Raw genomic sequence first — 72,089 nt, 5'->3', positions numbered from 1 at the left:
CCTCTGATTGAGAGTCCTATATATGGATATGTGTTTAGTTTCGTGCTTGTGGGAGATTGTTCTTGGATTGCTGTGTTGCCTTCAAGACTGTTGGTCGTCGTTCATCGTTTTATTTTTGTATACGTGTTTGTTTGGTTTTTCCTTCTTTTCCCGTCAATAAAGAAGATGAGTATACACTTCCTGTCACATAAAATGTCGTACTCGTCACGGAAAATGTCGTACTGGAGAGAAGAGGACCAAGGCGCAGCGAGACTGTGAATACTCATACTTTAATAGAATCAAGTAAGGCATCCACAGGAAAACAATAACACGACAGCAACAGTTTGCAGGCTAACAAACGCAGTGCAAAACAACTACCCACAACCCCAAAGAAAAACACACACACCTATATAGGACTTCCAATCAAAGGCAACTCAACACACCTGCCTTCAATTGGAAGTCCCAATCACCAACAAGCATTCACACACACAAAACTGCCACATCCTGACCCCAGAACTAATACAATAGCTCCATCTGCTGGTCAGGACGTGACACTTCCCTGCTGCATTTTGGTCTCATCACTACGACAATTGTGACAGGAGGGCCCTTTTCATATCTAGCTGTGGAGTTGCAATGCCACGCTGGGTAAACATCCACTACTGATGACGTGTAGGGGTTCTGGAACAAATTAACACCTGGCTTTCTCTCTCTCTATCTACCTCCTTCCATCATACTGTGTCGATCCCATGAAAACACAGACAGTAATGGCCCTGGATTCATCTCTTTATGCTCAGAAGCTATAACAGCAATGTATATAGTTTTAAATCACTTGCAAAAATCTGACTTGTTTTTTTTTATTAAAAAGAAGATTATGTATTGATTTAACAATGACCTGGGTCAAGCAGGTCATCCTTTGTCCCTTGGTACTTGGTCCTGTGGCATAGGTACCATCATCACAAGAGAGGTATTTGGTCAGCAATGGATGTACTGAACTACAAAATGGACACATACACATGAATTCTAGGGACTTCCCACTGGGAAAAAAACTGGTTGAATCAAGGTTGTTTCCATGTCATAAAAATAAATACATGTTGAATTAACTTGGAAAACTGATTGGATTTGCAAAAAGTCATCAACGTAAGGGAATTTTGTATTTTTTTTCACCAAACTTTTAACGTAAATCCAATGTCATGGTGCAATTTTTTGGATTTCATGTTGACTTCACATTAGTTGACAATTCAACCAAATATACATAAAAAATAGTAGTTGAACGGACATCTGCACCAAGTGGGTTAGAACATGTCATATCTATCACCACAGTTTAATGTAACCCCATTTTGCATATTATCATGGTTTTCAAATCTATTCGTTTCTGTCTATGAAATATGCATAATAATATTTTCTCTGTTTTTGGAAATGTAATTGAATGAATTTTTTTCAGGAAAATCAAAACCCTACTTATAATAGCACAGACGTGAGCTGAGCTCATTGATAGGGTTCATCAAACACTCCGACTGTTTCCTCAGTTCACTAAAAGGTCATCATCACTTCAAAATCTGGAAGCTGAGGTGAAGCAGATTCAAAGCAGGCTTTCCACCTCACTGACGCTCAGGTTCTGATCTGAGGGAGCTGCATGAAGAAAGACCAACTGTGAAAATGTACTGGCAAAGGAACGTGAGCGATAAACAGATGTTTTAGGGGTTGAAGAGAAATATTATACAGTATATACACTGAGTGTACAAAACATTAGGACAAACTGATCAGGTGAATCCAGGTGAAAGCTGTGATCCCTTATTGATGTCACTTGTTAAATCCACTTCAACGCTGCTGGGTTTTTCATTCTCAACAGTTTCCCGTGTGTATCAAGAATGGTCCACCACATAAAGGACATCCATCCACATTCGACACCTTGTAGAGTCCATGCCCCGATGAATTGAGGCTGTTATGAGGGCAAAAGGGGGATGCAACTCAATATTAGGAAGGTGTTCTTAATGTTTTGTACACTCAGTGTATATTTCTTAAATGTTTCATTTTGACTAAGATTTTCCTCCATCGCACAATTTCTATATTCTAAATTGTTTGATTATTTTCATGCGAGGTGCATACATTTCCCATCCTCCAACATTGGTGCTGGTTTCCCCGAGCTGCGGAGACACCAGGGAGAAGGAATGCGTTGGGATTGCTGCCATAAATCAAACAGAACCAAATAAAGGGCACACATGACAGGCTAACAAGATCACGCTCTGAAGTCTTCAGCTCCACATGGAGAAGAGAGGGAAGCCATTGCATTTATCTTTATCCTTGGCTTATGAACATAACATTGTCACTAATGCCTGGATTTCCTTCAGTTATTAACATATTGTTAGTGGAATGGTCTTTGCACGATGGGACTCCAGCATTAATCTTCTCTGCACAGAGAAGGGCAGCTCAGGACCTGTGGGCCAGCCTTTAAAAAAAATCAAAAGACTATTACATTTACAAATTGGGGTTCTGAGCTGGTCAGGGTACCATGGGGAAGGCAGGAATATAGTATGAATGAAGAACACACACGTCTTTTAATCAATGTCATTCTCTTTTACTGCCACTCGGAAGACATTTGTCCAGCGAACAAATATTTCTGAATGAGTCTGGCCAGTCAGTGCGTCAGTGCGGAGCTGCCATGGGAAAAGAGACATAAATGCTAAGTGACTACTTCAGAGCTGCATCCACGTAATCAGCCCTCTCAGCCAGATCAATTGTGTTCCATAGCTGGGAAGAACAGAAGACACATGCCTCTTAAAGATGATCACTAATGCACATGATCATACACGGTTTATTGGGTACACTCATCTAGTACTGGGTCTAACCCCCCTTTGCCTCCAGAACAGCCTGAATTATTTGGGGCATGGAAACATTGCTCAATTGTTATCGAGGGACCTAACGTGTGCCAGGAAAACATTCCCCATACCACACCACCACCACCAGCATGTACTGTTGACAACAGGCAGGGTGAGTTCATGGACTCATGCTGCTTACACCAAATCCTGGGATTTGTCGGAACAGGCAATGCTTTTCCACTCCTCAATAGTCCAGTGTTTGTGATAGCGTGCCCACTGGAGTCGCTTCGTTTTTAGCTGATAGGTGTGGAACCCGGTGTGGTTGTCTGCTGCAATAGCCCATCCGTGACAAGGATTGACAAAATGTGCATTTCAAGATACACAGCACTGTTGTACTGCACCGTTATTTGCCTGTTTGTGGCCCGTCTGTTAGCTTGCCATTCTCCTTTGACCTCTCATCAATGTGCTGTTTTTGCCCACAGGACTGCCGCTGACTGGATGTTTTTTCTTTGTCGTACCATTCTCAGTAAACCCTCGACACTGTCGTGCGTGAAAAGCCCAGGAGGGCGGCTGTTTCTGAAATACTGGATCTGGCGCGCCTGGCACCGACAATAATACTTTAATTTACATTTTATTTCACCTTTATTTAACCAGGTAGGCCAGTTGAGAACAAGTTCTCATTTCCAACTGCGACCTGGCCAAGATAAAGCAAAGCAGTGCGACACAAACAATAACACAGAGTTACACATAGAATAAACAAACATACAGTCAATAACACAATGGAAAAGTATATAGACAGTGCGTGCAAATGAGGTAAGATGAGGGAGGTAAGGCAATAAATAGGCCATAGTGGCAAAATAATTACCATTTAGCAATTAAACACTGGAGTGATAGATGTGCAGAAGATGAATGTGCAAGTAGAGATACAGGGGTGCAAAGGAGCAAAAAAAAGAAATAACAGTATGGGGATGAGGTAATTGGATGGGCTATTTACAGATGGGCTATGTACAGGTGCAGTGATCTGTGAGCTGCTCTGACAGCTGGTGCTTAAAGTTAGAGAGGGAGATATGAGTCTCCAGCTTCAGTGATTTTTGCAATTCATTCCAGTCATTGACAGCAGAGAACTGGAAGGAAAGGCAGCCAACGGAGGAATTGGCTTTGGGGGTGACCAGTGAAATATACCTGTTGGAGCGTGTGCTATTGGTGGGTGCTGCTATGGTGACCAGTGAGCTGAGATAAGGTGGGGCTTTACCTAGCAAAGACTTACAGATGACCTGGAGCCAGTGGGTTTGGCGACGAATATGAAGCGAGGGCCAGCCAACGAGAGCATACAGGTCGCAGTAGTGGGTAGTACATGGGGCTTTGGTGACAAAACGGATGACACTGTGATAGACTGCATCCAATTTGCTGAGTAGAGTGTTGGAGGCTTTTTTTGTAAATGACATCGCCAAAGTCAAGGATCGGTAGGATAGTCAGTTTTATGAGGGTATGTTTGGAAGCATGATCCAAGGATGCTTTGTTGCGAAATAGGAAGCTGATTCTAGATTTAGATTTTGATTGGAGATGCTTAATGTGAGTCTGGAAGGAGAGTTTACAATCTAACCAGACACCTAGGTATTTGTAGTTGTCCACATATTCTAAGTCAGAACCATCCAGAGAAGTGATGCTGGATGGGCGGGCAGGTGCGGGCAGCGATCGGTTGAAGAGCATGCATTTAGTTTTACTTGCATTTAAGAGCAGTTGGAGGCCACGGAAGGAGAGTTGTATGGCATTGAAGCTTGTCTGGAGGTTTGTTAACACAGTGTACAAAGAAGGGCTAGAAGTATATAGAATGGTGTCGTCTGCGTAGAGGTGGATCAGAGAATCACCAGCAGCAAGAGCGACATCATTGATGTATACAAAGAAAAGAGTCAGCCCAAGAATTGAACCCTGTGGCACCCCCCTAGAGACTGCCAGAGGTCCGGACAACAGGCCCCACGATTTGACACACTGAACTCTATCTGAGAAGTAGTTGGTGAACCAGGCGAGGCAGTCATTTGAGAAACCAAGGCTGTTGAGTCTGCCGATAAGAATGTGGTGATTGACAGAGTCGACAGCCTTGGCCAGGTCGATGAATACAGCTGCACAGTATTGTCTCTTATCGATGGCGGTTATAATATTGTTGGCGTGGCTGAGGTGCACCCATGACCAGCTCGGAAACCAGATTTCATAGCGGAGAAGGTACGGTGGGATTCGAAATGGTCGGTGATCTGTTTGTTAATTTGGATTTCGAAGACCTTAGAAAGGCATGGTAGGATAGATATAGGTCTGTAGCAGTTTGGGTCTAGAGTGTCTCCTCCTTTGAAGAGGGGGATGAGCTTTCCAATCTTTGGGTATCTAACACGATATACGAAATAGAGGTTGAACAGGCTAGTAATAGGGGTTGCAACAATTGCAGCAGGTACTTTTAGAAGGAGAGGGTCCAGATTGTCTAGCCCGGCTGATTTGTAGGGGTCCAGATTTTGCAGCTCTTTCAGAACACCAGCTATCTGGATTTGGGTGAAGGAAAAATGGGGGAGGCTTGGGCAAGTTGCTGTGGGGGGTGCAGGGCTGTTGACCGGAGTAGGGGTAGCCAGGTGGAAAGCATGGCCAGCCATAGAAAAATGCTTATTGAAATTCTCAATTATCGTGGATTTATCGGTGGTGACAGCTGGGAGGAGGTGCTCTTATTCTCCATGGACTTTACAGTGTCCCAAAACTTTTGGAGTTTGTGCTACAGGATGCACATTTCTGTTTGAAAAAGCTAGCCTTAGCTTTCCTAACTGCCTGTGTATATTGGTTCCTAACTTCCCTGAAAAGTTGCATATCGCGGGGGCTATTCGATGCTAATGCACTACGCTACAGGATGTTTTTATGCTGGTCAAGGGCAGTCAGGTCTGGAGTGAACGAAGGGCTATATCTGTTCCTGGTTGTACATTTTTTGAATGGGGCATGCTTATTTAAGATGGTGAGGAAAGCACTTTTAAAGAATAACCAGGCATCCTCTACTGACGGAATGAGGTCAATATCCTTCCAGGATACCCGGGTCAGGTCGATTTAAAAAGGCCTGCTCGCTGAGGTGTTTTAGGGAGCGTTTGACAGTGATGAGGGGTCGTCGTTTGACCGCAGACCCATTACGGACGCAGGCAATGAGGCAGTGATCGCAGAGATCCTGGTTGAAGACAGCAGAGGTGTATTTGGAGGGCAGGTTGGTTAGGATAATATCTATGACGGTGCCCGTGTTTACGGATTTGGGGTTATACCTGGTAGGTTCATTGATCATTTGTGTGAGATTGAGTACATCTAGCTTAGATTGTAGGACGGCCGGGGTGTTTAGCATGTCCCAGTTTAGGTCACCTAACAGTACGAGCTTTGATGATAGATGGGGGGCAATCAATTCACATATGGTGTCCAGGGCACAGCTGGGGACAGAAGGTAGTCTATAGCAAGCGGCAATGGTGAGAAACTTGTTTCTGGAAAGGTGGATTTTTAAAAGTAGAAGCTCAAATTGTTTGGGCACAGACCTGGGTAGTATGACAGAACTTTGCAGGCTATCTCTGCAGTAGATTGCAACTCCGCCCCCTTTGGCAGTTCTATCTTTTCGGAAAATGTTATAGTTAGGAATGGACATTTCTGGGTTGTTGGTGGTCTTCCTAAGCCAGGATTCAGACACGGCTAGGACATCCGGGTTGACAGAGTGTGCTAAAGCAGTGAATTAAACAAACTTAGGGAGGAGGCTTCTAATGTTAACATGCATGAAACCAAGGCTTTTACGGTTACAGGAGTCAACAAATGAGAGTGCCTGGGGAATGGGAGTGGAGCTAGGCACTGCAGGGCCTGGATTAACCTCTACATCACCAAAGGAACAGAGGAGGAGTAGGGTAAGGGTACAGCTAAAGGCTATAAAAACTGTTAGTCTAGTGCATTCGGAACAGAGAGTAAAAGGAGCAGGTTTCTGGGCACGGAAGAATCGATTCAAGGGATAATGTACAGACAAGGGTATGGTAGGATGTGAATACAGTGGAGGTAAACCTAGACATTGAGTGACGATGAGAGAGGTATTGTCTCTAGAGACACCATTTAAACCAGGTGAGGTCACCGCATGTGTGGGAGGTGGAACTAAAGGGTTAGCTAAGGCATATTGAGCAGGGCTGGAGGCTCTACAGTGAAATAAGACAATAATCACTAACCAAAACAGCAAGGGACAAGGCATATTGACATTAGGGAGAGGCATGCGTAGCCGATTGATCATGGGGTCTAGTGAGTAGCTAGGCGGGCTGGAGACACGGCGATTCAGACAGCTAGTGGGCTGGGGCTAGCAGGCTAGCAGAAGGGCCTTAAGGGGAAGTCGTGACGGAAGAGTCAGTTGTAGCCCCCTCGGGCGGTTACGTAGGCAGACCAGTCATGATGGATCGGCAGGGCTCCGTGTAGTAAAAGGGTCCAGGCCAGTTGTCAAAATAGGTATTGTAGCCCAAGAAGTTGGCTGATGGACCTCTTCAGCTAACAGTCCGATATGCTCTAGACTGCTAGTGGGCCGTGGCTAGCAGGCTAGCAGATCGGCGGGGCTTTGTATCGGCAGTAAAAGGGGTCCAGGCCAATTGGCAAAATAGGTATTGTAGCCCAAGGAGTGGCTGATGGACCTCTTCAGCTAGCCGGGAGACGGGCCTAGCATAGGCTAGCTCCAGGCTAATTGGTGCTTGCTTCAGGACAGAGATGTTAGCCAGGAGTAGCAACTCAGATAGCAGCTAGCTAGCTGTGATGATCCAGGTGAAAAGGTTCAGAGCTTGTGGTAGGAATCCGGAGATGTGGGGAAAAAGGGTCCGGTATGCTCTGGGTTGAATCGCGTTGTGCAGACTGGCAGGAGTTGTCCGGGCTAAAGGTTAGCTGATTACCACTAGCAGTGGCTAGCTGACTACAAGCTAGTAGCTAGTTAGCTGGATAGCTTCTGTTGGGGGTTCTGGTTCTAGAGTAAAGAAAATAGCAGATCCATACCACATTGGGTGAGGCGGGTTGCAGGAAAGTATGTTGGAGTTGAGGTTAAAAAATATTTTATAAATATATACGAAATATATGCGAAGAAAATGCGAAGGAAAAAGATATATACACGGTACACGACAGGACGAAGACAAAGACGCCTGACTGCTACGCCATCTTGGAATGATACCACGCTCAAAGTTTCTTAGATCACTAGTTTTTCCCATGCTAACATTCAGTCGAACAGTAACTGAATGCCTCGATGCCTGTCTGCATGGTTTATATAGCAAGCCATGGCCACGTGACTCACTGTCTGTAGGAGCGAACCATTTTAGTGAATGGGGTAGTGTACCTAATAAGCTGGCAACCGAGTATATATTTTTTTATGTTTCCATAGGCGCTTTCATTTCACTGTCATGAGGATATGTTGCTATGGCAAGGTTATTGAGGGACAGGGAGTGCTCTCGTTTTCTTGGGCATGATATAAATGGGACGACAATCACTAGCGGTTCTGGGGGGGGGGGCAGTGCCCCTGTGACAACAATTTTGGACCCCTTGTGGCCCCCCTTAATGTGGAATATGAAATACATTTTACATAACTAATTTTTGCTATCGTTCTTTTTTTACATCCGTTATTAGACAGTGGCAATGATGATGATTATGAACATGGTCTTTTGCCTGCTAATGCCTGCAATACAGTGAAGAAAACGATATGACAACAATAACGTCTAATGTAACTGGCCCCTCTAACAGTACAACTGGCCCCAGCTTAGCCCCCCCAGTTGAAATGGTCTACAACCGCCACTGACGACAATAACAACAAAAAACAACAGCAATCCAATGTTTTTTGACAACTGCCACCCAGTCCTGCTCTTGGCTTCGTCATGCTCTTTGATACAGGTGTCACAGCCTTTGATGCCAGTCTATTTTGATGCTCTTTGATTGGTCGAGGGCCTTGACTCAATGCTGAGCACTTTCTGTCATTTCTCCTCTTTGCCCATCTGAGATAATGGATACAACATGAAGTTCATAGAGATAAAGATCCCTTAATTAATCATTTATAAACAGTTTAAAAAGAGTTTACTTACCATTTATTAATCATTGTTCCTATATTCGTAAATGTCAATAAGCAATCTCTAAATAGTAATTTATGCATTTATAAACACTATTTTAAATTATTTATTCGATAATTAATAAGGTGTTTGATCATAGTATGTTCACAATTTGTAAATGATTAATAATGTTCAACTATTGTACTTATAAAACAGTTATAAAGAAAGGATTATCAACTCATAAGATGATTTCTAAGGCATTTGTTAATGGCTGACTAATGGTTTGATATTTGTAAATGTATTTATATATAGTGCCTTCAAAAAGTATTCACACCCCTTGACTTTTTCCACATTTTGTTGTGTTACAGCCTGAATTAAAAATTGATTAAATTCATATTTTTTTTCACTGGCCTACACACAATACCCCATAATGTCAAAGTGGAATTATGTTTTTAGAAATTTTTACAAAATGAATTACAAATGAAAAGCTGAAATGTCTTCAGTCAAAATGTATTCAACCCCTTTGTTATGGCAAGCCTAAATACGTTCAGGAGTAAACATGTGCTTAACAAGTCACATATTAAGTTGCCTGGACTCACTCTGTGTTCAATAATAGTGTTTACCATGATTTTTGAATGACTACCGCATCTCTCTACCCCACATATATAATCATCTCTAAGGTCCAGTAGCAGTGGGTGGGTAATATCACTGGGGAAGCCAAGCCAGAAAAAAAGGCATATTATAACCTATGTGTTGTGATAATTGTGTTGTTTGCTCTATAACCTGTTAGTTCATACAGTATGCCTTGCGGCTGTGATATAGAGGCCTAAGACCTAGACAATAAGAGGACACAGTGGCAGAATATATTCATCCCAACTTTAGTTTCATCACAAAACCGGAGAGCAACCTCTGTCCGGTGAAGTCCACAAAGCATATTGCATGTAGTGACAACTAAAAGATACAAAAAATGATTTAATCCAATCAGTGTAAGCAATAACCAATAAAACAATAACCCGTCGCACACCGATACAGAAACAACACGTACATAACAAACAAACAATCACCGACAGAGAAATGAGGGGAAGCAGAGGGTTAAATACACAACATATAATTACTGGGATATGAAACAGGTGTGTAAAGAGACCAGACAAAACCAATGGAAAATGAAAAACTGATCAATGGTGGCTAGAAGGCCGGTGACGTCGATCGCCGAACACCACCCGAACAAGGAGGGGCATCAAATTCAGTAGAAGTCGTGACACCCTACTTGTAGAGAAATGCCAATGCTATCCTCCTCTCTTTCATGTTGACGAAACATCTATGTCCTTGGCTACCTGGCTAAAATGCTTGCTCGCTAGCCTAACTTCCTTTCATGGACCATGTTAGCTAGTTAACATTAACCTTCTACATCTAGCTACATATTGAGCTTCCATCCTCACAGGCATATGAATTTATGATTGGATCAGAATCTCTGTTATAATCATTGGCCAGTATGGAGATTTAGGTTAAACCACAAGTCCAAATCCTTATCTCCATCCATGGATAATTTAGGAATGGGACAATTTTAGCTAGCTAGTTAGCCACCGGAGGACAACAACACAATGAGATGCAACAATTCAAGTTGTTTCTGTTAATGACGTATTGCTCTCGATGTGATTTGAGTGAAGCCAAATCCAAACTGGCTTCTCTTGACACTTTGTTTTGGTGCGCCAGGACCATTCACAGTGGCGCTCACTCAGTTTAGCTCAAAACTGATTGGCTATTTTTTTATACTTTTTTTATCAAGGGAATTTTGTCTTCCTTTGCATTCAACGCTACGGGAGGCAACAATGTCCTACACTTTTTTACCAGACAGAATCGGATAGATGGCCTACACATACAGAGACAGAGGGGTGCTGTTTCATTTGCTAAGATGCTTTCTCCGGTGAAAGATATTCATCCTCTTGTGAATTGAAAAAAAATTATGAAACACAGAGAGATGAAAGATAAGTTATTTTATGTTTTTTTCTAGCTACATTTTTTAGGGAAGCCACTGATAAGTTCCTTCAGTCGAGCAGTGAATTTCAAACACAGATTCTACCACAAAGACCAGGAAGGTTTTCCAATGCCTCACAAAGAAGGACACCTACTGATAGATGGGGGAGGGGGGGGGGGGCAGATATTGAATATCCCTCTGAGCATGGTGAAGTTATTGGTTACACTTTGGATAGTGTATCAATACATCCAGTCACTTCCTAACTCAGTTGCCAAAGAGGAAGGAAACCTCCCAGGGATTTCACCATGAGGCCAATGGTGACTTTAAAACAGGTACAGAGTTTAATGGCTGTGACAGAAGAATACTGAGGATGGATGAACAACATTGTAGTTAATCCACAATACTAACCTAACTGACAGAGTGAAAAGAAGAAAGCCGGTACGGAATAAAAAACATTACAAAACATACATCCTGTTTGCAACAAGGCGCTAAAGTAATACTGCAAAACATGTGGCAAAGCAATTCACTTTTTGTCCTGAGTACAAAGTGTTATGTTTGGGGAAAATCCAATACAACACATTACACATTACATCACTCTCCATAGTATAGTGGTGGCTGCACCATGCTATGGGTATGCTTGTAATTGTTAAGAACCAGAGGAAAACCTGGTTCAGTCTGCTTTCCACCAAACACTGGGAGATTAATTCACCTATAGTTGCTTACCAAGAAGACAGTGAATGTTCCTGAGTTACAAATTTGACCTAAATCTACTTGAAAATCTACGACAAGACCTGAAAATGGTTGTCTGGCAACGATCAACAACCAATTTGACAGAGCTTGAAGAATTTTGAAAAGAATAATGGGCAAATGTTTCACAATCAAGGTGTGGAAAGCTCTTAGAGATTTACCCAGAAATACTCACAGCTGTAATCGCAGCCAAAGGTGCTTCTATAAAGTATTGACTCAGGGGTGAGAATACTCAAGTAAATGAGATATTTCTGTATTTAATTTTCAATAAATTTGCTAATATTTAAAAAAAAAACATGTTTTCATTTTGTCTTTATGGTGTATTGTGTGTAGATGGTTGAGAAAAAATATCAATTTAGACAATTTTGAATTCAGGCTGTAACACATATAAATGTGGATTAAGTCAACGGGTATGAATACTTTCTGAAGGCACTGTTTAACATGAATGGGATATTTAGGAATTCTTAATGAGTGCATTTATAAATCTGAGTAGGTCTACATGCACTTATTAATACCTCAGATGATGATTAATGTAGTTGCTTAGAAACCATTGATTAATTATTTGCAGCTCCTCATCTAAAGTGGCACTATATACGGGGACTTGTCACTCCCCAAAAGCTGACCACATTTGTAAATAGTACCTGAGGCTCCACCAATGGCAAAAAAGAACCTAAAACAAGCAACGGTAAAAGAAGAAGTACACCATTTTTTAAAATAAAAACAGAGTATCTCCAGAATACATTTTAATGCATGAACTTGCATGAATAATTTCAGTTACATATTTCATAAGCTTCATAACTGCAGTCATTAACAAAGGCCTGATCAATCACAAGTGATCATCAACTTGGGTAACTTGCAGTTGAACCAGAAGCATACGCACAGTATTATATGGCTGCTGAACACTAGACTAGCCGGTCTATTTCTAAGAATCTCAGATAAATTGGCGAAAATAGCTTTCCATGGGAATGAAGACTCTTAGCTGTTATTTGGTCCCACTAACTAAATGACTAGATGTAGAACACCCTCCTTTGCTACCTGGGAGGTAAAATCACTGCTTCCTTGAACTGTTATTTTCTGTTATTTTTGCTTTGCTGGCATTTGCAGATAACACTTTTTGCAAGCTGTGACCCTCTAGGGAACACAAAAAATCTCTGAAAAAAGAGAAGGGCCATTCAGTTTTTAATTAAGTATCAGTCCCATTTTTTTTTACCCAATCTAATCTTGCCCTTCAAACGGAAAGCAATCTCAAAGATTCTTGCCTCATAAATATCAATCTTGTTTTTCCATGTCGTGCCACTGTCAGAGTCAATAAAAGCTGATGATTTAGAGGCCAAATTGTTTGAGGAAATAAGGGAACTGAACACAATAATGTATCTATCAGTACAGAAAGACTTCAGTGTCCCTGAAATTTAGCATACAGCTAACCATTTTTACAATCAGAAAACATTCAAGCACAAATTGGCCAAAAGATTCTCCTGATAGATAGGTGATCACAGCACACTAACTAATCCAACTAGCACTTGCATCACTCCTAACATATAGTACTAGGTTTACGTTTTGGCACTTAATCTTTTTTACTGTAAAATATATTAGATAAAAGACGAATAAATAAATGATCACACTTGTGAGGTAAAGCATAGCTGTTGTGACAAGTTGTCTAGATAGTTGTTGGCAAAGATGACCTGTAAACCAAACACAGCCCTAGCAGACAGGCCTCTTGATAAAAGCCTTGTTTTACCTGTATGGGCCAATCAGTTAATTAGTTGGTATGGGAAACACTACTTAGATAGCCAATAAATCCATTCCTTCAGACAGGGTCAACTCCGCCCACAACACCCCTTACATAGCCTGGTTTTCCAGTCTGTTTGTGCTTGAGCCAACTCCTCTCTTGTTGTCATGCCAAACGTTAGGTGGCTACAGCACAAAGAGCATGGGACCAGGCTACCTCACACATTCTTATGAAATAATGATCAGATATGCTAAACAACATGCAAAACTAAAGCAACCTAACAAAAATCTAAACGAAACATTCATGGAGCCCTCAAGTCAGTTGGCATGTGTCCTACAGATTCAGTGCCATGTTAGTAACTGAATAATATGCAGCCAAAGGTATGGGTCAAAGTCAAGTATCATCATACAGTTGTAGGATCTTAATTTGATCACCCTGTTGCAGGAGAACTGCAATGCAGGAAATGTTTTACTTGTAGTGTATTTGAGGTTTAAAAATACTTTAGTATTTTCTAATTTCCACTTTGAAACTTCAAACTTGATTTCCCCTATGACAAATGTATCAATCAACCCATATAAAAACGTCCATTAACTATAACCAACATAATAATAATCCACATTTCTTTTTGCTGCAGGATTACTTTCCTGCTGTAGCAAACTGGCTCAAATGAAGATCCTACATCTGTACATAACCACCATGTATGGCTTGGACACACCATTCGAATCAGTCTCCTTCAGTGTTGAACGCAAACAGGACCACGTGAGAACCAAGGTCAATGTCATTGCCATGCAAAGATGTTTACATACCTTATCTGCTTCCATATTTCTGCCTTCGTCTAAAAATCCCATCCCAACAGTCACAGAACTAAGGCACTGCTCTACTGACAACTCATAATATACACTCTTAGAATAAAATATGCTATCTAGAACCTAAAAGGGTTCTTCGGCTGTCCCCATAGGAGAATCCTTTGACAAACCCTTTTTGGTTCCAGGTACAACCCTTTTGGGTTACATGTAGAACACTTTCCATGGAAACCAAAAGAGTTCTACCTTGAACAAAAAACAGTTCTACCTGGAACTGAAATTGGTTCTCCTATGGGGACAGCCAAGGAACCACTTTGGAACCATTTTTTCTAACAGTGTAGCCTCAAGATGATGTCTTAATAAAAGCCATTCATTGTTTTCTAATTACAACAAACATCATTGGACCATCTACAGAAGTTCCTGACATTGTGTGTTTGTACTGTATGGACTGTAAATGCCAAATGACCACACATACTGAGTGTGCATGTGTGTGGGAGGTGCCAGATTCAATGGGTGGGGAAGTGTGTGTGTGTGTGTGTGTGTGTGTGTGTGTGTGTGTGTGTGTGTGTGTGTGTGTGTGTGTGTGTGTGTGTGTGTGTGTGTGTGTGGGAAAGCTGCTGGGATCCCAGATTTTCCATCTGAGTGAGGTCCTACCCACATATTCAAATCTGCCAAGAGGCCTTGAATAAATGAAAGAGTGATGATCCAGCATGTCTATAAATTAATTTTGGATGATTTATTAATGTTATTATTTTTAACCTAATCCTGTGGGTGTTGTTCTACGGGGTATAGCTCTTCAGGGCTTGCTGACTCACATACTGTCCCTCCAGAGCTATGGACAGACAGATGGAACTCATCATGCTCATTGGTGAGTCTGCTCTCCAATGATCTTTAACTTTAACTGAGCTCTAGTTTTTTTTCTTTTGATTGCCCCCGGGCCCTCTGTCACAGATTTTCCACCAATCGCCCAGACTGAGTGCTAAAAACATCCTCAGATTGCCTCAACTCTGCGCTCTGTCCATTTGCTCGTCCATCAATCTCCAGCAGACATCATCCCCCAGCTTCTTTCTTATCAAAACTAAAGTAGTAAAAAATAAATATATATTTTTTGTCTTTTTCGGCTGGTGGGAGGAGGTGAGCAGGGGGGTGAGGGGTGTTTGGAGTGGGCATGGTCTGCAAGAACACCTTGCCTCTCTGTATTTTACACCTAGGGAATGTTGGCGAGACACTGTGATGAACAGCACGCGTCTAGTAACCAAAAGGGTGCGAGTTCGAATCTCATCACGGACAACTTCAGCATTTTAGTTAATTTGCAACTTTTCAACTACTTACTACTTTTTATCTACTTTGCAACTACTTAGCATGTTAGCTAACCCTTACCCTAACCTTAACCCTTTTAGCTAACCCTTCGACCTAACCCTAAGCTTAACCATTTGAACTAACCCTTCCCTTAAATCTAACCTTAACCCTTTAACCTAACTCCTAAACTTAACCCTAACCTTAACCATAACCCCTAAACTAGCTAATGTTAGCGTGCTAGCTATTGTTAGCCACCTAGCTAGAATTTGTAACAGATCATATGTTATGCAAATTCGTAACATATTGTACGTTTGGCAAATTTGTAACTTATGGTACGTTTGCAAATTTGTAACATATAATATAAATCATATTTCATAACATATCATACGAAATGGGTGATGGAAATCCACAAATTAATACATACTATACAAAACGTAACATATCATACTAAATGATGTGTCTTGGGTTTACAAACAGAATAATACGAAATGCTCTGAGACCAGGTTGCGTTCAAAGGCACTTAAATCTTTCGTCTTGCCCATTCACCCTTGGAATGGCAGACATACACAATCCATGTCTCCATTGTCGCAAGGATTAAAAATCCTTCTTTAACCTGTCTCCTACCCTTCAACTACACTGATTGAAGTGGATTTAATAAGTGACATTAATAAGGGATCATAGCTTTCACCTGGATTCACCTGGTCATTCTATGTCATGGAAAGAGCAGGTGTTCTTAATGTTTTGTACACTCAGTGTATATTGCTCTAGTAATAGACTAAACAAAAACCATTTTAAAAAAATCTTACCTTTCACTTTTGCAAACACGTTTTTTCAGTAAGTATCCACAGCTGGGTGATTAAATAATGGTGAAGTTGTGCTTTCTCTTGAGAAATTACCCTCAGAAATGTTACATGCAAATAATAGGGTACACAGTTGTTCTTTCTTCAGTATATCCGATATAAAATAAATAAATAAAAACGGAATTAACTTTCTTTTATGCGCACTTCCACCTGACTGTTCACAGTCTGAGAGGTAGCCTGCACTGAAAGCCACCAACATTACATTAGGCTACTGGTTGCACCATCACTCGCTTGTAACTAGGTAACGGGTCTTCTGCTCGCAGGCGCCCCAGAGAGAAAAGTAGGAGGTGTTGAGATAAATGACTGTGTGTTTGTGTGTGAGAGAGAGAGAGAGAGATGGGGGGCTTTGGGGATTCTACTCTTTGAATTACATCTAGAGTCACTTGGACATTGCACTCCACCAGTCACTGCCCACTTAATCTGTAGCATGGTGTCTGCCCTCTTGATAATAACCGAAGTATGCTATTGTTAACATAGAAGGTGTGGTGATCTTTTTCCCAAGGGAGTTCAGGATAAATGTTCCAGCACATTAATCAGTCACATACGTTTATAGCATGAGAACATCTAATAAGTACTGGTTTATAATGACACAATAGAACCTATTGGACCACAAATATCTTCCTCCTATACAAAGAATATGTTTGACAAGACCACCAGTTAAAACAGAGGCACTAATGCTGGCAGTTAGAAACAAATCTATATCTTGCTTTTCTCCTGTTAGTTTGCTGTCGTACGGACAATTCCAGTGCTCTCTCTCAGACAAATCAATCTATCCTCACCAGGAATCCACTCAGCTGCTGTGCATTTCTGTGAAGAGCCACTGTAATGGAAGTCAGAAACCAGAAACATTTGGCAGAGACTGCAGGCTTAAGAATAGCTCCATCGGCAGAGAGCCCAGTGGGCCTGTCTAAATTGTGTTTTTTGCACAAAATGGTCATTACTTGGTTTATAATGGGGGCCTCAAGGGAAAAAAATGGGCTGGTGTGGGGGCCTCAAAGAACAAAACAAGCCAATGTGTTAATAATGTCTGGAACGATTTCTGTTCCCAGTCCGTCCCTGTCCATCGGCTATAAAGAGTGGTCAGTCAGCTAATTGGGGGATTCCCTCCCTGATGCATATCCCCAGTGGCAGCAGACCTCTGTACATTACAGAGATATTGCGACAGGGAGAGACCTCCCCCACAATGCCTGAAAGGTCACCCATCTCTCTCCTGCCTCCATCATTAGAAAAGATTCTGGTTGTAAATGATAAACCAGCAGTCCCCTCTAGCCCATTAGAGTAGCTAAGCAGGTGAATTAAAAACCGAAGCAACCAAACCAAAGTTACTGCACACGTCACCCCTTCCTGTGTTCCCCATCTCTTCTGCCAGAACCCAAATGTCTGCTGAGGACACTGCATCCTCAGTTACACATCATGTGTCCTAATTAGATTTTTTCACTCAAAAGGGTGAATGACATTCTGTGCATGAGGAGATGATCCAAAGCAAGCTGCTCAGTGTTCTCAGGACCATGGAAGTTGTGGTTGAGTAGGAGGTGTTGTGCAAGAAATGGCTCAATTGTTACTCTGCCTGCGATGGCATTGACAAATAAGGTATGAAATGGAGTGGTGAGCTGTGTGTTGGAGTGTGTACTTTATAGAAACAGAATTCTAGACCCAGGAGGACTTATTTTCCGTTTTCTATCTTTCTCCTCTTCCTTTCAGCTGAAGAGACGCAATCGCTGGCTCATCTCAAAACATTAGGCAGCCTTGAATGACACACACAGACGCACACGGACACAAACGTATGCACACACATACGCACACACTATCACGCTCTACCTCATTTTCTCGAGGCAATCATAACTTTGTGCTACAAGCTTGCTGAGTAATGCAGCAGCATTTTTTCAATTGGTCTCAGAACAATGTCAATGCTCTCCCCTTTAGTTGGAAGCCTACGTTTATTTTATTTATTTATTTATTTATTTATTTATTTTTATTTCACCTTTATTTAACCAGGTAGGCCAGTTGAGAACAAGTTCTCACTTACAACTGCGACCTGGCCAAGATAAAGCAAAGCAGTGCGACACAAACAACAACACAGAGTTACACATGGAATAAACAAACGTACAGTCAATAACACAATAGAAAAAAAGTCTATATACAGTGTGTGCAAATGGCGTGAGGAGGTAAGGCAATAAATAGGCCATAGTGGCGAAGTAATTACAATTTAGCAAATTAACACTGGAGTGATAGATGTGCAGATGATCATGTGCAAGTAGAAGTACTGGTGTGCAGAAGAGCAAAAAAGTAAATAAAAACAATATGGGGATGAGGTAGGTAGATTGGATGGACTATTTACAGATGGGCTGTGTACAGATGCAGCGATCGGTAAGCTGCTCAGATAGCTGATGTTTAAAGTTAGAGAGGGAGATATAAGTCTCCAACTTCAGCGATTTTTGCAATTCGTTCCAGTCATTGGCAGCAGAGAACTGGAAGGAAAGGCGGCCAAGGGAGGTGTTGGCTTTGGGGTTGACGAGAAAGATATACCTGCTGGAACGCGTGCTACGGGTGGGTGTTGTTATTGTGACCAGTGAGCTGAGATAAGGTGAAGCTTTACCTAGTAAAGACTTACAGATGACCTGGAGTCAATGGGTCTGGTGACGAATATGTAGCGAGGGCCAGCCGACAAGAGCATACAGGTTGCAGTGGTGGGTGGTATATGAGGCTTTGGTGACAAAACGGATGGCACTGTGATAGACTGCATCCAGTTTGCTGAGTAGAGTGTTGGAGGCTATTTTGTAAATGACATCGCCGAAGTCGAGGATTGGTAGGATAGTCAGTTTTATGAGGGTATGTTTGGCGGCGTGAGTGAAGGATGCTTTGCTGCGAAATAGGAAGCCGATTCTAGATTTAATTTAGGATTGGAGACGTTTAATATGAGTCTGGAAGGAGAGTTTACAGTCTAGCCAGACACCTAGGTGTTTGTAGTTGTCCACATATTCTATAGTCAGAACTGTCCAGAGTAGTAATGCTAGTCGGGCGGACGGGTGCGGGCAGTGATTGGTTGAAAAGCTTGCATTTAGTTTAACTAGCGTTTAAGAGTAGTTGGAGGCCACGGAAGGAGTGTTGTATGGCATTGAAGCTCGTTTGGAGGTTTGTTAACACAGTGTCCAAAGAAGGGCCAGATGTATACAGAATGGTGTCGTCTGCGTAGAGGTGGATCAGAGAGTCACCCGCAGCAAGAGCAACATCATTGATATATACAGAGAAAAGAGTCGGCCCGAGAATTGTGATTGACAGAGTCGAAAGCCTTGGCCAGGTCGATGAAGACGGCTGCACAGTACTGTCTTTTATCGATGGAGGTTATGATATTGTTTAATGCCTTGAGCGTGGCTGACGTGCACCCATGACCAGCTTGGAAACCAGATTGCACAGCGAAGACGGTACGGTGGGATTCGAAATGGTCAGTGATCTGTTTATTAACTTTGCTTTCGAAGACTTTAGAAAGGCAGGGCTGGATGGATATAGGTCTATAACAGTTTGGGTCTAGTGTCACCCACTTTGAAGAGGGGGATGACCGCGGCAGCTTTCCAATCTTTAGGGATCTCGTACTATATGAAAGAGAGGTTGAACAGACTGGTAATAGGAGTTGCAACAATGGCGGCAGATCATTTTAGAAAGAGAGGGTCCAGATTGTCTAGCCCAGCTGATTTGTACGGGTCCAGGTTTTGCAGCTCTTTCAGAACATCTGCTATCTGGATTTGGGTGAAGCAGATGCTGGGGAGGCTTGGGCAAGTAGCTGCGGGGGGTGCGGAGCTGTTGGCCGGGGTTGGGGTAGGCAGGAGGAAAGCATGGCCAGCCATAGAGAAATGCTTATTGAAATTCTCGATTTTCGTGGATTTATCGGTGGTGACAGTGTTTCTGGGCCAGCTGCCCAGTGCAGTGGGCAGCTGGGAGGAGGTGCTCTTATTCTCCATGGACTTTACAGTGTCCCAAACTTTTTGGAGTTAGAGCTACAGGATGCCAATTTCTGTTTGAAAAGCTAGTCTTTGCTTTCCTGACTGACTGTGTATATTGGTTCCTAACTTCCCTGAAAAGTTGCATATCGCGGGGTCTATTCGATGCAAGTGCAGTCCGCCACAGGATGTTTTTGTGCTGGTCGAGGGTAGTCAGGTCTGGAGTGAACCAAGGGCTATATCTGTTCTAAGTTCTACATTTGTTGAAAGGGGCATGCTTATTTAAGGTGGTGAGGGAAGCACTTTTAAAGAATGACCAGGCATCCTCTACTGACGGGATGAGGTCAATATCCTTCCAGGATACCCAGGCCAGGTTGATTAGAAAGGCCTGCTCGCAGAAGTGTTTTAGGGAGCGTTTGACCGTGATGAGGCGTGGTCGTTTGACCGCAGACCCATAGCAGATGCAGGCAATGAGGCAGTGATCGCTGAGATCCTGATTGAAAACAGCGGAGGTGTGTTTGGAGGGCAAGTTGGTCAGGATAATATCTATGAGGGTGCCCATGTTTACGGATTTAGGGTTGTACCTGGTGGGTTCATTGATCATTTGTGTGAGATTGATCTTAGATTGTAGGACTGCCGGGCTGTTAAGCATATCCCAGTTTAGGTCACCTAACAGAACGAACTCTGAAGATAGATGGGGGGGAAATCAATTCAAATACATTGCTTTGATGAGAGATTTAGTATTTGCTGTTGTAACGGTTGTCGTCGGGAATGGAGGACCAAAACGCAGCAGGAATGTGGATGCTCATCTTGTATTTTATTTTAAACCAAGAAAACACCAAAATAACAAAATGAAGAACGAACGATCAACAAAACAGTCTTGTCAGGCTCACACAGGCAAAACAAGAAACAACCTCCCACAATTTACAAACACACCCTAATATATAGGACTCTCAATCAAAGGCAACTAGACAACACCTGCCTTCAATTGAGAGTCCACACCCCAATTAACTAAACATAGAAACAGACTAACTAGAAAGAACATAGAAATAGACTAACATAGAGCAGTGACCAAAAAACCCCGGAATACATAAATCAACTACCCTCTACATAATACACACACACCGAACCACATAAACCAAATACCCTCTGCCACGTCCTGACCAGCCTACACTAACAAAATAACCCTCATACTGGTCAGAACGTGACAGCTGTGCTACTAAAAAAACATGAAACATACTGTATGTGTATGGTACTATTTCCAAGAAGATTTCTAGTTAAGTGCTCTCACCTCATTTGTTTTTATAATTAGTTTTATTGAACTTTTAGGGGTTGGTCACCATTGAGACCAGGGTCCATTCTCAAGGGAGCCCTGTGAACACGAACACACGATTCAACACAACATAAAGCAAAATAACATCAACACAATACAATACATACAGTACAACAAGATTAATCAAAACAAGCACAACTATCACATATCTCCCTCAAAATGTATCTAAACTGTCCAGTGGTGACCAGCGAGTTCAGCTTCAAGTTAGCCTGAAGGCAACGCCACGCTCTTATCATTGAAATGAAATGTACCTCTCGTTATCTCATCCTCAAACAGCCTTGCTTAGTCTTTTACTCATCTAAATCTATAAAGAAAAGACTACAGACAGTTTGTATCTATGTGTGTATTCATGTTTGGTGGTGGGTTGTTCTGAATGCTCAGCAGTGCTCTCTTTCATCCTTCAAATGAGAGTGAGATGCAGGTGCCCACACTCCTCTTAATGAGAGAGACTAGCCTCCTCTCATTCTCTCAACTACTTCTGCTATTCAAGCAATTACTATTTCCAATATGACATAGAAGCATCTTCAGTGGAGTGCCAGAGAGGATCATGTGGCCTTGCACCAGCTGGCCCCAGGGTCAGTACAAGAGCCCAGCAACAGAGGGACAGAAAGGGAGATTGAGGGCTGGAAGTATGCGTCACGCCCTGGCCATAGAGAGGTTTTATTCTCTATTTTGGTTAGGCCAGGGTGTGACTAGGGTGGGCATTCTATGTTCCGTTTTCTATGTTTTGGTATTTCTTTGTTTTGGCCGGGTATGGTTCTCAGTCAGGGACAGCTGTCTATCGTTGTCTCTGATTGGGAACCGTACTTAGGTAGCCTTTTCCCACAGGGTAGGTGTGGGTAGTTGTTTTCTGTTTGGTGTGTTCACCTGACAGAGCTGTTGCGTTTTGTTCCACTTTGTTTTTTTGATTCAGTGTTCAAGTCAAAATAAACATCATGAACACGTACCACGCTGCGCTTTGGTCTACTCCTTCTTCCACAGACGGACGTTACAGAACTACCCACCACCAACGGACCAAGCAGCGTGGTAGAAAGGAGTCATGGGAAAGCCGCACACTCTAAGAGCTCAGATGCAAAAATGTAATAACCAACGTTTCGACAGCAAAGCTGTCTTCATCAGGGTATCATCACAAACACTGCAAGATGAGTCATTTATAGTGTCAAGAGACACACAGGTGTTTGTAATCATGGCCAAGTGTGGCCTAATATCATTGGTTAACTGAAATATTTAAAAAAATGGCAATTCACGCTTTGTTTTACCCACATAATTTTTACCACAAGGACAAGTTATAAGATAACTAAGGCAGTTATTTATCTTATAACTTGTCCTTGTGGTAAAAATTATGTGGGTAAAACAAAGCGTGAATTAAAAGTACGTATCTCAGAGCATCGTAGCACCATTAGGTGCAAAAACTTGACTTACCCAGTTGCGGCCCACTTTTTGGAAGCAAACCATTCGATTTCGTCTCTGCGTTATATTGGCATCGAACATGTCACCCTCCCGAGAAGAGGGGGTGACCTTGATAATTTATTGTTAAAACGAGAGGCTGCCTGGATCTTTATTTTAAAGACCCTTGCTCCCTTCGGTCTCAACATAGACTTTGATCTGAAGCCATTCTTGTGATTAATGTGATTTTGCCATTGTAATTGTTTGTTAGATACATTTTAGACTACAAATGCTATGATCGTATGTTATCCATTTGTTTGTCTTTTTGTATGTTCTTTGTATGCCATTTTTTTAAATATTTGAGTTAACCAATGATATTTGGCCACACTTGGCCATGATTACAAACACCTGTGTGTCTCTTGATAATATAAATGACTCATTTCGCAGTGTTTGTGATGATACCCTGATGAAGACAGCTTTGCTGTCGAAACGTTGGTTATTACATTTTTGCATCTGAGCTCTTAGAGTGTGCGGCTTTCCCTTATTTTCTAGTTTTCTACTCCGCTAGCCAGCACCTCGCCTTTATAGGTGTGCGTTTCTTTTTTCTAGAAAGGAGTCATGGACCTGGGAGGAAATCCTGGATGGGGCAGGACCATGGACAAGGCCGGGAGAATACCGCCGCCCGCTCGAGGAGATAGAGGCAGCGAAGGCGGAACGGCGTTTCTGGGAGGATCGGCTGGCACGGCAAGAGGAGGCTGAGAGGCAGCCCCATTTTTTTGGGGGGGGGGGGGGGCACACGGGGAGATTGGCGGAGCCAGGCGATAGTCCTGAGCCAACTCCCCGTGCTTACCGGAAGCAGCGTGGTACTGGTCAGGCACCGTGTTATGCGGTAAAGCGCACGGTGTATCCAGTACGCGCTCATAGCCCGGTGCGCTATATACCAGCCCCCCGCAAGTGCCATGCGAGAGTGGGCATCGAGCCAGGGCGGATTGTGCCTGCTCAGCGCGTCTGGTCTCCAGTGCGCCGTTTCTGCCCAGGGTATCCTGCGCCAGCTCTGCATACTGTGTCTCTGGGGCACTGGGAGGGCTCAGTTCATCCTGTGCCTGCGCTCCGCCCATGCTGGGCGAAAGTGGGCATTCAGCCTGGAAGAGGGGTGTCAAGCCTACACACCAGGTCTCCAGTGCTCCCCTACAGCCCGGTCTATCCTGTGCCTGCTCCCAGAGCCAGGCCTCCTGCATGTCTCCCCAGCCTGGGGAGTCCTGTGCCTGCTCCCAGAGCCAGGCCTCCTGCATGTCTCCCCAGCCTGGTGAGTCCTGTGCCTGCTCCCAGAGCCAGGCCTCCTGCATGTCTCCCCAGTCTGGTGAGTCCTGTGCCTGCTCCCAGAGCCAGGCCTCCTGCATGTCTCCCCAGCCTGGCGAGTCCTGTGCCTGCTCCCAGAGCCAGGCCTCCTGCATGTCTCCCCAGCCTGGTGAGTCCTGTGTCTGACCCCAGTCCGGAGCGGCCAGAGTCGCCCGCCTGTCCGGAGCGGCCAGAGTCGCCCGCCTGTCCGGAGCGGCCAGAGTCGCCCGCCTGTCCGGAGCGGCCAGAGTCGCCCGCCTGTCCGGAGCGGCCAGAGTCGCCCGCCAGTCCGGAGCGGCCAGAGTCGCCCGCCAGTCCGGAGCGGCCAGAGTCGCCCGCCAGTCCGGAGCGGCCAGAGTCGCCCTCCAGTCCGGAGCGGCCAGAGTCGCCCTCCAGTCCGGAACGGCCAGAGTCGCCCTCCAGTCCGGAGCTGCCAGAGTCGGTGCCCAGTCCGGAGCTGCCAGAGTCGGTGCACAGTCTGGGGTCGGCGGCGAGGGTCCCCGCTCCAGAGGCGCCAACTAAGTGGGCAGTGCCAGAGGTGGAGCGGGGTCTGCGTCCCTCACTGGAGCCGCCACCACGGAGAAAAGCCCTCCCAGACCCTCCCCTATAGGTTCAGGTTTTGCGGCCGGAGTCCGCACCTTTGGGGGGAGGGTACTGTCACGCCCTGGCCATAGAGAGGTTTTTATTCTCTATTTTGGTTAGGCCAGGGTGTGACTAGCGTGGGCATTCTATGTTCCTTTTTCTATGTTTTGGTATTTCTTTGTTTTGGCCGGGTATGGTTCTCAATCAGGGACAGCTGTCTATCGTTGTCTCTGATTGAGAACCATACTTAGGTAGCCTTTTCCCACAGGGTTGGTGTGGGTAGTTGTTTTCTGTTTGGTGTGTTCACCTGACAGAGCTGTTGCGTTTTGTTCCACTTTGTTTTTTTGATTCAGTGTTCAAGTCATAATAAACATCATGAACACATACCATGCTGCGCTTTGGTCTAGTCCTTCCACAGACGAACGTTACAGTATGGAGCTCGTCATTTAATAAGCCTCTTCTGGTTTAACTAATGCTGGAAACACACATAATCTGCTTAGACCCATGCCCCTATGTTAATACCACACACACATATTTTAGTCAGAGATTGAGCCGTATTGGAGTGAAGAGTTGCCTACATATGTAACGTTTGTCGTCGGGAGACGAGGAAGCGGACCAAAACGCAGCTGGGAGCGAATACATGTTTATTTAACACACTAGAATTAAACATGTACACAAAATCAAGGAAAAAACTGCCAATACGTTACGTGCTCAAATAACGAGACAACAACCCACAAACATCGTGGGGGAAAAGGAACTTAAATGTGATTCCCAATCAGACTTCACAAGCGACAGCTGTCTGATTGGGAAATCACCCCCGAGCCCAACATAGAAATAAAACACAAAGAAAGGCTATAACCAAAACATAGAAAATAAAGCATAGAAATGCCACACCCTGACCAAAATAGCAGAGTTCACCTGGTCAGGGCGGGACAGTACCCCCCCTCCAACGGTGCGTACTCCCGGCGCACCAAACTAAAGTCTATTAGGGGGGGGACCCGGGTGGGCGCCTCACCCTCGGTGGAGGCTCTGGCCCCGGGCGTGTTTCTCCCCCTGCCTCCACCCTAGCCCTACCCCTCTGGCCCGGACTTGACCACTGTGGAGCGGCATGCTCAGGCTCCGGAGCGGAGCCGTCGACCGGAACATGATTGGGCACCGGTGGACCAGACACGGGCCGTGCCGGACTGTGGACACGCACCGTGGGCTTGGTGCGGGGAACAGGAACGGGCCGGACAGGACTGTGGACACGCACCGTGGGCTTGGTGCGGGGAACAGGGACGGGCCGGACAGGACTGTGGACACGCACCGTGGGCTTGGTGCGGGGAACAGGGACGGGCCGGACAGGACTGTGGACACGCACCGTGGGCTTGGTGCGGGGAACAGGGATGGGCTGGACAGGACTGGGGACACGCACCACTAACCTGGTGCGGGGAGCAGGGACGGGCCGGACAGGACTGGGGACACGCACCACTAACCTGGTGCGGGGAGCAGGGACGGGCCGGGCCGGACTGGGGACACGCACCACTAACCTGGTGCGGGGAGCAGGGACGGGCCGGACAGGACTGGGGACACGCACCACTAACCTGGTGCGGGGAGCAGGGACGGGCCGGACAGGACTGGGGACACGCACCACTGACTTGGTGCGGGGAGCAGGGACGGGCCGGACCGGACTGGGGACACGCACCACTGACTTGGTGCGGGGAGCAGGGACGGGCCAGACAGGACTGGGGACACGCACCACTAACCTGGTGCGGGGAGCAGGGACGGGACGGGCCGGACAGGACTGGGGACACGCACCACTAACCTGGTGCGAGGAGCAGGGACGGGCCGGACAGGACTGGGGACACGCACCACTAACCTGGTGCGGGGAGCAGGGACGGGCCAGACAGGACTGTGAACACGTACTGGTGACCTGAAGCGTGGAGCCGGTTTAGCCACTCGTCCTGGCTGGATGCCCATCCTAGCACGGCATGTGCTGGGCATGTCCACCGGACGCACTGGGCTGTGCGGGCGCACTGGCGACACAGCGCGCAACTCTGCATACCATGGCTTGGTGCGGGGAGCAGGGACGGGCCGGACAGGACTGGGGACACGCACCGTGGGCTTGGTGCGGGGAACAGGAACGGGCCAGACAGGACTGTGAACACGCACTGGTGACCTGAAGCGTGGAGCCGGTTTAGCCACTCGTCCTGGCTGGATGCCCATCCTAGCACGGCATGTGCTGGGCATGTCCACCGGACGCACCGGGCTGTGCGGGCGCACTGGCGACACAGCGCGCAACTCAGCATACCATGGCTCCTCCTCCAGATCTTCCCTCTGCAGGTCCTCAATCAAACGCCTCATCTCCTTCTCTTCCTCCGCCGTCATCCCCCACGAGAGCAGTGGTCTGGGCTCTTCCTCTGCCCTTCCGGACCACCCCATTAGCCCCCCCAAAAAATTTTCTTGGGGCTGTTTTCCGGGCCTCCTCGACCGCCGCCTGCGACTCCGTCTACCGGCTGGCTTTTCCTCCTCGACCTGGGAGTCCGTCCGCCAGGGTCCTTTCCCCGACATGATCTCCTCCCAGGTCCAGAACTCCTTTCCCTCGCGAGCCCATCTCTCCCGCTCCTTTTCCTCCCGCTGCTTGGTCCTGGTTCGGTGGGTTGTTCTGTAACGTTTGTCGTCGGGAGACGAGGAAGCGGACCAAAACGCAGCTGGGAGCGAATACATGTTTATTTAACACACTAGAATTAAACATGTACACAAAATCAAGGAAAAAACTGCCAATACGTTACGTGCTCAAATAACGAGACAACAACCCACAAACATCGTGGGGGAAAAGGAACTTAAATGTGATTCCCAATCAGACTTCACAAGCGACAGCTGTCTGATTGGGAAATCACCCCCGAGCCCAACATAGAAATAAAACACAAAGAAAGGCTATAACCAAAACATAGAAAATAAAGCATAGAAATGCCACACCCTGACCAAAATAGCAGAGTTCACCTGGTCAGGGCGTGACAACATACTAGGTTTCTGTTGTGGTTATGTAATAATGACGTCTCCGAGGAAAGGTTGTATAAGGTCATCCTGGGTCAGGAATAGAAGGAGGGAAAATTAATTCATGAATATCCTCATTCTCTCCCCCTCAGCCTGTTAGGAAAGAGAGAGATTCCACACACTAGAGTTTGGAGGCTTCAATGGAACAAGGATGAAAGAAGAAGATTTGGGTACTGTCGTGCCGAGAGAGTGCCACAGTTGAAGAGTGAATCTCAAACCATATCTCAAATAGAGATTGAAATAATGATTTGATTGTGTATTATACCAATAGTGGAATGATGAGATAATATATTATATTAATTATTCAGTATGAAACATAGTGTCTATGCTGTTAAGAGATATGGACTAACACTATTTTTGTTACTACCTTTGATTCTGCCTATTGTATTTCGAATAGAGCATGTTGTTTCAGTATTCAGTACAGGATATGTGCCAGAGGAAACTGCAGGGAGACAGGGACAGGTAGCATTGAGACCCCCATGTTGCGAGACCAGGCCAGGAGGCATCATGTACAGTTTTTGTGGAAGAGTGTCTGTCAAATGTTGGCATAGCAAAGATTCAAAAGCTGTCATGTGGGAAATCAGTACGCTATTATGTTGAATGTGTGAGATGACCTTCAAACATTGTCCCCTCAGACAATTGGAAACACAACAACGAAATTACAGTCAATGAAGCTACAGTACAGTACATTCAACCATTTTGTATGGGTGAATATTATGTTCTGTTTCACCAAGGTGTTTTACATAACCAGCAGTCTTCAACATTATGAGTCCTCTGATAGGCTAATCTGAATTCTGTTCAGGAGGAAAGATACAGCATATCAGACAGTTTTGGATCTGATCCAAAACTCCTCTGGCCACAGCACTGTGGGCAGCACATACCACCTAATACAGCATCAACATGCTCTGTTTTCCCTCTGCATCGCAATGAGATCTGCTCATTGAAATTCCTTAAATGCTTCGCCTCGGATGGGGCCAGGCTTTCTCATTTGCAGCTGGTGGCGGAGTCCTGAACCTGGGAGCTAACCTCAGCTGACCCCTCCCCTTTAATCTAAGAAGCTGTTTGGGGCATTGTGCATCAATTGCGCCCACAGAGTGTCTGTGTGCAGAATCAGCTTTGACTCCAGCTGATTGCCTTTCTGTCTTCAGCTCAGTGATGCTCTGTGATACGAGGCGACGGTGGCAACTGCCTCCTTGATCCTCCTCACTGGCAGCATCGTTGAGCATGGTGCCATGGGACCGCCCTGACTTTGCACGTACTGCCCTTCTTATTCTCTGAAAGCCACATGTTTATATGTCTGGTATCTTAATAGGACTGAGCTCTTCCTTACCATGTGTTGTAACTCTAGGCTCTAGCTATAGTCACTAGGCCCAAGTCAACAGGAATGTACTGTCTGTGGCCTGATTTCCCTCCACTATAACCTGTAATGTCTCTTCACCTAACTCCACTATAACCTGTAATGTCTCTTCATCTAACTCCACTATAACCTGTAATGTCTCTTCACCTAACTCCACTATAACCTGTAATGTCTCTTCATCTAACTAAACTATAACCTATAATGTATTTTCATCTAACTCCACTATAACCTGTAATGTCTCTTCATCTAACTCCACTATAACCTGTAATGTCTCTTCACTTAACTCCACTATAACCTGTAATGTCTCTTCATCTAACTCCACTATAACCTGTAATGTCTCTTCACTTAACTCCACTATAACCTGTAATGTCTCTTCATCTAACTCCACTATAACCTGTAATGTCTCTTCACCTAACTCCACTATAACCTGTAATGTCTCTTCACCTAACTCCACTATAACCTGTAATGTCTCTTCACTTAACTCCACTATAACCTGTAATGTCTCTTCACCTAACCCCACTATAACCTGTAATGTCTCTTCACCTAACTCCACTATACCCTGTAATGTCTCTTCATCTAACTCCACTATAACCTGTAATGTCTCTTCACCTAACTCCACTATAACCTGTAATGTCTCTTCATCTAACTCCACTATAACCTGTAATGTCTCTTCACTTAACTCCACTATAACCTGTAATGTCTCTTCACCTAACTCCACTATAACCTGTAATGTCTCTTCACCTAACTCCACTATAACCTGTAATGTCTCTTCACCTAACTCCACTATAACCTGTAATGTCTCTTCATCTAACTCCACTATAACCTGTAATGTCTCTTCATCTAACTCCACTATAATCTGTAATGTCTCTTCACTTAACTCCACTATAACCTGTAATGTCTCTTCATCTAACTCCACTATAACCTGTAATGTCTCTTCATCTAACTCCACTATAACCTGTAATGTCTCTTCACTTAACTCCACTATAACCTGTAATGTCTCTTCACCTAACTAAACTATAACCTGTAATGTCTCTTCACCTAACTCCACTATAACCTGTAATGTCTCTTCATCTAACTCCACTATAACCTGTAATGTCTCTTCATCTAACTCCACTATAACCTGTAATGTCTCTTCACTTAACTCCACTATAACCTGTAATGTCTCTTCACCTAACTCCACTATAACCTGTAATGTCTCTTCACCTAACTCCACTATAACCTGTAATGTCTCTTCACCTAACTCCACTATAACCTGTAATGTCTCTTCACTTAACTCCACTATAACCTGTAATGTCTCTTCACCTAACTCCACTATAACCTGTAATGTCTCTTCACCTAACTCCACTATAACCTGTAATGTCTCTTCACCTAACTCCACTATAACCTGTAATGTCTCTTCACTTAACTCCACTATAACCTGTGTCATGACGTTGGCCTGTGGGTAAGGTTTATGACCCCCCCATAAATACCTTTATCCTTCCCCTCTCTCTCTGACCCTACTGAAGGACTTGAATAGCCTGTGTTAAATATAGAGAGTCTGGGAACATCAAACAAATGGGGAAAAGGAACCATATTTTGATAATAAAACCAGTTGGAAATATGCTTGATAACGTAATGAGTATGTATGTCAGTTCATTGTTATCTGAGACATTATGATTGATGACAGGACGACATAAACTGTACCTGAGAAAGTATACACCCTCTAGTTATCAGAGTCACATGGAATTGTTATGCAATTGAAATGTTTGATATTGAAATTGTTTGTTAGGAGATTAAATGTAATTTTAGCTTCCAAATGAGAGAATTGGGTTTTCATAAGGAAGGTGCCCTGCCCGATCAGTGGCCCAACCCTGTGAAGAGACATGGGGTTATAAACGATGGGGCGCCTCCTTCCCCCCTCTCCACTATATAAGCCTTTGACGAAAAGATAACCAGTATGTTCCAGTACGGGAGGTCTGCAGCCTCTACGTTAGAAGGACAGACACATATCAAGGACAGAACTAAGCCAACCTCGGCGTGAGCTATGGTATGAACTGGTATGAACTTTGAGCTTATTCACTACAGAAGTGATACTTCCTAGCCGTTGAGTTAGCCGCTGCTAACGTGGGCTAGGAAAGGACGGACGACGGATCCAGTCTAACAACCAGACGAAGATACCACCACGTATCCAAGTTACCACCATTGACATTCTTCCACTACAGGAAGATCTGTTGGCCAACCCGGCCAGCATCTACGACCAATCTACCGAAGCGCAGCTCAGAGTAAATATTTATTGCATTTTCCTTTTCCAAATGGGCGGTAATTTAGAATGCATAAGATAATGTATTTACGATAGCATAGGTGCTCTTTCTTTGTTCCTAAGTCTTCCCGCTATTTCATTCAAGCCCAACCCCCTTTTCTTTGTGTAACCAGCCATGATACAGGCTCCGTCCACCAGGACGTTTTCTGTATGACATCATTTGTATTCTGTGTATTTGTAATTCTGTGTGATTAGGTAGGTATTTAGTAAATAAATAATTAAACCCAATTTTGTATTGCTGATTCAACTTGTTAGCCAGGGTTCGTGAAGATAACCAAGAATTGACAACTTTCATTATGAGACTGAAAATAAGATAAGGGTTAATATTGACTGCTATCGATGTAAAATATTACTAAGTATTTTAAGAGTTTATTCGGAAGATAACGGCTCTATAAACGTTCTTCTGTGGTGCCCCGACTTTCTAGTTAATTACATTTACATGATTAGCTTAATCAGGTAATATTAATTACAGAGAAATAATTTTATAAGTTAGCATGTCATATCACTTAATCCGGCATAGCCAAAGACACGACACCTGTAATGTCTCTTCACCTAACTCCACTATAACCTGTAATGTCTCTTCACCTAACTCCACTATAACCTGTAATGTCTCTTCATCTAACTCCACTATAACCTGTAATGTCTCTTCATCTAACTCCACTATAACCTGTAATGTCTCTTCATTACAGGAGATGGTGAAAATGTTCCAAGTTCCTCGGCATGCACCTAATTGACAATCTGAAATGGTCCACCCACACAGACAGTTTGGTGAAGAAGGCACAACAGCGCCTCTTCAACCTCAGGAGGCTGAAGAAATTTGGCTTGGCCCCTAAGACCCTCACAAACTTATACAGATGCACAATTGAGAGCATCCCGTCGGGCTGTATCACCGCCTGGTACGGCAACTGCACTACCCGCAACCGCAGGGCTCTCCAGAGGGTGGTGCGGTCTGCTCAACGCATCACCGGGGGCACACTTCCTACCCTCCAGGACACCTTACCGCACCCAATGTCACAGGAAGGCGAAAAAGATCATCAAGGACACCGACAACCCAAGCCACGTCCTGTTCACCCCATTACCATCCAGAATGCGAGGTCAGTACAGGTGCGTCAAAGCTGGGACCGAGAGACTGAAAAACAGCTTCTATCTCAAGGCCATCCGACTGTTAAATAGCCATCACTAGCCAGCTACCACCCGGTCACTCAACCCTGCACCTTAGAGGCTGCTGCCCTATATACTGTACATAGACATAGAATCACTGGTCACTATAATAATGGAACACTAGTCACATTAATAATGTTTACATACTGCTTTACTCATCTCATATGTACACTGCTCAAAAAAATAAAAGGAACACTTAAACAACACAATGTAACTCCAAGTCAATCACACTTCTGTGAAATCAAACTGTCCACTTTGGAAGCAACACTGATTGACAATACATTTCACATGCTGTTGTGCAAATGGAATAGACAACAGGTGGAAATTATAGGCAATTAGCAAGACACCCCCAATAAAGGTTCTGCAGGTGGGGACCACAGACCACTTCTCAGTTCCTATGCTTCCTGGCTGGTGTTTTGGTCACTTTTGAATGCTGGCAGTGCTTTCACTCTAGTGGCTCAGGTAGTGCAGCTCATCCAGGATGGCACATCAATGCGAGCTGTGGCAAGAAGGTTTGCTGTGTCTGTCAGCGTAGTGTCCAGAGCATGGAGGCGCTACCAAGAGACAGGCCAGTACATCAGGAGACGTGGAGGAGGCCGTAGGAGGGCAACAAACCAGCAGCAGGACCGCTACCTCCGCCTTTGTGCAAGGAGGAGCAGGAGAAGCACTGCCAGAGCCCTGCAAAATGACCTCCAGCAGGCCACAAATGTGCATGTGTCTGCTCAAACGGTCAGAAACAGACTCCATGAGGGTGGTATGAGGGCCCGCCGTCCACAGGTGGGGGTTGTGCTTACAGCCCAACACCGTGCAGGACGTTTGGCATTTGCCAGAGAACACCAACATTGGCAAATTCGCCACTGGCGCCCTGTGCTCTTCACAGATGAAAGCAGGTTCACACTGAGCACGTGACAGACGTGACAGAGTCTGGAGACGCCGTGGAGAACGTTCTGTTGCCTGCAACATCCTCCAGCATGACCGGTTTGGCGGTGGGTCAGTCATGGTGTGGGGTGGCATTTCTTTGGGGGGCCGCACAGCCCTCCATGTGCTCGCCAGAGGTAGCCTGACTGCCATTAGGTACCGAGATGAGATCCTCAGACCCCTTGTGAGGCCATATGCTGGTGCGGTTGGCCCTGGGTTCCTCCTAATGCAAGACAATGCTAGACCTCATGTGACTGGAGTGTGTCAGCAGTTCTTGCAAGAGGAAGGCATTGATGCTATGGACTGGCCCGCCCGTTCCCCAGACCTGAATCCAATTGAGCACATCTGGGACATCAGGTCTCGCTCCATCCACCAACGCCACGTTGCACCACATACTGTCCAGGAGTTGGCGGATGCTTTAGTCCAGGTCTGGGAGGAGATCCCTCAGGAGACCATCCGCCACCTCATCAGGAGCATGCCCAGGCGTTGTAGGGAGGTCATACAGGCACGTGGAGGCCAAACACACTACTGAGCCTCATTTTGACTTGTTTTAAGGACATTACATCAAAGTTGGATCAGCCTGTAGTGTGATTTTCCACTTTAATTTTGAGTGTGACTCCAAATCCAGACCTCCATGGGTTGATAAATTGGATTTCCATTGATTATTTTTGTGTGATTTTGTTGTCAGCACATTCAACTATGTAAAGAAAAAAGTATTTAATAAGATTTTTTCTTTCATTCAGATCTAGGATGTGTTGTTTAAGTGTTCCCTTTATTTTTTTGAACAGTATATATACTGTATTCTATTCTATGGTATTTTAGTCAGTGCCACTCCGACATTGCTCGTCCTAATATTTATATATTTTTACTTTTAGATTTGTGTGTATAGTTGTGAATTGTTGATACTACTGCACTGTTGGAGCTAGGAACACAAGTATTTCGCTACACCCACAATAACATCTGCTTCAATGTATCTTCGTCTAACTCCAGGGCTCAATCAACCACGTCCTGATGTGGCTGAGAGCTGGAGCTGTGAACTTAGTGACAGCAGCGTTTGTATTTTGGCTTAACACCCTTTGATGTCCATGGGAGGGTGTCTGATTGAAGTTTCTTTACCAGGCAGTCACACAGAGACACACATGTGGCAGATCAGAGCTGGTCTCACAAGGACCCAAAGGCTGAGCTGAGCTGTGTGTTCACAGTTACAATAACAACATTTGATTTGAAACTTAATCACCATCCAAATCAGCTTATCAGACAGTGCCTGGAGCGGTTGTGGACCAGTGGTTCTACAGTGGATAAGGAGCCTGCTCCAGGTTCCCCGTTCTCAATCATCTGTTGTTGTTGAGCGAAGGCACACCAAAGTCTCAGCCAAAAAGCTAGTCTTAATGATTTACTTAATTTTTCTCAAAGCTTTAATGAAACTTAGCTCTATGTGTGTGTGTTTGCCTACCGTCCTGTAGGTTTTCACTACAGTCCTGTAGTGAAAACCTACAGGACGGTAGCTCTCCAGGAACAGGACTGTAGTGAAAACCTACAGGACGGTAGCGCTCCGGGAACAGGGTTGGAGTGAAAACCTACAGGACGGTAGCGCTCTGGGAACAGGGTTGGAGTGAAAACCTACAGGACGGTAGCTCTCCAGGAACAGGACTGTAGTGAAAACCTACAGGACGGTAGCGCTCCGGGAACAGGACTGTAGTGAAAACCTACAGGACGGTAGCTCTCCAGGAACAGGGTTGGAGTGAAAACCTACAGGACGGTAGCGCTCCGGGAACAGGGTTGGAGAGCCCTGGTCTACATGTTTGGCTAAAAGAAACACAGTCACAGCAGGCTTTCAAATAGTGATTCAATGACAGCGTTTATCATTAGGACTCCACACAGAGCTCATGTTTGATTACTGAAACAACTGTTCTAGCAGCATCCAGTCACACACTGTATTGTAACCTACTGTGCTGTACCTGAGGAGGAGAGAACAGCCAAAGCACCCGTACATAACATGGGTGTTTGAATAAACCCTTAACTGTATGTGTGAAAATTATGAATTGCCAAAGCCATTTCCTATTTTGTATAGGCAGCATGAGAGAGTGATGCCTGTGGTTGGAATCAATACACGAGGCTACTAGAGAAAATACAAGTTTATTTTAAGACAGAGTGGACTTCTGTGGTAGTACATGTCAGTTTCTGACACATCACAGTACTATGCTGTAGCCCTGGAGAGGAGATGATGTCTAGGTAGCTGTTGTAAAAATAGGCCCCAGTAGAACTTGTATACTGGTATACACACACCCTTCCATATGTATTTGGACAGTTAATTTTTTTATTTGGCTCTATACACCAGAATTTTGGATTTGAGATTAAATATTTCATATGAGGCGAAAGAACAGCATGTCACCTTTTATTTGAGAGTATTCTCATACATAGGCCTATCTGTTCTACCGTTTAGAAATTAAAACACTATATGTAGCTAGTCCCCCCCCCCCTGAGAATAAGTCAGTATTATTTGGACAAATTCACTTATAGTGTATTCAAATATTCAAAAGTTTAGTATTTGGTCCCATATTCCTTGATTTGGTCCCATACAGTATTCCTTGATTAGATGTTTCTGAACACTTCTAAATGAATCCTGAAAATGCCATGATTAAGACAAATCATGAATGAATCATAAATAATGCCATTCAACTAAATAAGCATTTTTTGGGGGGGGCGGTATGATCTTTGTGCCACATATTATTATTCACGATTAATTCATGATTAGCAATAATCATGGTAGCATCCACATGAAACATATTGGCACAGCAAATTATTCACCATTCAGTTCCAAAACATAATCAGAAACACAACCAAAACTAACCACAAAAGCACCCAACAATTTATTACATTTTTTTACTTTTTACCCCTTGTTCTCCCCAATTTCATGATATCCAATTGTTAGTTACAGTCTTGTCCCATCACCACAACTCACGTACGGAGCCATGCGTCCTTCGAAACACAACCCTGCCAAGCTGCACTGCTTCTTGACACACTGCTCGCTTAACCTGGAAGCCAGCCGCACCAATGTGTCGGAGGAAACACCGTACAACTGGCGACCGTGTCAGCATGCATGCGCCCGGCCCGCCACAGAAGTCGCTAGAGCACAATGGGATAAGGACATCCCGGCCGGCCAAACCCTGCCCTAACCCAGACGACGCTGGGCCAATTGTGTGCCAGCTCATGGGTCTCCCGGTCACAGCTGGCTGCCACACAGCCCGGGATCAAACCCGGGTCTGTAGTGACGCCTCAAGCACTGTGATGCAGTGCCTTTGAGTGCAGTGCCACTCAGGAGGCCAGCACCCAACACATTTGAAAAGTCACAAGCTTGATGTAGTCATTGTGTGCAAGGAAAATGGTACCAAATGCTAAACTTTTGACTTAAGTCCTAAATACTTAGGATTTCTTCAAATGGGGGTACGAGAAACATAAAGTGCTTTTTTCCAAATGGCAAAACAGGTAATGTATGTATGAAAATATCCTCAAATAAAAGCTGGCATGCTGTACTTATCACTGAGTATACAAAACATTTTTGACATAGACTGACCATGTGGATCCAGGTGAAAGCTATGATCCCTTATTAATATCACTTGTTAAATCCACTTAAATCAGTGTAGATGAAGGGGAGGAGACAGGTTAAATAAGGATTTTTAAGTCTTGAGACAATTGAGACATGGATTGTACATGTGTGCCATTCAGAGGGTGAATGAGCAAGACAAAAAATGTAAGCGCCTTTGAACGGGGCATGGTAGCAGGTGCCAGGCGCACCAGTTTGTGTCAAGAACTGCAACGCTGCTGGGTTTCTCACGCTCAACAGTTTCTCGTGTGTATCAAGAATGGTCCACCACCCAAAGGACATCCAGCCAACTTGACAAAACTGTGGGAAGCATTGGAGTCAACATGGGCCAGCATCCCTGTGGAACGCTTCCGACACCTTGTAGAGTCCATGCCCTAACGAATTGAGGCTGTTCTAAGGGAAAGGACACACACACACACACACACACACACACTCATATGTTTTTTTGGTGTTAAATTAAATTGTAATAGAGAGAAAAGTAATACGGTACCTTAGAAATATTGTAGAATGCTGTATCATGTCAAAATATGAAAAATAAATCTTATAGAGTAAACAACATGATCATTTTAGAAAGTTTCTTACATTAGGATGGTGCAATACATTTCTGACTATACACACTGTAATGTTTGGTCTATGTATTTTTCAGTGTCTTTCTTGTACAGTAAGGACCAGTCACTGCATAAACAAACCATATAGAAGAAGTGTATGAGAAAATGAGTAAGAAACCAAAACCAAATACCAATATATGAATCTAAAACACTTATCCATGTGTACATATCCAGGATTTGTCTTGAAAATATTAAGGACATTTATATTGATGCTCCAGAAAGTCTGATGGTTGTTTTCAGACCTGAACAGTGGTCTAACATTGAGAAGAATCGTAGATCCAGCTATATGCCTCAATCCCCAATCAGTGGGAAAGGTCGGCACCATCTGTAATGGTACAATTCGACGGTCCAACTATCTTCCATTCATTTGGGATTGAGGCATACACTATATACTGTAATCATAGCTGGATATACACTACAGATGGCAAGACTCAACACTACATATGTTGACTCATCTGAACATTAGACCACTTTGTAAAACTGACAAACTTTGTATTTAACTAAAATGAACATTTGCTGTTGTGTGATTCCTGAGCCCTTCCCTCTTGGTGTATCCACAGGTCTGAGATCAGATGAGTAGACAGGGTCGTTTCTTCACCTTGGTGGGCTGGGGGCACAGCACTGCTCGGATGGCCTCGTCAAAGACCGTCTTCAGCCCCCGCTGGGTCAGGGCAGAGCATTCCAGGTACTTCACCGAGTCTACCCAGAAAACACACAATAGATGTATGAGGGACATGGAGAGGATACACTGTTTATCTGGCATAATGCACGGCTGGCGGGCGATGATTCCAAGAATGTGAAGCTTGGGTGACATGAAATCTCAACAACTATGCAGTATAAGGACTAAGAGCAGAATACAAAGTGTTCCATGATACTGTACAGCTCTGTGAACAACAATCATTAAAATGACAGATAATCAATCAATCGCTGATTCAGTCATATCCAATTACAAACCCAGAGTGACCACTGTATATGTGACCACTGTATACCAATCATGGTAGATCTCTGATGCACGATCACAAATTCAGGATCCCAGAGACCTACATACCTATCTCTTTGGCTAGTGCTAAGCCTTGTGGGTAGGTGATGGGCGCTAGCTTCTTGTCCTTCAGCTTCTCAATGGTTTCCTTCTCGTCCCTCAGATCCAGCTTGGTGCCCACGAGGATGATGGGTGTGGAGGGGCAGTGGTGTCGTACCTCAGGGTACCACTAGTGGGAGCAAGCACACACACAAAGAGTAGGTCAACATGGCCGCAGTAAAAGATAGTGAATTACTTTTCACTTCCTTTTCTGTGATACAGCTCATCGTTAATTCTACCAAAGATGATCTATATACCAACAAGATACTGGACTGACCGCTTTAATAATGAGAATAAATGTCCGCAAAGCGGACTGCAGACAGGAGGAGGCGGGGTCAGGCAGGAACATTCTAACCAATGAGAGGGCACATGCACGTGTGAACAACAGGCATAACGCCAAAATAAAATTATTTTTCTCAAAGTTGCAGGAATGCCACGTGTCCACCTATATCAGAACATTCGTAACAACCTAAACATTACAAACTGTCTATTCGATCAAACAAGCCTCCCGTAGCAAATTGAATTACCTTTTATACTGACCAAATTCGAAACTCATTATAAAAATCCCTACTTGTGGACAGATTTTGTGGACAGATTTTGGGGCAGAGTCAAGCCTCTCGCTTCGTCTCTTCCCCTCTGGTTCTACTACTGTATTATGGAGTAGCCAGTTAATGCTGAGGTTGATTCCTGGTATAGCTCCTCACACATAAAATCTAGGATACTCTGTCTATTACTATTATTATTATTACTACTATCGTTACCGTCATTAATATTACACACTATTCAAATAAAATGGCTGGTCTCTTGTTTCTATCAGTCACTCAATGAAAAAGGAAGTTCCTTCTTCCGCATTGAGTGACTGATAGAAACAAGAGAGCAGTGTATGCTTTTGCAGAATAGGAAATTATTAATGAATGCTTATGAATGACGTTAGTGAGTCACCTTCGCTTATTTTAGTGTGCCTCTGTTCATTTGGAGGTCTTTCATCAGCTTCTCTGCTTAACACCTCACACAGCTCTACGTATGTTTATACATCAGTAATTATTGGAGTCTCTAATACAATATAGGACCCATCCTGCAAGCCATCATTAGCTGTTACAGCAGAGTGGAGGGAATGTCAAGGTTGAAAAAGATTCCTTTTTATAGAGCATGAATGTATAGTAATGAGAACAGTGACAGTGAAGCACACACATACTGTATGCACACACACACATTTCAAGTATTTCACTGAGTCTACTGAGAAAACACACACACACACACACACACACACACACACACACACACACACACACACACACACACACACACACACACACACACACACACACACACTACATTCTGTGAAAAATGCATCAAGAATTCTCGGTACCATTGCACCAAGGTTTTTCTGCCTCTCGTGTCTGTCTCTCTTTCATTGCAGGGTAGCCATTATTTAGTCATCATCTATGGGGACAAAGCGTCCATTCTTCTGCACTCTTTGGCCTTCCTGCCATCAAACCTGGAATGCCACACAAAGGACTGGGGTTGATCTCACAGTCTTAGCTGCTTAGGAGGACTCATTGGAGAAGAGCAGCTTTACAATAAAAGGCTTTCAATATTCAGAAACTAAGGGGTTACCTCTGCCCTGACCCTACAGACTCTGTGGAAGAAAGATGAAAGGATGCTTCTCTATATACCAGGACAGGTAAGAGATGTCACTTTAACAAATAAAACTTCCCAGCTTCCTACTAAGAAAGGCGATGGTGCCATGAGTTAAATCATCCCTAATTTCCATCGAGGCTGACTGAATTAAATGGAAACACATTAATTTAGTGGTGTAGCAATTCTGTGTTTTCGAAAATGACACCTTTAGTTTACTAGTATCTCTCTGAAACTGAGTGAGGGAATTAGGTTCTGCTAGGTTAAGATATGAGTTGGCCAATAAATACAGTGTTATGATAATGGCAGACATAAACCAGAACACTTGTCTTGAGAAGCTTGGAGAGAAATTCAAGCTCCAACCATTTACCCAGCGATGACTAATTGATTCTTGATCTCCCGCTGATCCAAAATGGTGATAGCAGTAGGAGGTGTACCGTGGCAATAATCAGAGATAACACGGGTCAATTGAATCTCCTTTTGACAGGCAAATACCAGAGTGACATGGGTGGGTTAGTGTTAGCAACATGCTACATGGCTGTGACTCTGGCTGTGACTCTTCCCCCACACAGTCTGTAGCCTACCTTCCATATTAAATAGATCCTAATGTCACCTGAAAACCTGGTAATCTACTAAGGCTTCATTTGCATACATGGGCAATGTTACCATGGAGACTCATTGGGAACATGCCATGCAAAAACAAACTGAGAAAGATGGAGAGAGGAGGAAAAAACGACTAAAGAGTTTTGTTCTTGAAATGTGAAAAGTGGCAAACATTTGCATAAGGGCTGGAGAAGCGAGATTGCTATTGTTTGAAGCTAATCATAAATTAAAGGGCCGAGTAAAGTCATTTGGGAAAGCGGGGCGATTCGAAACGGCACAAATTGGAATGGATTAACACTGGTCTTTTCAATAATTGCCAATATCAAGAACACTTCTCTTTCCCCTCCATCTTAGTTTGAGCACTTTAAATCTATGTAGTAGAATAAATTACACATTAATACTTTCCAGCAACCTACCAGACCTGCCTTCAGACCACTCTGGACCATATTAGGGTTGTTTTGACAATGTCATATCAAGTAAAGCAGATTTAGCAAATTGCATTGTCTTTTGACCTCCACTGCTCTTGATATAATGCTGTCCTCTCCAACACTGACAGTTCTCAAACAAATCAGCTCAATTCAAATGGTTGACATTGAACTCAGAGGAGTCAGACACTTTGCTGTCATTTTTTAAATTGTATTTATTTTATTTAACCTTTATTTAACTAAGCAAGTCAGTGAAGAACAAATTCTTATTTACAATGACGGCCTACCAAAAGGCAAACGGCATCCTGTGGGCACGCGGGCCTGGGATTAAAAATACAAATAAATACAATATAAATATAGGACAAAACACACATCACAACAAGAGAGACAACACAACACTATATAAAGAGAGACTTAAGACAACAACATAGCAAGGCAGCAACACATGACAACACAGCATGGTAGCAACACAACATAACAACAACATGGTAGCAACACAACATGGTAGCGGCACAAAACATGGTACAAACATTATTGGGCACAGACAACAGCACAAAGGGCAAGAAGGTAGAGACAACAATACATCACACAAAGCAGCCACAACTGACAATAAGAGTGTCCATGATTGAGTCTTTGAATGAAGAGATTGAGATAAAACTGTCCAGTTTGAGTGTTTGTTGCAGCTCGTTCCAGTCGCTAGCTGCAGCAAACTAAAAATAGGAGCGACCCAGGGATGTGTGTGCTTTGGGGACCTTTAACAGAATGTGAATGGCAGAACGGGTGCTGTATGTGGAGGATGAGGGCTGCAGTAAATATCTCAGATAGGGGGGAGTGAGGCCTAAGAGGGTTTTATAAATAAGCATCAACCAATTGGTCTTGCGACCGGTATACAGAGATGACCAGTTTACAGAGGAGTATAGAGTGCAGTGATGTGTCCTATAAGGAGCATTGGTGGCAAATCTGATGGCCAAATGGTAAAGAACATCTAGCCGCTCGAGAGCACCCTTACCTGCCAATCTATAAATTGTGTCTCCGTAATCTAGCATGGGTAGGATGGTCATCTGAATCAGGGTTAGTTTGGCAGCTGGGGTGAAAGAGGAGCGATTACAATAGAGGAAACCAAGTCTAGATTTAACTTTAGCCTGCAGCTTTGATATGTGCTGAGAGAAGGACAGTGCACCGTCTAGCCATACTCCCAAGTACTTGTATGAGGTGACTACCTCAAGCTCTAAACCCTCAGAGGTAGTAATAACACCTGTGGGAGGAGGGGCATTTTTCTTACCAAATCATATGGCCTTTGTTTTGGAGGTGTTCAGAATAAGGTTAAGGGTAGAGAAAGTTTGTTGGACACTAAGAAAGCTTTGTTGTAGAGCATTTAACACAACATCGGGGAGGGGCCAGCTGAGTATAAGACTGTATCGTATGCATATAAATGGATGACAGAGCTTTCTACTGCCTGAGCTATGTTTTTGATGTAAATTGAGAAGAGCGTGGGGCCTAGGATCAAGCCTTGAGGTACTCTCTTAGTGACAGGCAGTGGCTGAGATAGCAAATTTTCTGACTTTATACACTGCACTATTTGAGAGAGGTAGTTAGCAAACCAGCCCAAAGACCCCTCAGAGACACCAATACCCAATACTCCTTAGCCGACCTACATGAATGGAATGGTCTACCGTATCAAAAGCTTTGGCCACGTCAATAAACATAGCAGCACAATATTGCTTAGAATCAAGGGCAACGGTGAAATCATTGATGACCTTTAAGGTTGCAATGACACATCCCTAACCTGAGCGGAAACCAGATTGCATACCAGAGAGAATACTATAGACATCAAGAACGCCAGTCAGTTGATTATTGACAAGTTTTTCCAACACTGTTGATAAACAGGGCAAAATAGAAATAGGCCTATAATGGTTAGGATCAGCTTGATCTTCCCCTTTAAATAAAGGATGAACCATGGCTGCCTTCCAAGCAATGGGAACCTCCCCAGAAAGAAGAGACAGGTTAAAAAGGTTGGAGATAGGCTTGGCGATGATAGGGGCAGCAACCTTAAAGAAGAAACGGTCTAAACCATCTGACTCTGTCAAGTTTAAGGAGCTGCTTTAGCACCTCAGACTCAGTGACCGCCTGCAGGGAGAAACGTTGTAGCGGGGCAGGAGAAAAATAGGGAGAAGCGTCGGGGTCGCATTAGAAGGGGTGGGAGATGAGGAATTGTTGGATGGGCAAGGAGGCATGTCTGAGTCAAATAGGAATCCTGACTTAATGAAGTGGTGATTAAAGAGCTCAGCCATGTGCTTCTTGTCAGTAACAACCACATCATCAACATTAAGGGACATGGGCAACTGTGAGGAGGAGGGTTTATTCTTGTCATGTCCTGACCAGTAATAGGGGTTATTTGTTATTATAGTTTGGTCAGGACGTGGCAGGGGGTGTTTGTTTTATGTGGTTCAGGGTGTGTTTTGTGTATGTGTTTAGGTAGAGGGGTATTTGATTTATTAGTCCGGGGTTTGTTAGTCATTGTTCTATGTTAGTATATTTTCTATGTTCTATCTAGTTTTTTGTATTTCTATGTTTAGTTAATTGGGGTTGGACCTTCAATTGGAGGCAGCTGGTTATTGTTGCCTCTGATTGAGGGTCCTATAATTAGGAGTTTGTTTTTCATGAGTTTTTGTGGGAGATTGTTCTTGTTTAGCTGTTTGCCTGACAAGACTGTCCAGTTCGTTTGTGTTTTTGTATACGTTGTATGTGTTTTTCCTTCTTCACTCAATAAAAAGAAGATGAGTATACATTTTCCCGCTGCGTCTTGGTCTCTACCCTACGACAACCGTGACAATTCTCCAGGTCTTTAACCGTTTTCCAGAACTTCTTGACAAAGCCTATGGCTGAGGCAATGGTATGAGAAGCAACAATAAAAGTGTTTGAAAAGGGTAATGTTTGGCAGGCTTTTTTTGGTGATATTATAGCTCTTTGATGTGAATTCAACTTCTATAGTAGTGTGTCAGTTCAAAACCCATGACCTCTGGAGAGATGGAGAGACAGGATGGGACAATTACTATTTTCTCCTTTTCATCAGAACGGCAGTAGAGCGATAGAGGGCTCAAGGACCGCTTCGTTCAGCAGTAGCTGAGAGCTGCCAAGGTGACATGTGAACTGTGTGCTCCGTGCAGTGAAAAGACACAGACCCTGACAGTTACCTGGGGGAGTAGGTAGAGGTCTCATCGTGCATTATGGGAGTTAAGTTCACATGGGACATCCATGTTTGACTCCGTTAAAGAAGAGATGATTACCTCTCTCTGACATAAACCTGAATGAATCTGATTGAATATGATTTCTATTGATGAACAGATTTCTATATCCTATCCAAATGGAGTGAGGTTCATTGGAATCCAGTGAGATGCAACATGCTACCTGAATAAATGTGCTGTTCTAGTCCTTGGATTTGAAATATTTTATTTATGATTGTCTGACTGAAGCGACTAAACCATGGCCTCTGCAACAATAGGTAGAGTTGAAAGCAGCAACCTGAATGAAACAACTATTGATAATAGCATTACTCAGATATAGTTAAAATAGAAAAATATTAATTGTCCATTGGACTATATCCTATTACTGCACTATAAATGCCAGAATCTGTAATATCTTTGTTTTATTATACGGTACACTTCGATTTTCTATTGAAAGCAGGTAAACCAGAGTAGCCTATCCTTTGTAAATTGATTGATTTCTCTATGTGTTTAGAATCACTTCATTATCTTAATCTTGACGGGCATTTTATAGATTAACTGGCATACTACTGTTATATGTATTACTGACAGATGATGACCCATCTATATTTACAGAAAGGTAAGCACATCTAAATACCCCTGTGCATTAGGAGAGATCAACAGTATTGACACGTTAATCATTCCGTATATTAATCTATAATGTATGCTATATACTGCAGCTCTTGGGGATGCTGCAGCCTTTATAATGACACTGTGTCAATCAACGCCAATCAACACCTACATTATGAGAACAATGTCATCTGCTATCCCTGTATTAGGTACAGAGGAAAACACCGGAGGCGGATCAAATAGAATATGTAAGTGTGTACTGCATACTATATGTACCTATACTGTACGTTGTAGAACAACAGCCATGAAGATCACACAGCATCCACTCACCTTGGCTCTGACGTTCTCAAACGATGCTGGGCTCACCAGAGAGAAACAGATGAGGAACACATCCTAGGGGACAAACATAGTGTCTCATCAATGGTAGTATTAAAGGTGTAGGGAGATGTTGATGTTGTAAACAGATTAGATCTAGTGATTCATATAGTGTATATGGTCATTGGTCAGAGAAGGTGTAGGGAGTAATACATGTGGTTGTACTGAAGGGTAGAAAGGTGTATCAGAGTAGTAGAAGACGTGGGGTCCGAAATTATTGACACTCTCGATAAAGATGAGCGATAATGACTGTATAAAATGTAGTATGCAAATACTGAACTATATTGTGTGCTCCAAACAATGTGGAAATTATATTATTTTATGCTAATACAATTATGCTAATACAAAAGTTTAACAAGTAATATTATGTTTTTCTTAGAAAAGTAGTGGTCAAATTTATTGACACCCCTAAAGATTCTTATAAATAAAGTAGTCAATAGTTTATATCCTGAATGAATCGTGAATAATGATGAATGAGAAAGTTACAGCGGGTCAAAGATCATACCCCCAAGACATGCTAACCTCTCACCATTATCAATAACAGGGGAGGTTAGCATGTTTTGGGGCTATGATTTTTGACCCTCTGTAACTTTCTCATTCATCATTATTCACGATTCATTCAGGATTATTCGTAATCATGGCAGCATACATTATTAATTGGACAGTATTCAGTCATTTCTGCTCATCTTTATCAAGGGTGTCAATAATTCCGGACCCCACTGTATATCATTTGTAATAGAGATTCTGTATGTGTGTGTGTGTGGTTACCGTCTGAGGATAGGACAGAGGTCTGAGTCTGTCATAGTCCTCCTGTCCTGCTGTATCCCACAGTCCCAGGTTCACTGGCTTACTGTCCACCATCACATTGGCTGAGTAGTTATCAAACCTGCAAGACAAATGAGTCCATTACATCTAGAACATATCACAGTGAAAAACCTTACACAGAATATGCAGTATACAGTTTATTAGGTACACCACCCCGTTCACAAAAATGGATCGCTCCTACAGACAGTGAGTCACATGGCCGTGGCTTGCTATATAAAGCAGGCAGACAGGCATCAAGACAACTCGTTGATGAGAGAGGTCAAAGGAGAATGGCAAGAAGTGTGCAAGCTAACAGGCAAATTCCTGTTGCATCATGCTGATGGCAGAGTCAGGATTTGGCGTAAGCAGCATGAATCCATGGACCCATCCTGCCTGGTGTCAACAGTACAGACTGGCGGCGGTGGTATACTGGTGTGAGGAATGTTTACCTGGCACACGTTAGGTCCCTTGACATCAATTGAGCAACAATTGAACGCCATGCCCCAAAGAATTCAGTCTGTTCTGAAGGTAAAGGGGGTCCGACCCGGTACTAGATAGTGTACCTAATAAACTGTCATCTGTGTATTAATGTATAAAAACTGCATACCATAGGTGTTTGTGAAAGTAAAGTCAATATCTAGCATACCAATCCCTAGAATTATTGTGAATATAACATTATTTCCTATTTCTGGTTATTGGTTGTATTATGTAGGCCTTTGGTTGCATTATGTATGATGTTTGTCCATTCAGCCCACACATTTGTCACTGTACCAGCCATATCATGTCCACTGTGTCTGTCTGTGGTCCAGTACTTACACTGTGGGGATGTACTCTCCAGGGAAGGCGTTGGTTGTGTAGCTGATGAGCAGGCATGTCTTTCCCACAGCACTGAAACAGACATTGGGCAATCAGTTGTGTGCCAACACACACACACACATTTTCTTGCTGCAATAGCACATTGACACACTCTCGTGCGCACGAGCACACACACACACACACACACACACACACACACACACACACACACACACACACACACACACACACACACACACACACACACACACACACCTTTACTCTAGCACACACTGAGAGAACCTATAGTCATTACAGGGTAGCTGCCAGCTGTCAGAGTAACTCCCTTCTCTTACAAAAAAAACATGTCAAATTCGCAGTTTCAAATGTGAAATACTGTAACTGTTTTCATATTGAGGTAACATTTCACAAGTGAAACCATATTCATTTTCTATTAAGTAGAATTGCGTTTTCACATGTGAAAAACATTCACATGAGAAAATCACATTTGGAGTTTCATATGTAAAAAAAACCTCCACATGTGAAAATGTCACTTTCACATGTGGAATGCAAGTTCACATTTGAAAAACTAAATGTAATGTGCAGTTTCATATGTGAAAAAAATCCACATGAAAATAAAAATAAAAATTGTACTCCAATGTTTGTTAACAAAGTTCATGTAAACAAAAAATATGGTTAAAACTATAATTTTGATATCATGGATGGTCAGTCCTTGCATCCATAGTGTAGTCTATGGATTTGAAAGTGGTTGCGTTTCTCCAGCCCCATCCCTCAGCATTTTACCCAAACTGTGGTGGGGAGGACACCTGTTAATGTTTCAATTAAGGATTGCCGTTTTAAACTCCTTAGTTTAGATTAATAGTGTTGCTACATGGTGCCATTCTCTAGTGACTGAGTTACTTTTGTCCCATTAATATCAAGCAAAACTTCTGAAGTCAAGAACAAAATTCTTAGTATTGCAAACAAAAATAATGATATTGAAAGCAAAACATAAATCCAAAAGTATTGATAGCAAAACAAAATATTGCAAGGGATAAAAATGTAAAAGTGAGGGCAAATGAATTGTAAATGGACGCAATTAAATAAAACAATTACATTAAACAATTCTACCTATTTTTGGTTATGCTACCCTGGCCTTTGCTTTCGCTGCCTTTTTCCAGTGGTGGAAAAAGTACTAAATTCTCATACTTGAGTAAAAGTAAAGATACCTGAATAGAAAATGACTCAAGTAAAAGTGAAAGTCACCCAGTAAAATACTACTTGAGTAAAAGTCTAAAAGTATTTGGTTTTAAATATACTTAAGTATCAAAAGTAAATGTAGTTGCTAAAATATACTTAAGTATCAAAAGTAAAAGTACTTTTGGGTGTCAGGGAAAATGTATGGAGTAAAAAGTACATAATCTTCTTTAGGAATGTAGTGAAGTAAAAGTAAAAGTTGTCAAAAATATAAATAGTAAAGTAAAGCACAGATACCCCAAAACACTACTTAAGTAGTACTTTAAAGTATTTTTACTTAAGTACTTTACGCCACTGCTTTTTCCAGTTGCAAGTTTTGGCACATTCATTCCAGCAGGATAGCACTCTTCTTCCCACTGTTGGTTTGCTAAGCAGGGTCGGTCCTGGTCAGTCCATGGATGGGAGACCAGACGCAGATGGAAGTGGTGAAAAATGTTTTCTACTTTTCTTGTAAGGGTTAGCTGCCTTAATATGGTAAGAAACATAAAATTGCAGATTAAGTCAATTCTTTACATTTTTCTTGTTTCGAAGGCTTCCACTATATTTTCGCCAGAATACCATCATTAAATTCAGCTTGGTGTCTATCATGGTCCACTCCCACTCATGATAAAATGGTACAACAACAGCACGCCAACTAATTTTTGGGATTTTTCCCTGTGCAAAGAAGATGCCAATATACTGTCCTTATTGCTTGCTACAGTATGATGAATGGCCATAGACATTCTAACTATGTACAATGTGCTGAATGAACAGCATGATGGGGCCTGGCTTCTTTCAAACTAGTCTACATTATGAGAAGCAGTAATCCGCTTTCTCTAGCTTCTTGTCAGTGTTCTAAAACACCTCTGACAGGCAGCAGCTAAAAACACAGTCAAGGTTTTGGCAGTAAAATTCCAATAAGAAGCACACACCTGCATGTACAGACAGGAGGGAAGGAATGCTAGTCTGAGGAGTGCTCCCAGAGTTACATTTTTAGGGCAAGGTTAGAAAGTGACACCCCGGGCTATACGTAGGCAGGCTACCATCAGCTTCTTCTACAGATTGGCTCCACCTTGAACATCATTAGGTTAGCATTCAAGGTTGGGTAGAAGAAACCTGATAGATGCCATGAAAAGAACTGGAGAAACATTCATAGTTTATACCCTTGTGGATGACATAATTAGTAATAACTTACTATGTACTATATTAGGTGGCAAGAAGCAGTTCTGTCCACACTTACTGAAGTCGAGAGAGAGGAGAGGCTGTGCAACCACTGCACAACAGCAGAACCTGAGACGGAGCTGCATTTCCTGACAACATGGCAAAAATATAAAACAATTAGAGAGTGTCATTTTCCCAAATTTGAAACCCTTATTCAAGGTTTCAAAGACCTCTCTGATGAGGATAGGCTACCCGTCCTGTTGGGGGAGAACGCAGAGAGCTGTGGGTTGGCAGCGCACTACATTGCTGCCTGCTATAAGATGAGGGACAGTGTCTGACAGACCAATCAACCTGCACATGTCCTCTACTGTATGGCTATTGTTATTGTTGAATGTATGGTTATTTTGACCCTTGGTTATTGCTGTTACTGTTGTCCCGTTGACAATTTTGATTCTCATTTTTATTTATTTTTATATTGTAAATATCCCAAATAAGCTTTGGCAATATGTACATTGTTACGTCATGCCAATAAAGCGAGGTGAATTGAATTGAGAGAGAGAGAGAGAGAGAGAGAGAGAGAGAGAGAGAGGTGATATGAGAGTGAGATACAGGGTAGTGTGATCGTGTCTGTTTCCCTCTCTCAGTGGTGAGTTAGTGTGTCATTGAGTAGTCTCTATCTCTGCTACCCTCTGACTCACACACACATGCTGTTGACTGTGGTCTAAGTGTAGGGGCCCCGTGCTTCCTACTCTCCACCTGCTCCTCCTGCATGAGGCTCCCCCTCTCTTCTTACCCCCACACACAGATGGACAAGGGACAGGGGCGGATGGAACCCCTAAATCCAATGATGGCATTGTGATAACTTACCTACATTCACCTGATGGAACCATGTGAAATGCTAAATTCTATGGTGCATCTGAAAGATACTCCTTTTAACAGGGCAATTACTTTTCAACTCAAAGTTCTACAACGGAACAAAAGACTAAAAAGTGCCAATCATGCTGCAGTAGTTAAAAGTTACAGCACATGAATGCTTTCCAATGATACTTCATGGTGGGAATCCAACATATACAGCATCTGACTTCAAAGACCAGCCTAATTACCACCGGCTGGGCAGAGTTCATTTTTAATGCTCACACTTCTCACTCAGTCAGAAGGCCTAAAACAAAAAACAACCGAGGAGGATATAGATGTCAAAATCACACTTACACCTAAATGCCACACTCCAGAATGAAGTTGTTGGCCTATTTGTGTCCTATTTTGTTTCTGTCACCTCTGCCTTGATGTATCCAACAGGAATAAACATATCTATGTTCCCCACGTATACATACTGTATGACTGCATTCAAACAAGTAAGCCGTCACAGTTTCAAAGCTATTCAAGTCTCCTGATCTACAGGGGTTCTCCACATAGGGGGACCGGGGTGTCAGAGTTGGCAGGAGGCAGGGCGGTGACACTGAGTGACAGTCAGGACGATAGGGGCATAGAACCTCTCATGTAGTGTACCTTTGTAAAGTATTTATCTTTTCCTGTCATTCTCTCTCTCTCTCTCTCTCTCTCTCTGTGAAAAGTCTGGACAACCACTCCCTCTCTTTTCTCTTCTCTCTCTCTTTCTCTTCTCTTTCTCTCCAGTTAATGTCACCTCTACCAGCTCTTACTGACATCTACCCATGGGCCCCCTCTCTTTCCATTTACTGTAACCAGCATCCTCACCCATTGAGCACTGACTGACACTGGACGTCGATGGACGTTGAAAAGTTTCTTAATTTTGTTAGTCCGACCTGGCCTTAATTTTAACATCCACAGACGTCTGGACCGGCCTTCATTTGGCCCAAACATAGACATCCATGACTGGTTCAAAAGTTTGGACAGTACAGTACAGTACAGTACAGTACAGTGAGGTAAAGAATAGTTCAGTATAGTTCAGTACAGTACAGTAAAGAATAGTTGAGTATAATTCAGTACAGTACAGTAAAGAATAGTTGAGTATAATTCAGTACAGTACAGTAAATAATAGTTGAGTATAGTTCAGTACACTACAGTAAATAATAGTTGAGTATAGTTCAGTAAACTACAGTAAAGAATAGTTGAGTATAATTCAGTACAGTACAGTAAATAATAGTTGAGTATAGTTCAGTACAGTACAGTAAATAATAGTTGAGTATAATTCAGTACAGTACAGAAAATAATAGTTGAGTATAGGTCAGTACAGTACAGTACAGAAAATAATAGTTGAGTATAGTTCAGTACACTACAGTAAATAATAGTTGAGTATAATTCAGTACAGTACAGTAAATAATAGTTGAGTATAGGTCAGTACAGTACAGTAAAGAATAGTTCAGTATAATTCAGTACAGTACAGTAAATAATAGTTGAGTATAGGTCAGTACAGTACAGTACAGTAAATAATAGTTGAGTATAGGTCAGTACAGTACAGTACAGTAAAGAATAGCTGAGTATAGTTCAGTACACTACAGTAAAGAATAGTTCAGTATAATTCAGTACAGTACAGTAAATAATAGTTCAGTATAGTTCAGTACAGTACAGTAAATAATAATTGAGTATAGTTCAGTACACTACAGTAAATAATAGTTGAGTATAGGTCAGTACAGTACAATACAGTAAATAATAGTTGCGTATAGTTCAGTACAGTTCAGTGCAGTTCAGTACACATCATGACCTCCAACAGCCGAAGCTAAGTAGTAACATTAACATGATGCCTTCTAGTCGCTGTACTCATAATATACAGGAGAACGAGCCCTGCAACGAGAACGAGTGCTGCAAGCCCAGCTTCAGACGCAATCGTTAGGCAAGGGTAATTTCAGTGTAGGAAAGGATGAAACACTGTCTGTGCCACCAGTAAGTACAGATAGTAGTATAAATCCCCTCGCACAGTCCCCGCAGCCGGACAACTTTCTCATGGCTTCTGGAGGGAAATGCTGTAGGAATGCTCAACCGGTGTCGCTCATTCAGCCGACAGAAACTTTCAACCGGTTCTCCCAATTAAGCAGTGAGTCGGAGTCTGAGGCCGAGCCTTCTCTGGTCTCTACTCCCCCCGTTAAGGGGTCTGAGACGCCGAAGCCTCCCACCATTAGCTCTGACACATTGAAAACCCTAGTCATTGGCGACTCCATTACCCGCGGAATTAGACTTAAAATGAATCATCCTGCGATCATACACTGTTTACCAGGGGGCAGGGCTACCGACGATAAGGCTAATCTGAAGATGGTGCTAGCTAAAGCTAAAACTGGCGTGTATAGTGAGTATAGGGATATTGTTATCCACGTCGGCACCAACGATGTTAGGATGAAACATTCAGAGGTCACCAAGCGCAACATAGTTTCAGCATGTAAATCAGCTACAAAGATGTGTCGGCATCGAGTAATTGTCTCTGGCCCCCTCCCAGTTAGGGGGAGTGATGAGCTCTACAGCAGAGTCTCATAACTCAATCGTTGGTTGAAAACTGTTTTCTGCCCCTCCCAAAAGATAGAATTTGTAGATAATTGGCCCTCCTTCTGGGACTCACCCACAAACAGGACCAAGCCTGGCTTGTTGAGGAGTGACGAACTCCATCCTAGCTGGAGGGGTGCTCTCATCTTATCTACGAACATAGACAGGGCTCTAACTCCCTTAACTCCACAAAGAAATAGGGTGTAGGCCAGGCAGCAGGCTGTTAGCCAGCCTGCCAGCTTAGTGGAGTCTGCCACTAGCACAGTCAGTGTAGTCAGCTCAGCTATCCCCATTGAGACCATGTCTGTGCCTCAACCTAGGTTGGGCAAAACTAAACATGGCGGTGTTTGCCTTAGCAATCTCACTAGAATAAAGACCTCCTCCATTCCTGCCATTATTGAAAGAGATCGTGATACCTCACATCTCAAAATAGGGCTACTTAATGTTAGATCCCTCACTACTAATCACTGATCATAATCTTGATGTGATTGGCCTGACTGAAACATGGCTTAAGCCTGATGAATTTACTGTGTTAAATGAGGCCTCACCTCCTGGTTACACTAGTGACCATATCCCCCGCGCATCCCGCAAAGGTGGAGGTGTTGCTAACATTTACGATAGCAAATTTCCTCGACGTTTTCATCTTTTGAGCTTCTAGTCATGGAATCTATGCAGCCTACTCAATCACTTTTTATAGCTACTGTTTACAGGCCTCCTGGGCCATATACAGCGTTCCTCGCTGAGTTCCCTGAATTCCTATCGGACCTTGTAGTCATAGCAGATAATATTCTAATTTTTGGTGACTTTAATATTCACATGGAAAAGTCCACAGACCCACTCCAAAAGGCTTTCGGAGCCATCATCGACTCAGTGGGTTTTGTCCAACATGTCTCCGGACCTACTCACTGCCACAGTCATACTCTGGACCTAGTTTTGTTCCATGGAACAAATGTTGTGGATCTTAATGTTTTTCCTCATAATCCTGGACTATCGGACCACCATTTTATTACGTTTGCAATCGCAACAAATAATCTGCTCAGACCTCAACCAAGGAGCATTAAAAGTCGTGCTATAAATTCTCAGACAACCCAAAGATTCTTTGATGCCCTTCCAGACTCCCTCTGCCTACCCAAGGACATCAGAGGACAAAAATCAGTTAACCACCTAACTGAGGAACTCAATTTAACCTTGCGCAATACCCTAGATGCAGTTGCACCCCTAAAAACTAAAAACATTTATCATAAGAAACTAGCTCCCTGGTATACAGAAAATACCCGAGATCTGAAGCAAGCTTCCAGAAAATTGGAACGGAAATGGCGCCACACCAAACTGGAAGTCTTCCGACTAGCTTGGAAAGACAGTACCGTGCAGTATCGAAGAGCCCTCGCTGCTGCTCGATCATCCTATTTTTCCAACCTAATTGAGGAAAATAAGAACAATCCGAAATGTATTTTTGATACTGTCGCAAAGCTAACTAAAAAGCAGCATTCCCCAAGAGAGGATGGCTTTCACTTCAGCAGTAATAAATTCATGAATTTCTTTGAGGAAAAGATCATGATCATTAGAAAGCAAATTATGGACTCCTCTTTAAATCCGCGTATTCCTCCAAAGCTCGGTTGTTCTGAGTCTGCACAACTCTGCCAGGACCTAGGATCAAGGGAGACACTCAAGTGTTTTAGTACTATATCTCTTGAGACAATGATGAAAATAATCAAGCTGCATACTGGACCCTATTCCAACTAAACTACTGAAACAGCTGCTTCCTGTGCTTGGCCCTCCTATGTTGAACATAAAAAACGGCTCTCTATCCACCGGATGTGTACCAAACTCACTAAAAGTGGCAATAATAAAGCCTCTTTGAAAAAGCCGAATCTTGACCCAGAAATTATAAAAAACTATCGGCCTATATCGAATCTTCCATTCCTCTCAAAAATTGTAGAAAAAGCTGTTGCGCAGCAACTCACTGCCTTCCTGAAGACAAACAATGTACACGAAATGCTTCAGTCTGGTTTTAGACCCCATCATAGCACTGAGACTGCACTTGTGAAGGTGGTAAATTACCTTTTAATGGCGTCAGACCGAGGCTCTGCATCTGTCCTCGTGCTCCTAGACCTTAGTGCTGCTTTTGATACCATCGATCACCACATTCTTTTGGAGAGATTGGAAACCCAAATTGGTCTACACGGACAAGTTCTGGCCTGGTTTAGATCTTATCTGTCGGAAAGATATCAGTTTGTCTCTGTGAATGGTTTGTCCTCTGACAAATCAACTGTAAATTTCGGTGTTCCTCAAGGTTCCGATTTAGGACCACTTATTGTTTTCACTATATATTTTACCTCTTGGGGATGTCATTCAAAAACATAATGTTAACTTTCACTGCTATGCGGATGACACACAGCTGTACATTTCAATGAAACATGGTGAAGCCCCAAAATTGCCCTCGCTAGAACCCTGTGTTTCAGACATAAGGAAGTGGATGGCTGCAAACTTTCTACTTTTAAACTCGGACAAAACAGAGATGTTTGTTCTCGGTCCCAAGAAACAAAGAGATATTCTGTTGAATCTGACAATTAATCTTGATGGTTGTACAGTCATCTCAAATAAAACTGTGAAGGACCTCGGCGTTACTCTGGACCCTGATCTCTCTTTTGACGAACATATCAAGATTGTTTCAAGGACAGCTTTTTTCCATCTGCGTAACATTGCAAAAATCAGAAATGTTCTGTCCAAAATTGATGCAGAAACATTTATCCATGCTTTTGTTACTTCTAGGTTAGACTACTGCAATGCTCTACTTTCCAGCTACCCGGATAAAGCACGAAATAAACTTCAGTTAGTGCTAAATACAGCTGCTACAATCCTGACTAGAACCAAAAAATTTGATCATATTACTCCAGTGCTAGCCTCCCTACACTGGCTTCCTGTTAAGGCAAGGGCTGATTTCAAGGTTTTACTGCTAACCTACAAAGCATTACATGGGCTTGCTCCTACCTATCTTTCCGATTTGGTCCTGCCGTACATACCTACACGTACGCTACGGTCACAAGACGCAGGCCTCCTAATTGTCCCTAGAATTTCTAAGCAAACAGCTGGAGGCAGGGCTTTCTCCTATAGAGCTCAATTTTTATGTAATGGTCAGCCTACCCATGTGAGAGACGCAGACTCGGTCTCAACCATCTCTTCTACTATTGAATGTAGTCTGGCCCAGGAGTGTGAAGGTGAACAGAAAGGCACTGGAGCAACGAACCGCCCTTGCTGTCTCTGCCTAGCCGGTTCCCCTCTCTCCACTGGGATTCTCTGCCTCTAACCCTACTACAGCGGCCGAGTCACTGGCTTACTGGTACTCTTCCATGTCGTCCCTAGGAGGGGTGCATCACTTGAGTGGGTTGAGTCACTGACGGGGTCTTCCTGTCTGGGTTGGCGCCCCCCCTTGGGTTGTGCCGTGGCGGAGATCTTTGTGGGCTATACTCGGCCTTGTCTCAGGATGGTAAGTTGGTGGTTGAAGATATCTCTCTAGTGGTGTGGGGGCTGTTTTTTGGCAAAGTGGGTGGGGTTATATCCTGCCTGTTTGGCCCTGTCCGGGGGTATCATCGGATGGGGCCACAGTGTCTCCTGACCCCTCCTGTCTCAGCCTCCAGTATTTATGCTGCAGTAGTTTATGTGTCGGGGGGCTAGGGTCAGTCTGTTATATCTGGAGTATTTCTCCTGTCTTATCCAGTGTCCTGTGTGAATTTAAGTATGCTCTCTCTAATTCTCTCTTTCTTTCTTTCTCTCTCTCGGAGGACCTGAGCCCTAGGACCATGCCTCAGGACTACCTGGCATGATGACTCCTTGTTGTCCCCAGTCCACCTGGCCGTGCTGCTGCTCCAGTTTCAACTGTTCTGCCTGCGGCTATGGAACCCTGACCTGTTCACTGTGATTACTATTATTTGACCATGCTGGTCATTTATGAACATTTGAACATCTTGGCCATGTTCTGTTATAATCTCCACCCGGCACAGCCAGAAGAGGACTGGCCACCCCTCATAGCCTGTTTCCTCTCTAGGTTTCTTCCTAGGTTTTGGCCTTTCTAGGGAGTTTTTCCTAGCCACCGTGCTTCTACACCTGTATTGCTTGCTGTTTGGGGTTTTAGGCTGGGTTTCTGTACAGCACTTTGATATATCAGCTGATGTAAGAAGGGCTATATAAATACATTTGATTTGATACAGTACAGTGTAGTAGAATAGAGTGGAATAGAGTTCAGTACAGTACACAGGAGAACACACTAGAGTTGAGTAAACTATAATGTACTGTACTGTACTATACTCTACTACACTGTAATCTACTCTACTACACTGTACTGTACTGTACTGAACTCTACTGTACTCTACTGAGCTCTACTTTCTAGAGCTGGGAATTGCCAGGGGCCTCGCGATACGATATTATCACGATACTTAGGTATCGTATGTATTGCAATTCAATACTGTGATTTTATTGCGATTTCATGGTCAAAACATATTGCTCACCATATGTCTGCTGCAGAAGGACATGAGAGAGCCATGAGAAAGCAAGTTTTTTATCATTCATGGAAATAAAAGTGCTGAAAACAAATTGGCTCCCTATTTTTTTTAAAACACTGGAGTTTTGTTGCAGGTACAGCCAACTAGCCCAAAAATAATATTGCGATATTGTCAAAACGACTACACCCAAAAATAATATCCCGATATGTAACTGTATCGATTTTCCCCCCATCACAACTACTGTGCTGTACTTTAATGTCCAAACTTGTGAAACATAGAATTCTATAATTGGTTCAGATTTGGTCCAGTCCAGACCAACAAAATTTAGTTTTGTTTGGTGGTGGAGCTCATTAAAAAAATTGCCAGTGTGTAGAATAATACCCAAATATGCATATTTCTACTTGTGTACCTGTTTAGGATACATCACCATGAAGAAAATGACATTCATATCCATAATTATGCATTTCTGTGTAGTACAGATCAGGGACCCATGATGAAATTCCATTCTGCTACTGGGTGTAAATCCACTTCACTTACTTTGCTAAAGCTTCCTGTTGACGTTTCCTGTTGAATACAGGCCATTTGCTGTATAACTGCACTTTGTCGAAATACAAAGAACAAGCAAAAATGTGTCTTTGGTCTTTGCATCGACCGTGTATGAGAATAGTGTTGTGGGGGTTAAAGGTGTTATAGGTGGCAGCTGTGCTCTTGTTCCTTATTAACCATGAGACTGTGAAGACAGAGTGCACCACAGACTAAAGAGGAACTTAAAAACTAAAACTGGAGGATAAAAGCAGCATAACAGAACTTCTCTTTTACAAGAAGAGAAGAGGTTTAACGAACGGAGAACAGGAAAAGACTGCATTGACCTCACTGACTGCTGTCTGTCTGTGTCTTTGTAAATGTTCTCTTTAATTGAGGCCCTCATTATCACCAACTACTCTCCATCTCCTCTCTCCTACAGACATTACACCCACGGATCCCAATCTCCAGCTAGCATCTCAGCATCCATTTTGTCTTATTCAACTTGTCACCAATCTTGCATACACTCCAAAAGGGTTCTTCGGCTGTCCCCATAGGAGAACCCTTTTGGGTTCCACGTAGAACCCTCTGTCAAAATGGTTTTTACATGGAACCCAAAAGGGTTCTATCAGTAACCAAAATGGTTATTCAAAGGGTTCTCCTATGGGGACAGCCGTATAACCGTTTTAGGTTCTTGATAGCACCTTTTTTTCTAAGAGTGTAGGCACTTCCTTCCTGTCTTCTGAATGCAGTGTGTATTGCTACACTGTCTCTTCCTTATTGATTTAAGGGCTGTTGAACAATGTCATTATCAAGTCATCATACATTCCTCAACCTGATGTTAAAACTGCACATGCAAATGAGGAATTTAAAGTGTTAATTGTGTGGCCTGTTTTACAGTTAGAGGTTTGTTCTACTGGGAAGTTCCTGCCTTGAGGGTGTCATTATGTTGTTGTATTGACTATGTGATAAAGACATATTGAGCTTCTGGACATCAAGGTTAATACTGTACACAAAAGGACTGTTACTTAAAAGTATTATTTCTTTGTCTAGCTAATACAGATTAGAACAAGGTTAGACTGTTCTGTGGCACCTTTTACAATTTTGCCGCCCTCATGTCTATCAAGCTGACAGAACACAGCTATGAGGAAGGTATGAAAAGTGCAAACTGCATACAATAACCTCATAAAGAGTACGACAACCAAATTGAAATAAAAAGTACATACATTCCACGTTACTGCAGCTCCCATATGCAATATGGAACGAATTAATTCAGAAAAAACTAAAATTGTCTCTTGACCAGTTCTGGGGGGGGGGGGGGGGGGGGGCAGTGCCCCTGTGCAAACAATTTTGGACTCCCTTGTGGCCCCCCTAAATGTGGAGTAATAATTTTTACATAACTAATTTTTGCTATCGTTCTTTTTTTACATCCGTTATTAGCCTGCTAATGCCTGCAATGCAGTGAAGAAAACGATATGACAACAATAACGTCTAATGTAACTGGCCCCTCTAACAGTACAACTGGCCCCAGCTTGGCCCCCCCAGTTGAAATGGTCTAGAACCACCACTGCTCTTGACACAAGAATGTGTATTACAATACACAGAGAAAAATTCATCTCCCAATTAATAGACAATTGAAAGAAGGCTAAATAGAGTTTTTCTAAAGGTCCACTTTTTAACACACCCAAATCCAAGTAGCCTACCAGTTGTTGAACTGCGCGCATACATAACTTAAAGAACTTACCCATCTCCAACGACCACACACTTGATGGCTTGCATTTTCCAGGGGCTGATTTAACAACTTGTGAGTTTACACTTAGTAGGCAAGACAACAATGTAGAATCAGGTACAGTACAGGAAATACGTTTGCCTATCTTATCTTGCCCACCGCCTCGACTCTCGTGTTCACTCTTGCGCAGCGCAGTTTAATGCGGCGAAGTTTATCATTGGGTCTACTGAAGCACATCTCTCATAGCAGGAAGTTGGCCTATGTGAAACGGTGACATTAATGTCCTTCAAATTTGATTAACAAAATGCTCAGTGAAGCTTTCAGAAGCTGATATTATGACTCAAACTGACATTTAAGCATATTTAGGCTATGACTATTGTCCCAGCGCGAACGCACTTTTTTCACCTAGGCTATGACATTGTTATGCACTTCTGTTTTATTTTCACTAGATGGTGCCCTATATCAAGAAACTGGGCGCAGCGTTTGACAAGAAGCTTATACTCACACAAGTTATATAAACTGGGCTGACAATTAGCCTTTACTCACAGAAGTTCTATGTTTGTTGTTGCAGAAATCTGTAAATGAACATGAAAAATCTGAAAAGGCTGCTTTTAGGCCTAGCTAAGAAGTAGTCAGTGAATTATATCATTTCAAAAAGTAGTGGATTTATAAAAAACACTTTTGATGCCTAGGGGTGCGTTCGTAAAACGTGCTCTTGCTATCTATTCCGATTTCAGATCACTCTCGTCTGAGTGTGCAGTAGTGCAGAATAACTGATGAATTTACAAACATGCAACACCCGTTGAATATGACCGGTGTCGGCAAAAAAAAACGTAATTAAATTGTTGCCATCAGCACAGTTACAGTCACGAACGCTCTAGAAAACATGAAAACAGCCTAACCAGCTCTGCTAGGGCGAGTAAAATGGACAGATTGAGGTGTTCTCTCGTTCATGTCTGGAAGTAGCTAGCAAGCTAGCCAACTTTAGCCTATTAGCTTGGGTGCTTGACTGCCATTGTGAGGTCAAAACACTCGGATCAACTCTACTCCTTGGCCAGAGCGTCCAGTGTGCGCTTTGCACGTCCCCCCAAGAGCGAAACACTTTGAATTTACGAACGCTCAGAGCACACTCTGAGCGCACTCTGGCACTCCAGAGTGAATTTACAAACACACTCACAGTTTGAGTTGCGCAAGTCTGGGCATGGTACTTGACTTGAGGCGTCACAAGTGGCTTCCACCCCTGCCTGAAGCACTCTTCCCATCTACTGTACATGTCTACATGAGTGTTGTCAGAACGTAATTACGCTCTCATGACCTCATACATCTATTTATGAAGGTAAGCAATTGGTTGATCTATTAGTCTCCCCAGAGTTTCAATCTGTGTTTGTTTGAGTTCAGCACAAGTGATTTTCAAATGACTTAAAGTCACTTATGTTGGCTACATATTTACACTGACTGCTGAATAATTATGGATATTGTGCATTAGATCTATCTCGAATTGGTATCACCAGTCAATACACACTCACACACACACACACACACACACACACACACACACACACACACACACACACACACACACACACACATCTTCTTTACTTGTACAGTATATATATATTTTGTACAGTATATCAGTAACAGCACTGCCTTTAGGTGGTCAGTTCATTATGTTTTGAGGATGCTATTGACACTGTAGCTTATGCCCTTCTTGCAGTAGGCTACATTACTTCAACACTGACACGTTTCCTGTACAGCCACAGTCTCTCCAACACCTTCAACATGGGCAGCCAAAGAAAAGACAGCTTCCTCTGGGGAAAAGGTAAGGTTTTTACGTTTTACACTCCATTTTGCAATTTAACATCTCTAATTAGGCTATAGTATCTGGGGATTAACACCATGAACAATACATGAGTGTCTTTATGTAAGATAATGAAGTGTTGAAGTGTCAGTAGACAATGGGGGTTTGAGCTGTTGCTGTGAATATCTTACTTGAGAAATGAAAATGAAATACACTAATAAGAAAGTGTACTGATATAGTACCTGTCTTCACAATAGATATTCACTACCGTCTACAGTGACTATTGTGCTTTCAGTCTCAATACCTTGACCTATATACACTGTGGTATAAAGCCAGCAGTGTTCAACGGTTTGTTTTGTTCACTTTTACCACAGTGATGAATGTTATTCACTTTATTATAGCATCACCTGACTTTATAGAGACATATTGTTGTCGTATAGCCTTTATATACCTCAAGTTCTCATTACTGACTATCAAGTAACGTTCAGAGGTGTTGTTCACTGCATAGTGTTCAACAATCTAATTGCCAAGATAGATGGAGTTTGGTGATGTTGTATTATCTAATTAATGTTGTACTGTCTAGTTAATGTTGTATTATCTAGTTAATGTTGTATTATCTAGTTAATGTTGTATTGTCTAGTTAATGTTGTACTGTCTAGTTAATGTTGTACTGTCTAGTTAATGTTGTATTGTCTAGTTAATGTTGTACTATTTAGTTAATGTTGTACTGTCTAGTTAATGTTGTATTGTCTAGTTAATGTTGTATTATTTAGTTAATGTTGTACTGTCTAGTTAATGTTGTACTGTCTAGTTAATGTTGTATTGTCTAGTTAATGTTGTATTATTTAGTTAATGTTGTACTGTCTAGTTAATGTTGTATTGTCTAGTTAATGTTGTATTATTTAGTTAATGTTGTACTGTCTAGTTAATGTTGTACTGTCTAGTTAATGTTGTATTGTCTAGTTAATGTTGTATTATTTAGTTAATGTTGTACTGTCTAGTTAATGTTGTAGTGTCTAGTTAATGTTGTATTGTCTAGTTATAATGTTGTATTGTGTAATTATAATGTTGTATTGTCTAGTTATATTCTTGTATTGTCTAGTTATAATGTTGTATTGTCTAATTATATTGTTTTATTGTGTATATATAGTGTTGTGTTGTCTAGTTATATTCTTGTATTGTCTAGTTATAATGTTGTGTTGTCTAGTTATAATGTTGTATTGTGTAATTATTATGTTGTATTGGCTAGTTATAATGTTGTATTGTCTAGTTATAATGTTGTGTTGTCTAATTATATTGTTTTATTGTGTATATATAGTGTTGTTTTGTCTAGTTATAATGTTGTATTACTATGTTGTAGTAATGAATAACCCTCATCTAAAAACCGTGAGAAGCTGTTATGAGGACAAGACTAGAGCAGATCACTTACTAATGGGCATTACTGGGGCTCATTCTATAAAAAGCTGAAGTTCAGCAGTTATATTTAGCTAGTGCTGAGAAGTGCAGTATGTTGAGTTACTGTATGCTAGGGTTGGTGTGAGGGGGGTTGTCAAGGCACATTTCTGACACCTTTGATATTTTCAGTGAATACAGGAAGATGTCTCAATTAGGTCTCAGGGGTTTTGTCCGACTGCTTCCTTTATGCATTGGATGATAATGATGGTTTCATCTGTATGTTTGTGTTTGTGTGTATAATCAATTGTACAGCTTCCACAATGCTTAGCTCAATGGAGAGGCAGGAGATAGACACCAGGAAGTTTCATAAGAGTGACCTATTAGATGACATTCAGGTATAGTAAATCATGCTCTCAACCAGGGCTCTTTTTGTACAGTCAAAATGCTTTATGAAGCTGCATTTTGCCAGAATAAAACTAACTGTATTGTGACATTACCTACAGCAGTTATTACATTCACAAAAGCCTCCTTCAAAAGTTATATCTCAGAAACATCCAGTTTTATGAGTAGACTGACCCTGTACCTCTGTATGTGCCAAGGGCTTGAGTCAGCTATGGCTAAAATGCCACATATTATCGTCTCATCCCTTTGACATCACTTCCCCTTGTGTAGAAGCTGAGGTTGGAGATTGACAGCGTCATGACGGAAATCCACAACATTGAGGCGGACGAGGAGAAGTAAGTTAGAGCTTGCACAATGGCTGATTCGGATAGGTTACCATTGACCAGTAGGCCTCTTCCTCTGTGGGAGAGTTAGCTACAGTAACACTTTGCAGTGTGTGGTAGCTTCTTTTGAATCTATCACAGCCCAAACACCAGATCAACAATACTCCCTGACATCCATCTTGACAAAGAGGCTCCTCTCACATCTCTGACGTCCTATCCCTCCCTAACTCAGACTAAGAAAGGTATGGAGGCATAGCCGCGGGAAGTAGAGGTGCAAAGGGTGCAGCAGCACCCCCTGAACCCCCCCCCCCCCCCCCCCCCCCCCCCCCCCACTGTGGTCACCTCTTCGTCCTCATAAGTGGGCTCTGTTGTCTTCAAGAACAAAAACAGATTCTGCCCCCCATCTGTAAGGCCCCTCTGTATATGTGCGTTTCCTGTTTCTTCACTAGCAGCTACAGGAATGTGGTAAAACTCTTATATGTCAGCAGCATGAAACACTGAGACATGTTCCAGGCAGGACAACCCCAGCTTCCTTTAATTGTCTCACTCTCACTGTGTGTCATCTCTTATACAGCGGACACATACTGTAGCTAGTATAACGCTCATGGGTAAAAGTGGTGTAATTAACCTTTGTCAATATTTATTCTGTTTTGTCTTTGTCTCTCTTCAGCAAAAATGTTGTGAGAAACAAGAGGTTCTTATCTGGGAAAAAGAAATTCAACATGGACCCAAAAAAGGTGAGCTCATGTCACACACTGTAATTAGAGCCCTTAGTTTTTCCTGGTGAGGTTCTCTGGTAAGACAAAGTCATAACATTACTCAATATGGAATACACTAAACACAAATACATACAGATCAGATATGTACCGAAATGTGAAGTGCTTCAATTATAGAATTTAAGTAGTAAAGACCTGTATAGTTATCACATCTCTACTGACAGAGGCTTGCCACAGCTAGAAGTTTAAATAGTTAACTGCAAGATGACAGAACAAATAATCTGACACAAACGAATGAATGCTGAGCTAGGGACGTGAATTATGTACAGAAGTGCAACTGTGCAGAGGCAGAGAGAGGGGGAGAGAAAATGAGAGAGAACCACATCCTGTTCCGTGAAGAGGAGCGGAGGCACACGCTCCTGCTCAAACCACAAACACCCCTCCTTTCCTCTCCTCTGAAGAGAGGTCAAAGCCATAATATATAGTCCCCCTGGCCTGTATGACTACCCTGGAGACAAGCCTGGCCTGTATGTCCACCCTGGAGAAAAGCCTAGCCTGTATGTCCACCCTGGAGACAAGCCTGGCCTGTATGACCACCCTGGAGACAAGCCTGGCCTGTATGACCACCCTGGAGAAAAGCCTGGCCTGTATGTCCACCCTGGAGAAAAGCCTGGCCTGTATGACCACTCTGGAGAAAAGCCTGGCCTGTATGACCACCCTGGAGACAAGCCTGGCCTGTATGACCACCCTGGAGAAAAGCCTGGCCTGTATGTCCACCCTGGAGAAAAGCCTGGCCTGTATGTCCACCCTGGAGAAAAGCCTGGCCTGTATGACCACTCTGGAGAAAAGCCTGGCCTGTATTACCACCCTGGAGAAAAGCCTAGCCTGTATGTCCACCCTGGAGAAAAGCCTGGCCTGTATGACCACTCTGGAGAAAAGCCTGGCCTGTATGTCCACCCTGGAGAAAAGCCTGGCCTGTATGACCACTTTGGAGAAAAGCCTGGCCTGTATGTCCACCCTGGAGAAAAGCCTGGCCTGTATGACCACTCTGGAGAAAAGCCTGGCCTGTATTACCACCCTGGAGAAAAGCCTAGCCTGTATGACCACCCTGGAGAAAAGCCTAGCCTGTATGACCACCCTGGAGAAAAGCCTAGCCTGTATGACCACCCTGGAGAAAAGCCTGGCCTGTATGACCACCCTGGAGAAAAGCCTGGCCTGTATGACCACCCTGGAGAAAAGCCTGGCCTGTAGGACCACCCTGGAGAAAAGCCTGGCCTGTATGACTACCCTGGAGAAAAGCCTGGCCTGTATTACCACCCTGGAGAAAAGCCTGGCCTGTATGACCACCCCGGAGAAAAGCCTGGCCTGTATTACCACCCTGGAGAAAAGCCTAGCCTGTATGACCACCCTGGAGAAAAGTCTGGCCTGTATGACCACCCTGGAGAAAAGCCTAGCCTGTATGACCACCCTGGAGAAAAGCCTGGCCTGTATGACCACCCTGGAGAAAAGCCTGGCCTGTATGACCACCCTGGAGAAAAGCCTAGCCTGTATGACCACCCTGGAGAAAAGTCTTGCCTGTATCACCACCCTGGAGAAAAGCCTAGCCTGTATGACCACCCTGGAGAAAAGCCTGGCCTGTATGACCACCCTGGAGAAAAGCCTGGCCTGTATGACCACCCTGGAGAAAAGCCTGGCCTGTATGACCACCCTGGAGAAAAGCCTGGCCTGTATGACTACCCTGGAGAAAAGCCTGGCCTGTATTACCACCCTGGAGAAAAGCCTGGCCTGTATGACCACCCTGGAGAAAAGCCTGGCCTATATGACCACCCTGGAGAAAAGCCTGGCCTGTATGACCACCCTGGAGAAAAGCTTGTGTTTGGGTCTGTGCAGAGGCTAGTCAAGCAGATCATTGTTTTTTTTAGCTGGAAGCTCTGCATTGTTTAGATATGTGAAGATATATTGCTTCCAGTGGCTCTCTCAGAATGGCAGACAATGCATACAGAATATTTCATATGTGCATGACCACTACTGCACATCACAGTGCTTTGGACCTCATTATGATTTCTGATTTTTTTTTATTCCACATACAAGTATGCCTTAATGCATTCATATCTTCCAAGTTCATACATGTTCATTGACTTGTCATGGCCTCTTCCCCCAGGGTATTCAGTACCTGGTTGACAATGACCTGTTGGAGTGGACAGCAGAGGCAGTGGCTGAGTTCCTATACAAAGAGGAAGGACTGAACAAGACAGCCATTGGGAACTTTTTAGGAGAGAGGTACACAATGCTTCTGAACATGACCAGGATAATGATGGCTTTGTTTATGGGGATAACAATGACTGTCATAACCACTCATTATCTCAATAATCTCCATATCACTGATTTGACTCTTGTTTGTGTTCATGCAGGGAGGAAATGCACCTTCAAACTCTGAAAGCCTTTGTAGAACTACACGAGTTCTCTGACCTGAATCTGGTGCAGGCACTGAGGTTAGTGCTGCACTACAATGGTGTATCTCTTACACTCATACATGAATATATTCTCATTATTATATTAATTTCCACAGTAAATCCTGTCTGTTCCCTGGCTCATCCCTGTAGGCAGTTCCTGTGGAGTTTCCGTCTCCCTGGAGAAGCCCAGAAGATTGACAGGATGATGGAGGCATTCGCTAAACGCTACTGTGACTGTAATACAGGGGTCTTCCAGTCAACAGGTACTGTACAGTACTGTAGTGCACAGGAACCAGCCTCCTCAACCATGCTGCTGACTCCCTACACTGACAGATCAGCAAGACAGATGGGGAGGGGGTTGAGGAGTACATTTTGAGGCATATTCAAATCATTTCACAAAGGTGATGCTGATTAAGGATGCAAATACATACAGTGAGGGAAAAAAGTATTTGATCCCCTGCTGATTTTGTACATTCGCCCACTGACAAAGAAATGATCAGTCTATAATTTTAATGGTAGGTTTATTTGAACAGTGAGAGACAGAATAACAACAAAAAAATCCAGAAAAACGCATGTCAAAAATGTTATAAATTGATTTGCATTTTAATGAGGGAAATACGTATTTAACCCCTCTGCAAAACATGACTTAGTACTTGGTGGCAAAACTCAATCAGAAAGATTTCTGGCTCCCAGGTGTCTTTTATACAGGTAACGAGCTGAGATTAGGAGCACACTCTTAAAGGGAGTGCTCCTAAACTCAGCTTGTTACCTGTATAAAAAACACCTGTCCACAGAAGCAATCAATCAATCAGATTCCAAACTCTCCACCATGGCCAAGACCAAAGAGCTCTCCAAGGATGTCAGGGACAAGATTGTAGACCTACACAAGGCTGGAATGGGCTACAAGAGCATCGCCAAGCAGCTTGGTGAGAAGGTGACAACAGTTGGTGCGATTATTCGCAAATGGAAGAAACACAAAAGAACTGTCAATTTCCCTCGGCCTGGGGCTCCATGCAAGATCTCACCTCGTGGAGTTGCAATGTTCATGAGAACGGTGAGCAATCAGCCCAGAACTACACGGGGGGATCTTGTCAATGATCTCAAGTCAGCTGGGACCATAGTCACCAAGAAAACAATTGGTAACACACTACGCCGTGAAGGACTGAAATCCTACAGCGCCCGCAAGGTCCCCCTGCTCAAGAAAGCACATACACATGCCCGTCTGAAGTTTGCCAATGAACATCTGAATGATTCAGAGGACAACTGGGTGAAAGTGTTGTGGTCAGATGAGACCAAAATGGAGCTCTTTGGAATCAACTCAACTCGCCGTGTTTGGAGGAGGAGGAACATGGAGGTGGAAACATTATGCTTTGGGGGTGTTTTTCTGCTAAGGGGACAGGACAACTTCACCGCATCAAAGGCACGATGGACGGGGCCATGTACCGTCAAATCTTGGGTGAGAACCTCCTTCCCTCAGCCAGGGCATTGAAAATGGGTCGTGGATGGGTATTCCAGCATGACAATGATCCAAAACACACAGCCAAGGCAACAAAGGAGTGGCTCAAGAAGAAGCACATTAAGGTCTGGAGTGGCCTAGCCAGTCTCCAGACCTTAATCCCATAGAAGATCTGTGGAGAGAGCTGAAGGTTCGAGTTGCCAAACGTCAGCCTCGAAACCTTAATGACTTGGAGAACTGCAAAGAGGAGTGGGACAAAATCCCTCCTGAGATGTGTGCAAACCTGGTGGCCAACTACAAGAAACGTCTGACCTCTGTGATTGCCAACAAGAGTTTTGCCACCAAGTACTAAGTCATGTTTTGCAGAGGGGTTAAATACGTATTTCCCTCATTAAAATGCAAATCAATTTATAACATTTTTGACATGCGTCTTTCTGGATTTTTTTGTTGTTATTCTGTCTCTCACTGTTCAAATAAACCTACCATTAAAATTATAGACTGATCATTTCCTTGTCAGTGTGCAAACGTACAAAATCAGCAGGGGATAAAATACTTTTTTCCTCACTGTATCATTGACCCAACAGTAATGAAATGTGTGGGTGTTTCAAACAGACACCTGCTACATCCTGTCCTTTGCCGTCATCATGCTGAACACCAGTCTCCATAACCCCAACGTGAAGGACAAGCCCACTCTGGAGCGCTTCTTCAGTATGAACAGAGGCATCAACAACGGGGGTGACCTGCCCAACGACCTGCTCATGGTGAGGCCTCAGGGGTGAGAGGTCAGGTGTTAACTCCACTCTCAGAATGTGACCCCTATTTGGTTGTTGTTGTCTGTAGCTGTCGTTAACTCTCACCTACTACCTCATTAAATCCAGAAACTCTATGAGAGCATTCGGAACGAGCCGTTCAAAATTCCAGAGGATGATGGGAACGACCTCACACACACCTTCTTCAACCCGGACAGAGAGGGTTGGCTGCTCAAAATGGGTGAGATGATTAGCAATATCATTAGCTGAGAGAATTGTCTTATAATTGTGCCATTACCAAGCATTAAAAATAAGCTTACCACAGAATGATCTGATTTCCTTTATGGAGCGTGTTGGATGGAGAATTTTATGTTTAAACATTTTATTTGTGTAATGAAATGTTAACTTTTCCTCTCTGCAGGAGGAAGGGTGAAAACATGGAAGAGGCGGTGGTTTATTTTGACAGACAGCTGTCTGTACTACTTTGAGTATACCACAGTGAGTATGCTATACCCACAACTTTGTCATAGGGTTTGCCAGTAATGGAATTTAGGATAAAAGATGGTAGTAGTTACTGCTAAATTATATTTCTTGACCAAAGCATCTCTCTCCCCTCCTCCCTCAGGATAAAGACCCCATAGGGATCATTCCCCTTGAGAATCTCTGTGTAAGAGAGATAGAAGACTCTATCAAACAGGTACAGTGTATTCCACTGACTGCATACTTCTTTCTAAGGTTTATGGCAGTGCCACCTGTTCTATGGTGTTTCAGTCTCATAGTCTGTGCAGAAGTCACATTTACAGAAGCTACCCTCTTAGCTGTCACGGCACTGTATGACTCATAGCCTCCGTATGAGAAAGGAAGGGTTTAACTGGAAGATTAGGAGTAATTAGACCAATATACTATGGGATAATTTGGCTTGGGTATGTGTTTTGTGAGCATTTGTATGCGTGTGTGTGCTTCTTTGTGAGCAGTATTGTCTAGAGATCTACAACCCCAGAGGGCAGAAGATCAAGGCGTGCAAGACAGAGAACGGAGGCAGGGTGGTGGAGGGGAAACACCAGTCCTACAGGATGAGTGCCGCCACTGCAGATGAGAGAGATGACTGGATAGGCTCCATCAGGTCAGACACCTCAACCCAGGCTCAACACATACCTGTACTACACGCCATACACTTCACAAATTACATCCCAAATGACAGTTGTGTCCTGGCACCAGGACACAACTGGAAATCAATAGGATAAAGTGAACTTGATGATGATGATCATTTGGACATGTGGCTTATTTTTCTCTCGGTCTTTCCCTCAGAGCAAGTATCACCAAGGATCCCTTCTACGACCTGGTGTCATTGCGCAAGAGGAAGGTCATCAACAACAACAATGCTTCACAGGACTGAGACATCAGACATGATATAAAGCATCATGGGAATTGAGCCCGGTAATGATCTGTAGAGGTCCCGCTCTGTAACAGCCAGTGTTTTGAAATGCTTGGAAATGATGGACTGGTCCAAGTAAATAGACATGGCGCTTAACGTTATAACGCTGTACAGTACAGCATTAGTGCAATACCGTAACTCAGAATGAAAGAAGATAATTGTGACCTGTGTGTGGTTTAAAGCTGTCAAACCAGAAACTCCCATACCTCAAACTGTAGGTCTAATTTTATGGTTGAAGTTACAGTCGCTCCGTCTGTTCAATTACTAATAGAAAGTGATTTCTGTCAAAATTTCTTAGAAATAATAATTTAAAAGTACGTGAGAGAGTTGTAAACCAAAATAAGTGTGTAGCACTGTAAGAATAATGCATCATTCTATAAGGACAGATTTGAACATGTAATGTTTAATGCAAAGTTACACAAATGTAGTTGTATATAGTTATAGTTGATTCTGTACCATAAGCATAGAACAAAGGAAATATCAGGTAAGCATTACGGAAATGCACCACCTTTTCACCTTGCACCAGACTCAGTGATTTCAGTTCCTAATAAGCCTCTGTACTACTAGCCTTTTCCTCTCCCAAGCCTATAGAATTCCTGTTACGTGTACACAAATCTTCAACACTGATTCAGTGTTGTGATGTTCTTTCATTATCTTAGAGGCATTGTATAAATATTTTTTGAAATATGTATGGATTTATTTTTCAGCTCATAACATACGTATTTTGTAAATACTGTATTATAATAGAAAGCTATTTTGCACATTGCCTTTAAAGCACAGCCAGTGATAATACACGTCTGTATACATGCCATAATAATGTTGAATAAATAATAAATAATACATGTATATTTTATTATAAATATGTGTGTAGTTCTTTCAGAACAGATGACAGATAGTAGCAGATTGTAATTACAACCAACGGGCCTAAAAAGCGGGACTGAAGACCTTTCTCTTCAGGAAGGCCTTATGTTGTTAGCAATGCTCATTGGTTTCATTGTCCTTTGTAGCGTCAGCTGTGTTCTTTGTGTCAGTTTCCCTGTCCATTTTATATTTATTCTGTATAATGAAATGCGCTTTACAAATGTAATACAGCACCTTCTTCTTCTTATTATTATTATCATAAATATCTTAGATATATACTGAACAAAAATATATACGCAACATATAAAGTGTTGGTCCCATGTTTCATGAGTTGAAATAAAAGATCCCAGAAATGTTCAAAATGTTCTACATTTTTATTTTTACAAATTTGTTTACATCCCTGTTAGTGGGCGTTTCTTCTTTGCCAAGATAATCCATCCACCTGACAGGTGGGGCATATCAAGAAGCTGATTAAACAGCATGATCATTACACAGGTGAACCTTGTGCTGGGGACAATAAAAGGCCACTCTATTTGTTACACAA

General features: G+C 43.1%; 2 protein-coding genes and 1 long non-coding RNA gene across 5 annotated transcripts; 1 reads left to right on the top strand and 2 right to left on the bottom strand.

The window, feature by feature from the left end:
• Positions 1 to 30,318: 30,318 nt before the first annotated feature.
• On the bottom strand, positions 30,319 to 32,195 carry LOC115204653 (uncharacterized). The gene is made up of 2 exons (XR_003880425.1): positions 32,054 to 32,195; positions 30,319 to 30,636 (listed from the first exon to the last, which is right to left on the bottom strand). It is a non-coding gene; the product is annotated as an uncharacterized LOC115204653 (long non-coding RNA).
• Positions 32,196 to 37,641: 5,446 nt separating this feature from the next.
• LOC115202895 (ras-related C3 botulinum toxin substrate 2) lies at positions 37,642 to 60,164 on the bottom strand. The gene is made up of 6 exons (XM_029767056.1): positions 59,973 to 60,164; positions 47,382 to 47,453; positions 46,530 to 46,647; positions 45,717 to 45,779; positions 38,858 to 39,017; positions 37,642 to 38,508 (listed from the first exon to the last, which is right to left on the bottom strand). The coding sequence occupies exons 1-6, from the start codon at positions 60,005 to 60,007 to the stop codon at positions 38,378 to 38,380; spliced, it is 579 nt and encodes a 192-aa protein (XP_029622916.1). The 5' UTR covers positions 60,008 to 60,164; the 3' UTR covers positions 37,642 to 38,377.
• A 981-nt stretch (positions 60,165 to 61,145) lies between these two features.
• Positions 61,146 to 71,540, top strand: LOC115202880 (cytohesin-3). 3 transcript variants are annotated; one of them, XM_029767037.1, is made up of 14 exons: positions 61,146 to 61,293; positions 61,712 to 61,776; positions 63,463 to 63,545; positions 63,823 to 63,887; positions 64,546 to 64,612; positions 66,753 to 66,871; positions 67,003 to 67,083; positions 67,195 to 67,307; positions 69,113 to 69,261; positions 69,379 to 69,490; positions 69,671 to 69,747; positions 69,875 to 69,946; positions 70,224 to 70,372; positions 70,558 to 71,540. In XM_029767037.1, exons 2-14 carry the CDS (start codon positions 61,737 to 61,739, stop codon positions 70,643 to 70,645), a joined length of 1,215 nt encoding a protein of 404 aa, XP_029622897.1. In that variant the 5' UTR covers positions 61,146 to 61,293; positions 61,712 to 61,736; the 3' UTR covers positions 70,646 to 71,540. The 3 variants fall into 3 exon arrangements, with proteins under 3 accessions (XP_029622897.1, XP_029622887.1, XP_029622905.1); XM_029767027.1 differs by having other exon boundaries at positions 61,672 to 61,776; XM_029767045.1 differs by lacking the exons at positions 61,146 to 61,293; positions 63,463 to 63,545 and having other exon boundaries at positions 61,713 to 61,776.
• The last annotated feature ends 549 nt before the right edge of the window (positions 71,541 to 72,089 follow it).

The sequence above is a fragment of the Salmo trutta genome, chromosome 1 (genome assembly GCF_901001165.1).
Source record: "Salmo trutta chromosome 1, fSalTru1.1, whole genome shotgun sequence".
NCBI classification, from domain to species: domain Eukaryota; kingdom Metazoa; phylum Chordata; class Actinopteri; order Salmoniformes; family Salmonidae; genus Salmo; species Salmo trutta.
The sequence above is the reverse complement of the archived record's forward strand: the minus strand, read 5'-3'. Positions and strand labels throughout refer to the sequence as shown.

Bases quoted from the DNA above. Each gene is read 5' to 3' on its own strand.
- LOC115202880 (XM_029767037.1), top strand. From the start codon at position 61,737: ATGGGCAGCCAAAGAAAAGACAGCTTCCTCTGGGGAAAAG. The intron at 61,777-63,462 runs GTAAGGTTTTTA...TCAATTGTACAG, and splicing joins CAGCTTCCTCTGGGGAAAAG to CTTCCACAATGCTTAGCTCA. The intron at 69,748-69,874 runs GTGAGTATGCTA...CTCCTCCCTCAG, and splicing joins ACTACTTTGAGTATACCACA to GATAAAGACCCCATAGGGAT.
- LOC115202895 (XM_029767056.1), bottom strand. From the start codon at position 60,007: ATGCAAGCCATCAAGTGTGTGGTCGTTGGAGATGG. The intron at 46,648-47,381 runs GTAAGTACTGGA...TTTGTCTTGCAG, and splicing joins GGAGAGTACATCCCCACAGT to GTTTGATAACTACTCAGCCA. The intron at 39,018-45,716 runs GTGAGTGGATGC...TGCTCCCACTAG, and splicing joins TTGAGAACGTCAGAGCCAAG to TGGTACCCTGAGGTACGACA.